At 45.4% G+C, this 72,089-nt stretch overlaps 1 protein-coding gene across 7 annotated transcripts; it reads right to left on the reverse strand.

The window, feature by feature from the left end:
• Window positions 1-37,143: 37,143 nt before the first annotated feature.
• On the reverse strand, window positions 37,144-52,693 carry PTHLH (parathyroid hormone like hormone). Of its 7 annotated transcripts, none has more exons than XM_082225015.1 (5): window positions 52,595-52,693; window positions 51,022-51,205; window positions 48,645-48,772; window positions 41,525-41,947; window positions 37,144-37,519 (listed from the first exon to the last, which is right to left on the reverse strand). In XM_082225015.1, the coding sequence occupies exons 3-5, from the start codon at window positions 48,743-48,745 to the stop codon at window positions 37,510-37,512; spliced, it is 534 nt and encodes a 177-aa protein (XP_082081141.1). In that variant the 5' UTR covers window positions 48,746-48,772; window positions 51,022-51,205; window positions 52,595-52,693; the 3' UTR covers window positions 37,144-37,509. The 7 variants fall into 7 exon arrangements, with proteins under 7 accessions (XP_082081141.1, XP_082081142.1, XP_082081144.1 ...); XM_082225016.1 differs by having other exon boundaries at window positions 52,586-52,676; XM_082225018.1 differs by lacking the exon at window positions 51,022-51,205.
• Window positions 52,694-72,089: the final 19,396 nt, after the last annotated feature.

Here is a 72,089-nt window from a genome sequence, read left to right on the forward strand (position 1 = left end):
ACTCGATGGCCCTTGTGGTCTCTTCCAACTCTATGATTCTATGATTCTATGAAAAATTGTATAAAAAGAGAATGATATAATTACTGGTAATTTATTATTAAACAAGGGGGCCACCAGGGGGCGCATTGGAAGATGGCCGACAATAACATCTCTCCGACCCCCATGAGGTAATTAAGAGGCTGATATGGGAATATGCAGCCTCCTTCCCCCCCCCCAGGGAATGGGGGGGGGACTGCCTTGCCAGCTGTGTCCATAATTCACCCCCGGATTCGAAAGAAGGGGGTGAGGACACTTGGCATGAAGCCCTTGGGTGAGGTCGGCTCTCCCTGACGCTGTCTCTAATCGCGCACTGGTTCGCATTAGCTCGAAATATATAATTGGAAATATATAATTGGAAAGAAGCTAATGCACATACATCAAGTGAAGATCGGGAGTAAAGACTGCTGATTAATGGGATCTCTGCGAGCGGAGCGACGGGCTGGACAAATAAATCAAGTGAAGAATCATCATTAAAAGACTGGTATGTTGAAGTGAAACGGAAAGGGGGGAGGGAAAAACTTTTCTTTTTTTGTCTTATGTGAGTACCAATAACCCTCCCCTCCAGAGAGAATAATCGTTGCAGGTTACTAATCACAAGCAGGAGTTAATAACTGTGTGGAAATGAATTATTGATCAAAGAGAGGACTGGTGGAAACATCGGGGAATGGAAAGAAAGTTTTATGACACAGTTATAAATGGAGTCTCGTTAAGACAGGCTTGCCCATAGGAGGACCAGGGGGAGGAGGACCAGGGTCATTGGAATGTGAATGTATGGTTATCGGAATGTGATCTTGACCTGGCAGGACCCCCTGAGATATAGATTGGCAAGCCTGTGGAAATCAACGGACAGACTGTGGGAATGTTCTTTATGGAGGTGTGGAAATGGCGTCTGTCCTTTATGTGATATGACTCTTGGAGAGTGCAAAACCCACACAGGATATGTTTGTTTTCAACCCGCTTGTGAAGATTATCAGAGATCACAAAGAAAGGAATATATGATAACAACAAGAAGATGAGGAAAATAACAAAAAGACTATCTGGACAGAACTGGATAGAACTGTTTAATTAAAGCAGCAGCAGCAAGAGTGAGGTTTGGATCCCTTTCGGAGCTTGAAGTATGGGTACCCCCCAACAAAATTTCTAAAATCTGGCTGTATAATTTGGAATTAATGTGATTTGGAATTAAGGTGATTTGATTGGCCTGTTAATAAAAATTATATTTTTTAAAAAAATATTATTAAACAAATGGACAAATTTAAGCGATAGGTTTCTATAGAACAAAATATGGAAAAGATGGGAAGTCTGACGCTTTGGAAAAAAAATCATTGTTAAAATGTTTGTTTTTTCTTTCCTTTTTTGTTCTCAAATGTATCAGTTCAATGAACTCAAGTTTATGTTGTACAGTTGTAAGTAAGTATAATAAAGCATAATGAAGGAGAGAGAGAGAGAGAGAGAGAGAGAGAGGTGGGTCAGTCCTCTCTCTCTCTCTCTCTCTCTCTCACACACACACACACACACATTATGAAAGATTACCAAAGTCTGCCCCTGCCCCTCTTCTTAGTAAAGCTACATAGTACCAGTGCTATTTTTCTAGAAAAAGAGGTGCCAGAGTTTACCCTGAACTTCTTCCTTCTTCTCTTAGAACCCACCGGAGGGGTGCCAGAGCTGAGCTCTGATGAGCTCCAGCTGAAAAAAAGCCCTGCATAGTACTCACCAAGTTATTTTGGCACCTGAAGCAGAAAATCCCACTGCCTGTCCTCTGTTAAGTCCAAAATCAGCTGCCACCTTGCTCTGACTTTTACTTAGCACTTTAAATATGCTTACTATGGACTTGTCCGCACTAAACATTTAAAGCAGTATTATACCACTTTAAACAGTCATGGCTTCCCCACCACCACCCTATAATTCTGGAGGTTCTAGTTTGTCAAGGGTGCTGAGAGCTATTTAAAAAGGTAAAGGGACCCCTGACCATTAGGTCCAGTCATGGCCGACTCTGGGGTTGCGGCGCTCCTCTCGCTTTACTGGCCGAGGGAGCCGGTGTACAGCCTCCGGGTCATGTGGCCAGCATGACTAAGCCGCTTCTGGTGAACCAGAGCAGCGCACGGAAACACTGTTTACCTTCCCGCCAGAGCGGTTCCTATTTATCTACTTGCACTTTGACATGCTTTCAAACTGCTAGGTTGGCAGGAGCAGGGACTAAGCAACGGGAGCTCACCCCGTCGCAGGGATTTGAACCGCCGACATTCTGATTGACAAGTCCTAGACTCTGTGGTTTAACCCACAGCGCCACCCGCGTTCCGCTGAGAGCTATTAGGAGACCCCTATTCCCCTCAGAGAGCTACGGTTCTCAGTTCCCCTGCCTGAGGGCCCCATTCCTACCACTCACCGCCTGGCCCATGGTGGGGCCTGACGGGCTTCATAAGGACAGTTGCTGCTGCTGCTGTTTCTGGCCAGGAGGACTCAGGCCAGGAGGACCTGACTAGTAGAAGAGTGACTAGTGGGGTGCCACAGGGTTCTGTCTTGGGCCCGGTCTTATTCAACATCTTTATCAACAACTTGGATGATGGACTCAAGGGCATCCTGATCAAATTTGCAGATGACACCAAACTGGGAGGGGTGGCTAACACCCCAGAGGACAGGATCACACTTCAAAACGACCTTGACAGATTAGAGAACTGGGCCAAAACAAACAAGATGAATTTTAACAGGGAGAAATGTAAAGTATTGCACTTGGGCAAAAAAAATGAGAGGCACAAATACAAGATGGGTGACACCTGGCTTGAGAGCAGTACATGTGAAAAGGATCTAGGAGTCTTGGTTGACCACAAACTTGACATGAGCCAACAGTGTGACGCGGCAGCTAAAAAAGCCAATGCAATTCTGGGCTGCATCAATAGGAGTATAGCATCTAGATCAAGGGAAGTAATAGTGCCACTGTATTCTGCTCTGGTCAGACCACACCTGGAGTACTGTGTCCAGTTCTGGGCACCACAATTCAAGAGGGACACTGACAAACTGGAACGTGTCCAGAGGAGGGCAACCAAAATGGTCAAAGGCCTGGAAACGATGCCTTATGAGGAACGGCTAAGGGAGCTGGGCATGTTTAGCCTGCAGAAGAGGAGGTTAAGGGGTGATATGATAGCCATGTTCAAATATATAAAAGGATGTCACATAGAGGAGGGAGAAAGGTTGTTTTCTGCTGCTCCAGAGAAGCGGACACGGAGCAATGGATCCAAACTACAAGAAAGAAGATTCCACCTAAACATTAGGAAGAACTTCCTGACAGTAAGAGCTGTTCGACAGTGGAATTTGCTGCCAAGGCGTGTGGTGGAGTCTCCTACTTTGGAGGTCTTTAAGCAGAGGCTTGACAACCATATGTCAGGAGTGCTCTGATGGTGTTTCCTGCTTGGCAGGGGGTTGGACTCGATGGCCCTTGTGGTCTCTTCCAACTCTATGATTCTATGATTCTATGATTCTATGACTCAGGGCGGTGCAGTGTTCTTTTAAAAATGTTTTAAAATGTTCTTTTTTCCCTTTTGAATTTTTTTTGTGGGGGGTGGGGTGGGGGGATGGATGTTTGGTTGGGTTCAGGAATTTGTTTGATTTTGATGTGTTTGTAATTTTTAAAGTTTTTTGTTTGTATTGTTTTATTGTGTTTTTTTAAGGTTTTATTTTGTTCTGAAGGGGAGGGGTCAGGGCTGCCGGGGAGTGGGTCCCAGTCAACAAAATGGCTGCGGCAGGTTACACAGGGGGGGATGCACTGGGACAACCAATCACGGGTAGGAGGAGGAGTTACACTAAGACCAGATCATGTCTTAGACGAGGTAGGTTTAGGTAGGTTTAGTCATTGTTTGAGACTACACTACTCCAGACCACACCTGGAGTACTGTGTCCAGTTCTGGGCACCACAATTCAAGAAGGACACTGACAAACTGGAACGTGTCCAGAGGAGGGCAACCAAAATGGTCAAAGGCCTGGAAACGATGCCTTATGAGGAACGGCTAAGGGAGCTGGGCATGTTTAGCCTGGAGAAGAGGAGGTTAAGGGGTGATATGATAGCCATGTTCAAATATATAAAAGGATGTCACATAGAGGAGGGAGAAAGGTTGTTTTCTGCTGCTCCGGAGAAGCAGACACGGAGCAATGGATCCAAACTACAAGAAAGAAGATTCCCCCTAAACATTAGGAAGAACTTCCTGACAGTAAGAGCTGTTTGACAGTGGAATTTGCTGCCAAGGAGTGTGGTGGAGTCTCCTACTTTGGAGGTCTTTAAGCAGAGGCTTGACAACCATATGTCAGGAGTGCTCTGATGGTGTTTCCTGCTTGGCAGGGGGTTGGACTCGATGGCCCTTGTGGTCTCTTCCAACTCTATGATTCTATGATTCTATGATTCTATGATTCTATGATTCTATGACTATCCCTGCCTCTGGGTCTGGTCCTGACCGGATGGATATCAGCAAGGGATACCCACATGACCTGAAGGTTCTGCTGTGCAATGCCAGGTCAATGATTCATAAGACCACTGCCATCCATGACTTGATCATGACTTGACTTGGCATGTGTGACAGAGACCTGGTTGGATGAAGCAGATGGGCCTGTCCTTGCCGCTGCTTGTCCACCAGGTTTCTCTTACGCACAGCAACCCAGGTCTTGTGGGCGGGGAGGGGGGGTTACAGTGATTTTTAGGAAGTCATTAGTTTGCACCAGGCGTCCTATTGGGAAGACCCAGTTCTCTGGAAGTTGGGCAATAGGGGCAGTACAGGATTCCTTTTGGTGTACCGACCTTCCAGCTGCACCAAGGATTCCCTGCCCGAGCTGCTTCAGGTCGTAGTGGATGTTCTCCTGGAGACACCCAGTTTGGTTGTGCTGGGGATTTTAACATCCATGCCGACACAACCTTACAAGGGGCTGCTCGGGACTTCGTGGAAACCATGGCCTCCATGGGGCTGTCCCTGAATAAGTCTGGCCCAACCCATAGCCATGGACATGCCTTGGTGTTCACCTCTATGGATGTTGGTGATCTGACATTAAGTAAAAGCGAAACGCAAGAAGTGCCATGGTCAGATCACTTCCTGGTGCAACTGGACTTCTCGGCAACCCTTCCCCTCTGCAGGGAGGTGGGACTGATTCTGATGGTCCGGGAGGTTTCCAAGATGGCGACGAAGGTAGTCACCAAGTAAGTTTGCTTACCCTTATCAAAGTTTTAAGAGGTTTTAAGTGGTTTTTATCTTCCCCTGTTTTTTATCCGAGAGTTTTAATGATCTGCTGGCTGTGCTGGCTTTTTATCCGAGAGTTTTAACGAACTGCTGCCCGTGCTGGCTATTTTTATTATTATCTCTTTTATTACTGCCACGGCTGTCGCCGCCTCCCTAATCTGGGAGAGATAAGTGGAAGGCAGTACTCTTGTGTGGAAGACTAAAGGATTTAAGGTGCTCCCCAGCACAGTGTCCACGACGGGTCCCCTGCAAAATTGATTTATGGGTCATGGAAAACGCCCAAGAGACTCGGACGAGGCGTTATCTTCTCCGAGGCCTAAGCAATCAAGGAAGGGTTTACTTAAAGGAGGGAGAGGCACCGACGAATGTACCTACTCAATAGTAACTCAAAATCGTTTCGAGCCCCTAATTGCCCTTGAAACAACATCAAAAGATGAGGCTCCTGAGACGCCACAAATTGGAAACGCTAATGGGGATACAAATGGGGAGGGTCCCTATCCGAAGGAGGTGTTGGTAGCCGATTCTGCGGACTGCTCAGGATGTGAGCAACTCCATCTAGTAATTAGAACTCTAAACTGTATATTTAAGAAAATTGACGGCCTATCCTCTCAGCTGCATAGCCTGCAGCAAAAACTGGATGACCAGTCGGTTCAGTCAGCCCAAGATGGGGCAGTAGATGTTCCATTGCGCCAGCAGAAAGCCCCTCCAAACACTGATCGTATGAAGAACTGCAAATACAATATCAACCCCTCACTGAATCGCCAATCCCTGATTCTACATCCAAGGAAGATTTCCCTAACCTTCCGGGAAAGGGACCCAAGTTGGGCAACGCTGCATGGGACTAAAGAGCACCTCAGATGGCTTCTAAAACTCAAGACATCACAAATAGATCTTTGTGCTGTGCTTCCCTTAATCCACCAGAACAGATACCAGAGAATAATGCTGGCTTTCCACTCTGCAAAAATCCCCTCTCTCATTATTCAGCAAAAATTGTTTTTGAATAGTCTTGGCATTTTTCCAACGAGAGTTTTCATGGACTCCATAATTAGACCCCTCCTATCGGAGGGATTAATCAAGGAGACGGTACAACCTTCCCATCCTGAACCACAAAAGAGGGCTGAGCTGTACACCTCATGTTTGGGCCAGTCCCATAGTACTCCCACTTCTTCAGCTAAACACTATGATTGTGCCAGTAACTCGTTGACACCCCAGGAGGAAAGAGAGCTTATTGCCTCCTTTGGAGAGTTACCAGCGCGGGAACAACAAGAAATTATAAATAGGCTGGACTCACTTAAACTTCAGCTCCTAAGTATCGCCTGCAATGGAGTTCCTAGGAAGAATACCCACTCTAACTTAGCGGTGCCATGCCCCATGGAGGTGGAAACAACAAGCCCCCAATATCCAGCATACAAGGTGCCATCGGCATTGGTTGGGAAGGTCTCACGGCGGGAGGCAGACTCTTCTCCTCCCCTTCACGCTGGTAACACATCCCTGCTTTTAATAGACTTAACTGTTCCCTCTGAGATTAACCGATCAAAGAATGAATCTCAGGATAACACTCCCTTGGACAAATCGTCGCCCCTGCATCCCTCCATGCCGGACTTGGAATCAACATACATCGAAGACCCTCCACGACCTGTGACGGTAGTGGCCACTCCAAGTCAGGCTTCTCCACCAAAAATCCAAAAATTACGTAAGGAAGACACTACAGTGTCGAGAGTCAATGCAGTGTGGACTGAAGACCCAGCAGGACATATAAATCAAATTATCACAAGTGTATCGGTTAGATCCCCAAAGAGGATAGCTCCAGCGGACTTGGCAGGAGCCTCCTCAGAGCCTAGTTGGGCTCGACAGCTAAAAACGCCAAATATTATCTCTACTCACCAGGATGCTAACTCTTTTCTGCCCCCCAAAAATTCTGGCCCTTGTGATTTGATCGTGCCACAACCAGATTGCACCAGAGCAAAAGACTTACCACAACCAGCGCGCACCAGAGCAAAAGACTCACCTCACCAGGACGTCAACATTCAGCAAAGGAAAATAACGGACTTCTTTAAGGGAACGTCCTTGCTGCATAAGAGCTCCCCACAAGAATTTAAATGACGGTTAGCCGGACAACCCAAAAAACCACCAATATCGATCCTCTGTTGGAACATAACTGGCTGGCGTAGGAAAAAATGTGACCCAGAATTCCAATCGTATATCAATTCGTTTCATATCATTCTATTGCAAGAAACTTGGGAGGAGGGTGAAATTGTTATAAATGGATTCGAACTTCTATCTCTTCCAGCTTGCCCCTCTCAGAAAGGAGGACGGCCGAAAGGTGGTCTAGTAATTGGTATCTCACTGAAGCTGCATTTTAAATTGTCATTAGTTTTGACTGCTCCCCCCTATGCTTTATCCGGGTTGATGTTGGGGGGGAAAGTATCACTGCTAATCTCCAATGTCTACCTCCCGCCAGGTGGTTCGTCCCTTGAACTGCATGATAGATGGGAGATATTAGAAGATCATTTAGTATCATGCCGAGTTAAACATTCCAATAGCCAATCCTTAATTGGGGGTGACTTTAACGCACGCATAGCAGCAAATTGGGCTGATCTAACTAAAGTTAATGGTGGTCAGCTCCATGCCTCGAAAATTATGATTTGATACATGCCTTGAGGAGAACCTCAAAAGATTCTAAAGTAAACGAGGCTGGAGTACTTCTTTACCAAATGGCTATTCGCTTAAACCTAGCACCCCTGAATGGTTGCTGCCCTCCCGATATACCGGGGGAGTACACTCACCTAGGCATAAAATCAAATAGTGTACTAGATTACCTTTTAGCCTCGAGTGATTTGATGCCGAAAGCTCTCTCTTTTAAGATTGACAATATTCAGCTCAGTGACCACCTCCCACTTGCTGCTACGTTTGACCTAGACTGGCACGGGGACGAGTACAGTCATCCAACTCAATTAGGCACTAACACAGAAAACCTGGCAGAGGGTATTAATACGACATTACGAGTGAAGGGTACAAAGTGGTCTGCAATGCAGGCTCAAAAATATTCTGAATTTTTTCAGCAGGAGATCATACAAACCTATTCAGCCCTTGACATAACCTCATATGAACACGACCAAACTATTAATTTATTTGCCAATCTGTTGAATGTCCTCACGTCATTCTTTACTGTCCCAACCCACCAGGCAAATCGGGCCCACTCCAAGACAGGTGCACTGTGGTTTAATCGTAATTGCAAACAAGCCAAACAACATATTTGTGCTATTTATAATGATTACAAATCCTCAGGGGCGACTATGCTCCCCATGGAGTACTATCAGGCAAAATCAGCTTACAAATATGTGCAAAAAAAGGCCAAACAGGAATGGCAACTGAACCGCTGGCATGCACTTATAGCTGCCTCAAATACCCGTAATTCCCGAATATTCTGGCTGTTGGTTAACAGAAAATCTCAAAGATACCCCCGAACAGTTATCCCTGCCCCAGTCTGGGAATCCTTTCTTAGGAACTATTTTGCATTACCAGACCTTAATATTAATACAATCGATGGATTCTATGAGCAGCTCACTCTTTGGCCACCCACTGACCCGGAAGAAATCCACGGTCTCATTTCTAAGCTCAAAGTTGGAAAAGCCCCCGGTCCTGACCTAGTCCCGGTGGAAGCTATAAAACTTCACGCAGACTGGTGGGCGAAAATCCTGGCCATTACTTTTGATGCCGTAAACAACAGTGGGAAGGTTCCAAGAATATGGAAGGATGCGATTATTATTCCAATTCATAAAAAGGGCTCGACAGATGATCCGGGAAATTACAGGAATATCAGCTTATTGTCAATAATTGGGAAAATATATGCACGGTTCTTGTTAACTAAGCTTACTAAGTGGGCCGAAGAGAACAACCTGATTGGGCCTGAACAGGCTGGTTTTAGATCGAATCAGTCAGCGGTCGATCATGTCTTAGTTTTATACCACCTTGCCCGGAAATATTCCGCCCCAAATAGAGGCCAACTTTGTGCGGCCTTTATTGATTTAAAGGCTGCTTTTGACAGCATCCCCAGAGGACTACTTTGGGGGAAATTAGCACGATGGGGAATAGACAAAAGACTTTTGTGGCTAATAACTAAACTGCATGACGGATCGGCCGCTAGGGTTAGAATCACTCCGGCAGGCGACCTCTCAAAGCCAGTAACCATCAATAGAGGTGTTCGTCAAGGATGTATCCTTGCTCCGACCCTTTTTAATCTATTTATAAGCGATATGAGGGCGCCTCTGATAGATTCTCAAGAGACGATCCACGCCCCCCGTCTTGCCCAATATCGTTGCCCCCTTCTACTCTACGCAGACGACGCACTGATCCTATCTTTTTCAAGAGTTGGCCTCAGGAGGGCCTTAAAAAAATTTGATGCTTACTGCAAATCAAATTTTCTTACAATTAATCACGCAAAGTCCAAAGTCCTAATTTTCACCAAGAGTCGAAAAACCTATAATTGGAGAATAGACGGGAAAGCCATAGACCAAGTTTTTAAATTTCAATACTTGGGTGTCCTCCTCCAACACAACATGGGCTGGAAGGTCCATCTTGCATATGTATTAAATAGAGCTAAAGCCCTTTCCTTTGCGCTACTGCGTTTTTTCTTTTCAGATGGGGCTTTCCATATTCCATCAGTGTTAAAAGTTTTCAAGGCAAAGGTGATTGCAACAATAGCATATGCAATCCCAATATGGGGGTCCTTTGTTAATCTAACCCAGTTGGAGGTAATCCAAAACCAACTGCTAAGAAGGTTGCTAAAACTACCCAGGTGTGTAGGCAATACAGCTATACGACTCGAACTAAATGTGACATCTCTAGAAACTACACTATGGAAATGCATCCTCTGTTACTGGTTGGCATTATGGCATAAACTCCCATATCTCCACCTGATACAGTGTCTCTGGAGAGATGACTTCCCTAGCCCTTGGGCAAAAATAATACATGGGAAACTTGTGTCCTTAGGACTATCTCCATCTGAACTATTAAAATTGGATTTAATTTCTGCCAAGAGAATTATAACTCACAGATTAGAGGAGATCGATTTACAATTTAATATTGCGACAGGTGGTGGCACCTGTTCGCCGATAAACCTTGGCTTAACACCACCAACGAAACTCCCAGCTTATTTAACTACCTTATCTGTGGTGATGCACAGGTATGCCCTTATAAAGGCTAGATTCAATGTTTTCCCATCAAATGTGTTGGGTAACAGACTCTCCAACGGACAGATCTCACTCCTCTGTGACTGTAAAAGTGGATCTATAGAATCGTTATACCATATAATCTTCTGTTGTCCATTACATTCGGCTCCACGGTCCAAGTTTCTGGCTCCATATTTATCAAGAATCGCTGACAGTCCTCAGGAAGCCCAAATAATATACTTATTAAACGACGAAGACTCAAGTAGATCCCTTGCAGTCGCTAGATACCTGATTAATGTCTTATTTCATAAGAGGAGAAATGGATCACTGTATGACTCTGACAGCTTAGCCAAACTTAAGAACCATCAATAAGTGCCAGAACTAAGACGCATATCCCCGAGGGATTTGAATTACGGTTGACACAGAGGGAGCTTATTGTATATAGTGTTTACTTAATTGAAGTGAAATTGGTTTTATATGGGTGTTTTAACTTGGAATTGTTTTAAATTGTTTGTTTATGGAAATCTTGATGTATTGTTTTAGATATGGGCCTATGGCCGTAACAAATCAAATCAAATCAAATCAAATCAAATCTGATGGTCCGCCCCCGCCACTTAATGGATCCAGATGGTTTCCAGAGAGTGGTAGGGGATGCTTTATCCCATGTTGATGGCCTTTCAGCTGATTCCCTAGTGGCCTGCTGGAATGTGGAGTTAACCAGGGCTATTGACTGTCTGGCTCCAAAGCGCCCTCTCCGATTGCATGGAGCCCAGACAGCCCCGTGGTTTTCCACGGATCTGAGGGCAATGAAACAATCGTTGAGACGGCTAGAGCGCCGGTGGTGGATAACTCATTCTGAATCTGACCGGACACAGGTTAGAGCTCAATGTCGAGCCTACCAAGTGGCGGTAGCGACAGCAAAGAAGACTTTCTTCACTGCCTCTGTTGAATCTGCAGAAAACAGCAGCAGGAGACTTTTTCAGGTGGTTTGCAATTTAGTGGAACCACCTGCTACATCAGGGCCCAGTACGGGCCACATGATCTCCTGAAATGATTTTGCAGATAACATAACTCAGATTCGGGAAGAGGTAGACTCCACTGTGGGAGCAGGGCTGGGGCAGGAGAGTGCTAAAGTCCTGTCTAGTCAAGTTGCGTGGGATCAGTTCCAATCTGTTACCCCCGAGGATGTGGACAGGCTGCTTGGATGAGTGAAACCAACCACCTTTCTCCTTGATCCTTGCCCATCCTGGCTTATAAAAGCTAGCTGGGAAGGGCTGGGCGATGGGATTCGCGGGGTGGTGAATGCTTCTCTTTGTGAGGGAGCCTTCCCACACCTGCTGAAAGAGGCGGTTATCAAACCACTTCTTTAAAAACCAGCTTTAGATGCTGCCAATATGGCTAACTATCGCCCAGTCTCAAATCTTCCATTCTTGGGCAAGGTGATTGAGCAAGTGGTTGCTGAACAACTCCAGGTACGCCTGGAAGAAGCAGACCATTTGGATCCCTTCCAGTCGGGATTCAGGCCTCATCATGGGACTGAATCTGCCTTGGTCACACAGGTCGATGATCTCCGGTGGGCTAGGGACAAAGGTGAGAGCACTTTCCTAGTTCTACTGGATCTCTCAGTGGCTTTTGACACCTTTGACCATAACATCCTTCTGGACAGTCTAGAGGGGCTGGGAGCTAGGGGCACTGTTATACAGTGGTTCCGCTCCTTCCTCCTGGGCCGTGTCCAGAAAGTGGTGGTGGGGGATGAGTGTTCAGACCCCTGGGCTCTCACTTGTGGGGTGACTCAGGGTTCTGTCCTCTCCCCCATGCTTTTCAACATCTACATGCAGCTGCTGGGAGAGATCATCAGGGGTTTGGGCTGGGTGTTCATCAGTATGCGGATGATACCCAGCTCTACCTCTCTTTCAAATTAGAATCAGTGAAGGCGGTGAAAGTCCTGTGTGAGTGTCTGGAAGCAGTTGGAGGATGGATGGCAGCTAACAGATTGAGGTTGAATCCTGACAAGACAGAAGTACTGTTTTGGGGGGACAGGAGACGGGCGGGTGTGGAAGACTCCTTGGTCCTGAATGGGGTAACTGTGCCCCTGAAGGACCAGGTGTGCAGCTTGGGAGGCATTCTGGACTTACAGCTGTCCATGGAGGCGCAGGTCAATTCTGTGTCCAGGGCAGCTGTTTATCAGCTCCATTTGGTACACAGGCTGAGACCCTACCTGCCCGCAGATTGTCTCACCAGAGTGGTGCATGCTCTAATTATCTCTCGCAATGCACTCTATGTGGGGCTACCTTTGAAGGTGACCCAGAAACTACAACTAATCCAGAATGCGGCAGCTAGACTGGTGACTGGGAGCGGCCGCCAAGACCATATAACACTGGTCTTGAAAGACGTACACTGGCTCCCAGTATGTTTCCGTGCACAATATTGGTGCTGACCTTTAAAGCCCTAAATAGCCTCGGTCCAGTATACCTAAAGGAGCATCTCCACCTCCATCGTTCTGCCCTGACACTGAGGTCCAGCGCTGAGGGCCTTCTGGCAGTTTCCTCGCTGCAAGAAGGCAAGTTACAGGGAACCAGGCAGAGGGTCTTCTCGGTAGTGGTACCCACCCTGTGGAACGCCCTCCCACCAGATGTCAAGGAGAAAAATAACTACCAAACTTTTAGAAGACATCTGAAGGCAGCTCTGTTTAGGGAAGCTTTTAATGTTTAATAGGTTATTGTATTTTAGTGTTTTGTTGGAAGCCGCCCAGAGTGGCTGGGGAAACCCAGCCAGATGGGCGGGGTATAAATATATTATTATTATTATTATTATTATTATTATTATTATTATTATTATTATTAACAATCAATGCCTCTTCCCAGGGAACTCTGGAAACCGTAGTTCTATGTGGGGCATGGGGGTCTCCTAACAAATCTCAGTACCCTTAACAAAACTACAGTTCCCAGGAGTTTTTGTGGGAAGCAGTGACCATAGCTGTCAACGTTTCCCCCTTTTTAAGGGAAATTCCCCTTATTCCGAATAGGATTCCTCGCAAGAAAAGGGAAAAGTTGACAGCTATGGCGGTGAGTCATTAAAGTGGTGCGTTACTGCCACAAATGCATAGTGCTGATGGGGCCCAGGTTACTTACTGTCTTTGCTGTCACTGCAGCCCCAGAAGGCAGGTCTCTTGTTATTTCTATGTTACAAAGAAAGGAACTGAGGTTGAGAGGTGTGACACTTGCCAAAAGTCAATGTTCATGGTGGAAAAGGAACTTGTACCCTGATCCATATTCAGTGCTCTGCATTGGCTCCCACAGAGGAGTAGAAGATGGCCAAATGCAAAGTCTAAGTTTGCATACAAAGTAGCTTCTTTCCCCCCGCCAAAAATGGCACACTTTCAGTTTTAGCAATCTCCCCACCACCACCTACATCAATAAGAGCCATAAATTTAAACAAAAAGCCCAGCAGAACGTTCTCACTCCCTCAAAGGTATGAAAGCCACTTCCGACCTCAGGCAGAGATGGTGTTGCAGGCTTCACGCCCCCAACACGCGCGGGGGCTGGCTTCCAGCCCCCACGAAATCAGGGGAATCGGCCGGCTCAGGGGGTGTGGCTTGCCTCATTTAAGGCAAGCACGGCCCCGGGATCTCCCTCTTCGGACCGCTCAGCTGCTAAGGTTTCCCGTCCGCCCGCCCTTTAAGGTTCCCCTCTTGACCTTGCTATGGACCTCGGTTGGTCGCCATTAAGAGGCTTTGGTTTTGGCAGTTAGGCATTGGTAGGGGTATTGTTATGTAGATCTGTTGGGGGGGGGAGTGCCATCACCTCCCTCAAATATTGAAGGGTAGTCCGGCAAAGGATTCCAGGGGGCGTGGCCTCTTCTGAAGCCTATGGAGACCAGGGCCTAAAGCACGCCCCCGAGCGGTGACCCCGGGGGAGTCCCTAGTTGATGTGCATCAGCAGGGCTCCCCCTGCTGGTGTTAACCCTTCCCGGTCTTCATGCAAACAGGCTGAAGCCAAATAGTTGGATAGGACCAATGCCTAAGCCAATACCATTCTTTACCTGTAACCAATAAAGTTGTGGCCAATTTTTGCCCATTAACCTAAATAATGGTGTCATGGTTTATTCCTACTGGTGGAAGGTGGGAACTTGCCACGCAAAGGAGTGTTGTATAACACAGAAGACAAGTGAAGGAGCTAAATGGCAGACCCAAGAGTGAAATTAGATACAGTGGTGCCTCGCAAGACGAAAAGAATTCGTTCCGCGAGTCTTTTCGTCTTGTGATGTTTTTCGTCTTGCGAAGCACGGTCCGTCGCAACTGCGCCTCTTCAAGCGGCTTTAAAAAAAAAGCGCAAGACGTTTTCGTCTTGTGAAGCAAGCCCATAGGGAAATTCGTCTAGCGAAGCAACGCAAAAACGGAAAACCCTTTCGTCTAGCGAGTTTTTCGTCTTGCGAGGCATTCGTCTTGCAGGGCACCACTGTACAGTGGTACCTCGGGTTACATACGCTTCAGGTTACATACGCTTCAGGTTACAGACTCCGCTAACCCAAAAATAGTGCTTCAGGTTAAGAACTTTGCTTCAGGATGAGAACAGAAATTGTGCTCCGGCGGCGCGGCGGCAGCGGAAGGACCCATTAGCTAAAGTGGTGCTTCAGGTTAAGAACAGTTTCAGGTTAAGTACAGACCTCTGGAACGAATTAAGTAATTAACCCGACGTACCACTGTATTATGTTATTCACATCTAGCCCTTGCTTGCTAATTCCCTCTTGCCCCAATAAGTAACCAGTGCAGAATGGGACTGTGTGAAAAGGAAGTTTTCTTTATCTTTGGATGGACACTTTTAGTATTTCTGTTCTTTTTTATTGTATTTCTTGTTTTATAATTATGTTTATATTTTTATTCTACCGTAAGTTGATTTAGGAAGCCTTTTGACTGTTGTGAAATGATACATAAATATTACAAACAAAACTAAAACTAAGCTTTGCCCAGCCTCAGGTTTGATCTAAACCAGAAAAGGGTACACCAGCTGTCTGTAATAAAACTAAAGTATAATCTTCTGGTGAAGGCAGATCTTGCTACAATAATACATGGGTTCATTACTTCCCTGCTGAAAAATGGTCCAAAACCTCTGTTGGCGCAAGAATTCAGCAGGTAGAATGCTGACAAGACCAAATTTTTTTATCTTCATGTTACATCTGAATTGTGTCAAGTTCATTGGCTCCCCAACTTGTTTCCAGATATATTTGAAAGCAGTGGCGTAGCGTGGGTTCTCAGCACCCGGGGCAAGGCAATTAATTTGCGCCCCCTAACCCGGGGCAAGGCAAGTAATTTGCGCCCCCTAACCCGTGGATTTTAGCACTCGAGTCTCTTCCGCGCCCCCCCAGATGTTGCGCCAGGTGCAGCAGGCCCCCCTGCATCCCCCACGCTACGCCACTGCTCCCACCACAAGTCTTCAGGACAGCCATCCGAAGGCTGGCGCAGGGAGAAGGTCTCTCCGCCCCACCGCCAGGCTTCGGAGGAGGTCCGAGGACAGTGGGGTTCCTGCTTCCTCGAGGAGGGCTGGCCAAACGCACCCCCCCAAATGTTGCACCCGGTGCGGCCGGCACCCCTGGCACCCCCCACGCTACGCCACTGTTTGAAAGTGCTAGCTTTGGCCTTTAAATATCTAAATGGTTTAGGACACAGATTGTGCTTTATTGATTATTGCTGTATTTTGACTATGTGCAGCTTCGGAACTTTGAAAATGCTGTGAAACTGTAAGGTATGAACAAAAAAAACTAAGCTACACTTAGAATCATAGAATCATAGAATCATAGAGTTGGAAGAGACCACAAGGGCCATCGAGTCCAACCCCCTGCCAAGCAGGAAACTTCCCAGCTCTATCTTGCAAAACAAATATAACAGACATAATTTAAACTAACCCTCTAATGTTCTCCGGCCTCCTCCAGAATTTCCCAAGATTTCATAGGAAAACAGGTGCACAGGGCTCATGTGACTTAGTTTGAGGAATTGAAATTTCCATGAGAAATTGAAAGTATCAAGAACAGAAAGTAGGAGAGAAAGGCTCAAGAAGTGAGTTGGAATAGTGGTGGTAAGAATGACCCATATTATATCATCTGACAAGTGACAAACAGTATGATTCTACTGTCCTGATGGTTTTCCACCACCAACGGGGAACAGAAAGATAGTTATTTTCACATACAGACCACAAAGCACTGATGCACAAAGGAACTTCCCATTTTAAAACTGCAAATATGCTAGTGCTAGTGAATGCTAGTGAATTTTCTTACAAATAATTAATTGTCATCATGACCTTATATATGTTACCATTTTATTTTTAAAAAGTTAATTCTTTTTAAGGTTTGAAAGGATCAATGACGGAAAAATAATAACCCTTTTTTGGTTTTCCAACCCTGCAGGCACGCCTATCATTATCACAAGAATTATTACTAAACAAAGCTGCATATTACATGCATAGTGTTATACACACTAAGAAATATCTCAATAAGATATCCACACCTATGTCATTAATGATATCAGCAATTTATTTCATTTAAATCTCAGGTTGTAGTTTTCAGAGCAACTCACAGTAGAACATTGAAAGACATTGTAGGACTGCAATCTGATGCACATTTCATTGGGAGGAGCAGCAACTATTAGTGAATTCAGTGGGGTTTATTTCCAAGTACCGTAAATCCACATAGTATGGATTTACTAATATATATGGAATCAATATATTAGTTTTATAGCAGTTTTACAGCCATGGCATTGTCTGAGCAATCCTAGTGATTGTAGTATGTTAAGATTGTATTTATTTTAGAAATTCCTAGTCTGTACTCTCCATTACAGAAGTACAGGTCTTTGGGGAAAGGAAACATTGAACCATGTGATCCTGTGTGCACATACCTGAGAGTAAGCCCCATTGACTATGATGGGGCTTACTTTAAACTGTACATATTTGCACCACACACTTTTATTTTTACTCAGGGCCGTAGCTAGGGGGTGGTGAGGAAGGCCACCGCCAGGGCGTAGGCGCAAAATTGGCTAAAAGAAGTCTATAAATAAGACTACCGATTATTGCCTCATAAGAAAAGGTTTTTAATAGAGGGTCTTTATATGATATGCGGCGGCCCTGTTTCCCCCTATTTTTTTCTGTGCCGCATTCCTTTTTCTTTAAATTTCACAAACTCCAAATACACACTATTTCACGTTGTGTACTTAGAATCACAACGTTTCAGCCAATCACAACACAACTTTCCAGGGGTCAGCCGAAGCCAAATTGAATGGGGTGTGTGTGTGTGTGTGTGTGGAGGAGAGGCAGAAAGAAGAGCTAATTTGTCCGTGGCTAGGGGGCGTAATCTGGACGGTTCTGCCAGTGGCGCAAGATCACCTAGCTAAGGCTCTGTTTGTGACTGCTATAAGGAGGGACTGGTACATGTGGACATTGGTGGCCTTTACATTAGATTAGACAGTAAATAAGCATTTGAGATTCTCTTGAATGAATCCTCTTTGAAATTCAGACTTTGATTGTAGCCTGGACCTGGACCGAACTCTTGATTTTGCATATCAGTACTTTTGATGTTCCACTGACGTCTGAGTGCCTGTGCAGTCCACTCTTTGCTCATATAGGCATGAACTGCATAGGTCTAACTTCAAACTTTTGTTTTTATTCTACTGTCACAGTGACCTCCAGTGGTTCACATTAATCATATCAGATATATCTATATGAATCTAATGGGCATGCTAATCAGATATTTTGATGATCAAAGTATCATCAGAGAATTGTGTACAATTTATATGAATAAACTCCAGCTGGCATTATAGGATATGAACACAGACAGACAATCAGTAAAACACCTTTCTGATGCTTTCAGATTGTGCATGTCTATACCAGGGCCATTTGAAGACTCTGTTCGTTGACTGAGCAATCCCCTATTTGTGCTGTTTATGGTGGAAAATATGCACACACATATGACAAATATGCCCAGCTGCTGTGTTTTCTCCATTATTTAACTTCAGCAAATGCACCTTCTCACGCAGTCAATAAAATAAGTAGGTTAAATGCTTTCATGACCATCGGAAAAAGCCCACTTAAGGGAAGAAATGAGATGTCAATCGGCGTCCCGCCTCCCTTTCCAAGGCTCAGCGCTGAACCCTTCCTAAGTGAATGTGCTGAGAAGGCAGGCATCTCTAAACTGGTGAAATAATTAACTGTGGTAATGAAACTTTTATTTGCAGCTATTAAGTGAATGAGTAAAACTGTTCTGAGAATTGCCAAAAGGTTCCCATAGAAAATATGTCCACTTGGCGCTGGGGAGGGCATGACTCTGGGGAGGGAATGGTTAATGAGTTATACAGAAGTTTGGGTGGGGGTAAGGAATTAACTTAATCTGTAGGGTGGCCCTGGTCTGTAAAACTGCAATGCCTCTTCCCCAGGAGGAGCCCTTAAGATGGCTGGGAGGGCAGGTCTCTTGCCTGCTTTCCATTTCAAGGCATGGCAGCGGGGGGGGGGGGCACTGCACTTGCGTCATACTTGGCAACAGACGCCCAGAAGTGGTGAGCCTGCTTGCCTGCCTTGGGGTAGATATTTTAAAACAGTTGAAAGAAAAAAGGATCTGCTCTGTGGGAAGCAGATTTGAGTATTACATTGAATATTATTTCTGCCTTTTTATATTTTGTTCTGCATAAACCCTGGCATTAGACTGTAGTTCACTAGCCTTGTGATGCATCTTGTTATATGGGATCATGGAAATTGCCATGGGTGAGATTTGCCAGGTAGACTTCCATGAGCAATGGCTAAGTGGATTAGGAGACGTGAAGAGGGGGAGCCTTTTATGGTTCATTTTCCCACCTATTGAGGGTGAACTAGTGGGCCTCAATTGCCTCTCTAGAGCAGGAGGGTTGATTTGAATGGCCTCTACCTGGAGTCTTTGGATCAAATAGGATTCCCCTCAGGCTCAGGGACTTTCCAGTTCATTTGGCAAGCTCAGCCAGACTGATTTTTGGAAAAGCAAAGTGTGGGGTAAGGAGCTATTCCCCACACTAGTATCCCAATCTGGATCAGGCTCCTACACCTGCAATCTTCAGCATTTCCATGCTGGGCAGGGAGAAAGAGAAATAACGTTTCTCATTCCCCCTTCTCTTTCTGTTAACTTATACTCCTAATCAAAAGCTGGTTTGGCAGGAACACCCAGAGTCCCCCGTGGCTACTCCAGGAATTTCCCAATGGATGGGCACTAGGTGAATATCACTATGCCAGGGGGTTGCGGAGCCCGACATGACGGGCCACAACCACCGCCCACCTCGGACTGGGTAAGTGGCCATTCTCTTTCCATTTATAATCCTAATGGGTTCCTTTGTTTGCAGCATGCTGAGATGGCTGTAGGGCTTCATGTGTCTGGAAGCAAATGGAGGCACCTAAAGTATCTGTGAGTGCCACTTGTGCTGGTGGTATCCTAGTATTGCTGGAAAGAACCATGTTAAGTGGCAGAGTGTTGGAGCTTGTATGGATGTGTTTTCACGTCCCCGCCTATCATTGCATATGAAAATAAAAAGCTCTGTAACTAAACAAAACACAAACACTCTTATCTTCTGATGCCAAACTTATAGGAATTGAGCATTAGAGGGAGGGACAAATTGCTAATTTGTTGGTAGATTTCAGTGATGTAAGTTGTGTTGCTTTGTAATAGGCAACCTGCTCTGTAAACTGTGTTATGAGTCAGTGTCTGTCTGTAATATAAATAGTACACAATGGCAATAGGGAGTTCCCACCAATGTTAGTCAAACTACTAGAGAGCAGCATAGCTCCTGTAAGGCCAGGCTTCCTCAACATCGACCCTCCAGATGTTTTGAGACTACAGTTCCCATCATTCCTGACCACTGGTCCTGCTAGCTAGGGATCATGGGAGTTGTAGGCCAAAAACATCTGGAGGGCCGAGGTTGAGGAAGCCTGTGTAAGACTGTGTAGGACACTGACAAACTGGAACGTGTGCAGAGGAGGGCAACCAAAATGGTCAAACGTGTCCAGAGGAGGGCAACCAAAATGGTCAAAGGCCTGGAAACGATGCCTTATGAGGAACGGCTAAGGGAGCTGGGCATGTTTAGCCTGGAGAAGAGGAGGTTAAGGGGTGATATGATAGCCATGTTCAAATATATAAAAGGATGTCACATAAAGGAGGGAGAAAGGCTGTTTTCTGCTGCTCCAGAGAAGCGGACACGGAGCAATGGATCCAAACTACAAGAAAGAAGATTCCCCCTAAACATTAGGAAGAACTTCCTGACAGTAAGAGCTGTTTGACAGTGGAATTTGCTGCCAAGGAGTGTGGTGGAGTCTCCTACTTTGGAGGTCTTTAAGCAGAGGCTTGACAACCATATGTCAGGAGTGCTCTGATGGTGTTTCCTGCTTGGCAGGGGGTTGGACTCGATGGCCCTTGTGGTCTCTTCCAACCAGTGGCGTAGCGTGGGTTGTCAGCACCCGGGGCAAGGCAAGTAATTTGTGCCCCCTAACCCGTGGATTTGCGCCCCCTAACCCGTGGATTTGCGCCCCCTAACCCTAACCCCCAAATGTTGCGCCCGGTGCGACCGCCCCCCCTGCACCCCCCACGCTATGCCACTGCTTCCAACTCTATGATTCTATGATTCTATGACTCTCACATACATTGCTTTACTCCTGAGGCTGCCTTTACCCTTCCTTTAGTAGCTGGATGGCCCAAACACTAAAAAGACTAGCATGGATTGAATTCATTTCCTCATCAACACAAATCACGAATTCATGCCTAGAAAGCTTGTTGGCTATGGCTGTGCCAAGAAAAATGGCAAACTGTAGCATAGCCCGGAATATCTGTGCAAGAACTTGGGATCCCACTTCCTGCAGGCTATTTCTCAGTTCCTGATTACAATTTCCCAAACACTCCTTAACCATTGTAACCCTTGCACAAAATTTGCTAATCTGGAATATCACAAGCTTTGCTGCTGGAACGGCTTAGGTTTTGTTGGAAATATGCTTAGGTGGCACCAGAGGGAAGGGTGTCAAGGGGACATACTCCAACACAAACAAGCAGCTTGCCACCCTCCCCTGCAAAGCTAGACCCCTGTGGCTGCTGGAAGGAAAGTCACGTTTCCACACATTTGCCCACTACTAAACCAGAAGTGCCCTTTGCCCCTTCTGTGTTCTACTCCTTTTTCTGCCCATTGGTCACTGGCAGTAAGAATCACTGCTGGGTCTGGCTTGCTTTTTGTGGACCACCTTATTTTTCTTCCTTTCTCCCTTGACGTGGTAGGGTGTTTGAAAAGCTTCTGAATTAAAGTAAAACGTTTGTGGATAAGATCAAACAAATCTGTATTTGTGCATGGGGAAGAGAGCTCATCCAAGATCTTAAAGGTTCTTGAAAGTCTCCACTCTTTCATTTTGTTTTCAGCATGGCCTCAGGGACCAGCTGGAAATGTGGAAGGCTTGGACCATAGAGTAAAAAACACTGACTTAGAAATACATTGGTCCTGTGAGACTCACAGTGCATCTTCCAAGGGCAGATGTTAATAAAATAGGCTGCTATACAAAAATTGATAGCAACTGGAGGGAGTTGTTGCCATAGGGTGTGCAGAGTGGATTTTGCAGTGTCGTCAACATGCATATGTTGGGTCTGCAATTTTTAATGCAAATAGCTACTGGCATTTCAAGCCCCATGGCCTCAAGGGGGACCTGCCTGTCAGAGGACAGGAATCCAAACTTTAAACCGGCCATTTATGGCAAAATGTTCCCAGTTATCTTGGGTGGGTATCTGTTGTTTTTGGAAGGGCAAGGCGTGGAGGACATTAGTATGTGAATATTTTCCACAGTAAGTTAGCTAACAATGACAGAGGAAAAGATTAGTTGAACTGTGAGAAAGAGGAGTCCAGGAAATAGATCAAAAGAGACTCTGAGGGGTGTCTGCAGTTTCCAGAGCATTGTGTGGGATGTTCTCTGCATAACTTCCACCAGAGTTTGTATCGAAATGCAGCCTTTTGTCTCAGTCACCTTTTCCAGGCTGACAGTGATGGAAAACCACCGCATTATAGCCTGCTGAATGTACAGCCTAGAGAGAAGGATGTAGAGGATTATTTGTGTAAAAAAACCCCACCGCTCCAATCTCCAAAACTTGGGATGCTCTCTTACTTTGCCAGCATGTGGTGTTGTTTTTGTAAATAGATACACTAGGCAGTGACCTTTTCTATTAATTTCTAAGCTACAGTCTAAGTTCTAACCAGAGCTACATTTATGTTATTTTGCTGCCTGAGAAAAGGATGAGATGGCAATGCCCAGAAGCTAGCCAGACTGTCTGGTGAAGTTTACTTCAACAATGCCAGTGGAATAGTGTTCTCCGCCACACCTGAGAGGAGCAGGTGAGTTCATAGGCAACATCACAGTCACTTCTCTGATTTCCTACAGAGGAAAATGGCTTCAGGGCTCAAAACGAATGGGGCAGCACTACTGTTCCATCCAACCCCCAGCACCGGCCAAGCCCTGTAGTGGGTAGGCATCTAAAACCAACAAATTGTGTATGCATCCACTGAAATGCCTAAACTTGTTTGCTTGCTTTGGCTAATTTCTAAGAAGGCCTTGAGCTCTAGCCATTGCAGCAGCCTGGCACCCTATAATGGGAATTAAATGACCTTGAGTGGCTGGTATGGAAAAGGCCTCTGAGAAGGTCTTTTGGGGGGCTGCTGTCCACCAGAATAAGCAATATTATTGTTATTTATTAATTTAAATAATAATTTAAATAAGCAATATTATTTATTAATTCATTTATACCCCATGTTTTTCCCTGACAGAGACTAAAGGTGACTTATAATGGTGACAGATAAAAATAAGAGCAGCTAAAAACATAAACAGTATGTGGACCGAGAACTCCCAGAAGTGCAAGCTGGATTTTGAAGGGGCAGAGGAACCAGAGACCAAATTGCAAACATGCACTGGATTATGGAGAAAGCTAGAGAGTTCCAGAAAAACATCTACTTCTGCTTCATTGACTATGCAAAAGCCTTTGACTGTGTCAACCACAGCAAACTATGGCAAGTTCTTAAAGAAATGGGAGTGCCTGATCACCTCATCTGTCTCCTGAGAAATCTCTATGTGGGACAAGACGCTACAGTTAGAACTGGATATGGAACAACTGATTGGTTCAAAATTGGGAAAGGAGTACGGCAAGGCTGTATGTTGTCTCCCTGATTATTTAACTTATATGCAGAATTCATCATGCGAAAGGCTGGGCTGGATGAATCCCTAGCCAGAATTAAGATTGCCGGAAAAAATATCAACAACCTCAGATAAGCAGATGACACAACCTTGATGGAAAAAAGTGAGGAGGAATTAAATAACCTTTTAATGAGGGTGAAAGAGGAGAGCGCAAAATATGGTCTGAAGCTCAACATCAAAAAAACGAAGATTATGGCCACTGGTCCCATCACCTCCTGGCAAATAGAAGGGGAAGAAATGGAGGCAGTGAGAGATTTTACTTTCTTGGGCTCCATGAACGCTGCAGATGGTGACAGCAGTCACGAAATTAAAAGATGCCTGCTCCTTGGGAGAAAGGCGATGGCAAACCTAGACAGCATCTTAAGAAGCAGAGACATCACCTTGCCAACAAAGGTCCGTATAGTTAAAGCTCTGGTTTTCCCAGTAGGGATGTATGGAAGTGAGAGTTGGACCATAAAGAAGGCTGGTCGCCGAAGAATGGATGCTTTTGAATTATGGTGCTGGAAGAGACTCTTGAGAGTCCCATGGACTGCAAGAAGATCAAACACATCCATTCTTAAGGAAATTAGCCCTGAGTGCTCACTGGAAGGAAAGATCGTGAAGCTGAGGCTCCAATACTTTGGCCACCTCATGAGAAGAGAAGACTCCCTGGAAAAGACCCTGATGTTGGGAAAGATTGAGGGCACAAGGAGAAGGGGACGACAGAGGATGAGATGGTTGGACAGTGTTCTTGAAGCTACAAACATGAATCTGACCAAACTGTGGGAGGCAGTGAAAGACAGAAGTGCCTGACATGCTCTGGTCCATGGGGTCATGAAGAGTCGGACACGACTAAATGACTAAACAACAATAACTAAAACATAAGGTGGAAAACACTAATTAAAAAAACAATTAAACACTGATGGAATTAAAACTCTCTCTTTTTTCTCTCTCTCTTTCCACAGACTAAAAAATCTATTAAAACCATACAAGTTTTTAAAATAAAAGCAGCATGGCTCCAGCCCTTTCATTAAAAGCAATCAGTTCCCAAAGGCCTTTTGGAACAAGAAAGTCTTCGCCTGTGGGTGGAAGGACAACAAGGAAGAAGCCAGTCTAGCTTCTCCAGGGAGGGAGTTCCAAAGTCTGGGAGCAGCCACCAAAAAGGTCCAGTCCTGGGCTAGGTGGCCCCAGTGATCCAGTCTGGTAAAAAGAAGTTATTTATGGATATAAATAACTAGTGAATGAATTCAAATGTCTTTTCCCTTGAAAGTAATTCATGGTCCCAGTGAGGCTCTTCAATCGTTGTTAGTACTGCCTGCTTGATTTCATGCACCCATGTTGCAAGGAAGTGCAGGACTGGCCAGCGTCAGAATGCCATGGCTTCATTAAAAATGGAATCCATTAATCCATATAAAAATTGTTCACTGGGTTGCCCTAGCCACTCTGAGTGGCTTCCTACATTTATAAAAACATAATGAAATATTAAACTTTAAAAGACTTCTCTAAAAAGGTCTGCCTTCAGTTGTCTTCTAAAGGTTGTGTAGTTACTTATCACCTTGAGTTGGGGGTTGCATAACTCTGTACCTTCCAGCACTTTCCCGAAAATAGAGACATCCTAAGGAAAAGCAGGACATTCCAGGATCAAATGAGAAACGAGGACGGCTTCTGTAAATCTAGGACTGTCCCTGGAAAATAGGGACACCTGGTGGTTCTGTGCCTGGGACTTCAAAAAACGGGAGTTGTTAATCACTCAACAGCCCCCCCCCATAGGATGGTGGGTGAATAACAAATGGTCAAGAGGTGTGATCTTTAGTGCTTTGCTTATTCTAGAACTTAGTCCTGAGACCTGGCAACCCATTCAAAGCAATCTTAGGATGGAGCTCTTCAATTGAGTTACGTGTCGGTCAGGAAGTATTTACTTGGCAGTGGCAAAGGTGCTTGATAATTACACTTAGAGCTTTTTTTCCAGGGGGAACTCACCAGAACTGAGTTCCAGCACCTCTCAGGTAGGTGCCATTGGCATTCTTAGAGAAAGGCTGAGTCTGTTTGGAAAGAAGGAGACCCTTTCTTTCTTTCTTTCTTTTAAAATGATATTTATTGAAAAAAGATTTTTTTAAAAAAATTACAAAGAAAAAAGACAAAAACAGAAAAAGAAAAAAGAAAACCATCATTTTCAAATTCTCCACTTTCATTACCTTCTTTCCATGACCTCCTCCTCCTCCCATCTCTTGTATCTTAATTAATAATTATCACAGTAAATCCTTTCCATAATTCATAATATTCTGTCATTACATTACCTTACTCTATTTTCATTTTATCTTATAAAAAACCTTAAAACTTAAGACTTAAATCTTATTTTTACCAACTTCTCATAACCATTACCTTTTTACCTAATTCTTTAAACATTTTTACAAGAGCCAAGTAATTTCATTTCAACATTTTTCCAACGTTCATCAATTTTATAAAACATTCCTAATGATAGAAAAAAGAAATAAAAACAATCCAATCTTCTTCCAGCGTCCCCTCCCCCCGGTCCCAGGATTGTCAGTCCTTTTTATCCCATTAGTCTGGCACATTAACCTGGTGATCTTATATCCGAGGCCTTCAAATCTCTTCCATGTCCCTTCCGCAGCTCTTCATATTTTCCTTTCACTCGTGGGAACTCCAGCTTGGTAGTGTTTTTGACCCTTTCAACAAATCAGCCCCTTTCCCATAGTCCAGACTAGACTCCATGTGGTATTTTTTCAAATTCCCTCCAAAATTGGAAGCCCCAACAACTCCAAACCTCTGACGGCCCATTGCCAGACTCGGAAAGTCCAAACATCCCTGCATAGGGGGGTCAGTCCAACCCCCCATTTCCAAATCAATCCAAACTTTGTCTTTCCAAATCTGGTTTTTTCCAAGTTCATTTGTCAAATCCAAAGGCTCATTTTCCTGCTGGGCCAAAAGTCCCTCCATCTCTGGCGCCCAAGATTCTGCAACATCCTCTTCTCTCATCTGCTCTGTCAGGACACACTCCTGTTTAAGTTCCTGGGTGGGCTCCATATAGTTTCCCACTACCTGTTCAAATGTTCTGGCTGCATTAGTCATCAAATCCATCTTCTGACTTAACTGATCCAATAGGGCATTTATTTTACAGAAAGCACCCAACAGTGCTTCTGGAAACATTGTCCTGCAAGGTCACAAGTCCTTTCCCACGGTTGTAATCTGTGGCAGCTGCAAGCTCCCTAGAACTTGTTACAGTTTCACAGTCCCCCTCTAGAGGGAAAACTTCTGGTTGTTCTTTCTTTTAAGGACAATAGCAACACAGTTTCTTTTTAGATATTTTGTTAATATTTGTTCCTTTAAAATGCGAATGGAAACAGTGGAATCACAATGTTACTCTTCTTTTAACTATCTGTCAAAAACATTTGTCTCTGGTCAATGAGCTTCAAAACGTCAATTCTGACACCCCGCTCCAGGGTCAGGACGGTGGAAAGTTACTTTACTTTAAACTCACTTCTGCAGGTTTAAACAGTCCAAAAAAGATCCCCCTTCTTCTCCTGCTACCGAAGGGGGGTTCAACGATTTTAAATGGTGAAAACCGATCCTTTAAAAGTGATTTTCTAAGCTCTAGTGTACGTTATCTTTGCTTTCTTCTGACTACAAGGAAACGGAAGGCTGACTTCCTGTTTAGACCTTCCCGTTTCAGTACCAAATTAAGGTGAATTTTTAAGTCCAATTCCTTTCTAATCGCCAGTTCTTATTTGAAGTCCAATTGTTCAATGTTTAAGTACTCACGGGTGATTATTTTAGATGCCAAATTGTGCCAGGAAAAAGGCAGCGCTCTCCGGCAACGGCTATGCAGCTTCGCTCCACGGAAAAAGCAGTTGACTCACAGCACCGCGCCACTTCCCCCTCTTCACTTCGGAGCCCGTTAGTGGGTTCCTTTGCTGGTTGGGGGGGCGCTAAGGGTGCCCGCCGAGTCCCACGGTCACAGGCTTCATCTGCCTGTGATTTCTAAAAGGGTCCCCGCTTCGCCGCAGCGGAAAGGACCCATTTCACGCGGAGCTGGTCCCTCCGGTTCAGAGGGAGTCCGCCATTGCCGATGGCGCCACCCCAGAAGAGAAAGGAGACCCTTTCTTGGCCAGTGAGTCCCAAGCTTTGGCCAAATGAATACAAATTTTGGAGGGAGGCTTGCCACATGATTAGACCCAGGACACATGGGCTTTATCAAACAATGCTAAATTTCAGAAAATGCTATCATCAGCATCACCACCATCATTATTATTAATTGAATCTATATACTGTCCTATACTTGGAGGTCTCAGGGCAGTTCACATAAAAGATCACAGTATATGAAAAATAGACTTGTATAGTATATATAAAAAGTATATGAAGAATAAAAGCAATAACCCAATAATACCCCCCCCAAAAAAGAGCCACATTTTAAAAGGGTATGAGATGTTGATCAGGTCAACCAAAGGCCTGGTTAAAAAGGAACGTTTTTGCTACCTAAAGGTGCCAGGCGAACTTCCCTAAGGAGAGCTTTCCACAGACAGGGAGCCACTGCAGAGAAGGCCCTGTTCTCGTGTTACCACCCTCTGGACCCCTCAAGGAGAGGGCGCACAAAGGAGGGCCTCTGAAGATGATCTCAGGGTCCAGGTAGGTTCATATGGAAAGAGGCAGTCCTTGAAGTATTGCAGTCCTGAGCCTTTATAGGCCCTGAGGCTTTATAGGTCAAAACCCAAATTTTGAATTGGGCCTGGAAACTACTTAGTAGCCAGAAAACTACAGTGGTACCTCGGGTTAAGTACTTAATTCGTTCCGGAGGTCCGTACTTAACCTGAAACTGTTCTTAACCTGAAGCACCACTTTAGCTAATGGGGCCTCCTGCTGTTGCCACACCGCCAGAGCACGATTTCTGTTCTCATCCTGAAGCAAAGTTCTTAACCTGAAGCACTATTTCAGAGTTAGCAGAGTCTGTAACCTGAAGCATATGTAAGCTGAAGCATATGTAACCTGAGGTACCACTGTAATTGGTTCAAGATCTGTGGTGCCTTGTAGATATTCTTATGAAGCCAGCCTGGTTGTTTGCTACAAATCTAACCCAAAGAGGATGGTTTGCCAGAGAGAAGGGCTGCTTTCAAGACAATTTTTGATAAGAAGCCCATTGACTAGGCAATCTGTACAAAGGAAGATTATCATGGATCAGGATGATCAAAGTAGATTTTCCCCACATCCAGGCTTGACCTTGGGTATACAAAAACCAAAGCAGGCACAGCAAATGGGACAATAGTCATAACACAGAACCACAACAGTGAATCATCACACAACTTGTCTGCTTTGTATGAAGGAATGGCCAGGTGGGGAAAAGAATTGAAGGGTTGGACAGCAAGAAAGTTGAGCTTTGCTTTGGGTACCTCCCCTTTGGGATGTTCAAGTGATGATAGTTCAGAGTAGAGCCTTCTCTACTATCAAGTGAGGCTTAGCAGGCTGGTGTCTTTGAGTGCATTGGTGTCAAGATGAAGCAGTTCTGTTCAAACAAATTTTCACTTTCTGATCTTGAAACTTCAAGGTTTTAGCTGCTATTGTTGGGTTGCTTTGTAGGTTAATTGGTTTTATGATTGTCATATTGTGATGGATGTGCAATGCCTTGTTTATGACAGAAAGGTTGCAGCATACAAAACTTAGAATTAGGCAAGTCTATATTAAAGATTGTAAAATGTCCCCAGTTTTATTAGGACACCTTCTGTACTCTGCTTTCTTAGAGGTGGTCCATATTTTTCTCTATTAAAGTTTACATTTGAGCCACTCAGGCATGGCACGGCAGTGCAGGAAGATTGCTCTGCTTGAGCCAGTGTAGCATGCTGTAGTATAAACAAGCCTACAGTATTCTGAGATACTGTTCCAGCACCTTTCACCAGTGTTATGTTTTATGTTTGAATAACAAGATATTTTAAACCTTCAAATACCATAACTACAGTATTCCTACTGCTTGCTGGTTTGCAGCAGCACAGCCAAGCTCCCCCTCCCTTTGTGGTTGGCTAAGAGATCAAGAGCATGAACTGAGACTGCCATACATAGTTGCTATGCTTGAAGGCCTTTACAGTCGCTAGATAACACAGTTGTGTTACGGTGTTAAGAAGGGAAATGGTGCTTTTTTCTGAAATGTCAGTAAAGCACCAGTTAATAGAGGTATTTGTCCCTTAATGACTGTAATTGAACATGAAACCAACTTATACATCCATCTAAGAGACATCAAGTACCGTATTTTTCGCTCTATAACACGTACCTGACCATAACACGCACGTAGTTTTTAGAGAAGGAAAATCTGTAGGCATGCCACTCGTAGGCATTCCCTCCATAACACGCACAGACATTTCCCCTTACTTTCTAGGAGGAAAAAAGTGAGTGTTATGGTGCAAAAAATACGGTAATCTGATGGAAACAGGAGTATGGATTGGGCTGGGCAGACTTCAGGTTTATGGGATCTGGGTTGTTATTTTTTTTTTTAGAATACAATGGCACACTAGCCAAGTACAGGTGAAAAACAGTGGCTCTGGAGGTGGACCTCTGCACCCTCTGAGCTGGGGTAACCTGCATATACCAAGTGCATACCTACACATGAGTTACTACAGATCAAGTGTTTTTAACACAAAACTCTAAAATTGGCCACCAGATGACCACAGAGCTTGGGTGACCAATTAAGGCTGTGATCCTGTAAATTATGTTGAAAACAATGGGACTTACTTCTGAATAGTCATGTACAAGATTGCACTGTAATTATCTTGTTTTAAAGGTAAGGAATAGTGAAGCCTTCCCAGATATTTAAAAAGTAAATAAATTTACTTACTATTGTTCAATTACTGGGTGTCAGAACCCCTTACAGATCTATTGCAAATCAACCAGAGATTCCAATTTCAATAGATTCCAATTTCCTTTCTACCCAGTCCTGATATAGATGACAGCGGGGAGGTCTTTGGTTCTAGTTGTATGAGGTGGCCTCAGGCAGGCAAGCCACTTTGTGTTAGCGTCAGTCCTTCATATGCAATCCTGTTGTAAAGAAGCACTTTGAACACTGTAAAGCAGCCATATGAATGCTAAGTATCATTATTGTTCAGACAGCCACATGCAGGGGGAGAGGAGCAAAGAAATGGTTAGGTTGCACTTGAGATGAAAAACTGAATGTGGAGGGGTTAAAAATGGCTCAAGGCAACCTCATGGGGAAGGAGGACCCACAGAACCACCATGTAGGATATGGAGAATTGTGTAAGAAGGCAGGGTAAGGGTTAGATGGTGCAAGAAACAGAGTGGGAGAGAAAACAGTTTACCACAGAACTGGAAGATCAAGTGCAGAGGTGAAGCTCCTAGCATATATAAAGGTGCAGTAAAACATTAAACCTTAACAAGCTTCCCTATATGGGGCTGCCAACGGTAGCCAGACAGATACTTCCGGGAATCTCTGAAACAGGGCAAGACCCCATTGTCTGTTCCCAACAGGTGGCAATCAGGTCTAATTTGCACAAATAACAGCTGAGATGGTGAATCTTGAACCAACTGCAGGCTTACATAATTGCTCCCCCACTAACCAAAATATTCTCTCCACATGCCAAACAAGATGTTGGGGAGAAGAGTGCTAGCCTACTGGTTTTTGATGTGTTGTGTTGTTTTGTTTTTTTTTTTTTAAAAAAATATTTAGAAGGTTAATGCCCTCCATTTCTCAAAGCCGCTGAAAATAAATTATGTAAATCATGAAGAAAATTCTCCATGTCATAAAGTTGAAACCTCTGTCCCAAGGATAGGGAACCTGTGATCTTCCATATGCTGTTGGACCCCAGCTCCCTTCAACTCCAGCTAGTGATGCCAGTGGTCCAGGATGATGGGAGTTGTAGTCTGGAGGGCCACCCTTCCTGTACCGTGTCTTCTCTTTTGTTTTCTTCTAAACAACAAGAGAAGCCTCTGACTGCTCTAGCCTTTACTCATAAGAAGATGATCCAACCTCTTGCACTTTTCTGTCATTTCTCCATCAGCCAGATCTGCACATAGATTTTCAGGAATGGCGGCCGCCATAGTTCTATAATAGTGTCAGACTTGCTGTTTTCTTTTCAGTCAGTGTCTGAAACTGAAATTGCCTTTTGCTTTACATTAAGGTTGCCTGGCCCTGACTGCTGCAGCTTCTACATGCTCTTGAAGCTGGCTCTGAAGTGAAATAACTCAGGAAGTTGATTTCCTGTGGGTGACTTGTTAACAAAGGGACATTGCAGAACTGAATTGAAGACTCTGATCAAAGTGGCTGTGTCACCTTCCTGGATGTTCGCTTTCCTGAAGTCCATTGAGGTCAACCATAACTGATCATTTTAAAAGGGGAATCATAGCTTTATTTAAATTTCAAAACTCACTACTGGTGCCAAAATAGGTGGAGCTTTTCTTGCCATTTATGCTGTTTCAAGGCCATTAGCAATCCATTCTGACCACGATCCTTCTGCACATAAAACATTAATCCTTCCATAAATGACTGTCCTCATTTCACTTTAGTGCTGAATTTCTGCACACTTCTTAATCCTTTCCTGCAGCACAGACTATCAAAGCATCCAGGGAGTTCTTGAGCGCTCTTCAGATCTGCCCTTCTGCAAGATTTCTGTAGCTCTGTGAACAGATGGTGGGTGTGAATGGGAATAAGTTTCACTGAAAAGCAATGTTTGAAGTAAACTTGGACACCGATGAGTATGCTCAGTGGGTTTTCAATAATTTAATCTTGTTCAGCCATTGTTTTTTTAAGGCAACACCCATCATATTTAAACATCTGCCACTTTCCTTTTGTCTGAAAAGAAAAACTCAATTCTAAGTGAAAGGAAATGTTTGAAGCTTCCCAAATCTCTCAAGTGACTCAAGTATCCTGTTTGGACAGTGATCAAACCTAATGAATTAAAAGTCCAAAAATATGAGCAAAATGGACCATGTAGACAGAAGTGGAGCATTGGTCTAACTTTGACCTTAACATTTGACCCTGTGATAATACAGCAGGAGCTCACATGGCTCTCTATCTACATGCAAGCAATTCCCTTCTAAGAATTCCTTAGGGACATTGTTATGAACTATTTGAAGTCTATTCAGAGCCATTACATCAGTGTGCTGTGAGAGAGTGGCTAGTCTACCACAGAAAACCAGTCTATAAATTTAATGAAAAGCCTCCGGTGTGGGCCTCAAGAGAAACTGCCCACTGCATCACTCCACAACTCTCTGCTCTGGCCTCCTTCCCACTCAGCCTCATTGGAGAGGATTACTCCTAATGCAGATTTACCACCCCTTAGAGGAGGTGGCCCTTTTTCATGTTTCTTCGAACTAGCTTCCTTCCAACCAGGAGGGATGCCCAGATCAGTGACTTGTGCCCAAACACAGCAAGAGAAAAATGTGTTCACCCCTAGGAAAAAAGCAAGCCTTTCCTGTCACAGGTTTGGAAACAGTACATTACATCATGATTTGTCAAATTATGTTAATGAAGAATTCTGCCATTCTCCTGTGGCCTGTGACTTTCCATCATCTCACAGGGGATGTTCAGAGGACCAATGGGACTTTGACCAAGAGGCCCCAGATTAAATTGTGGTCCATCTCCTTTAGTATTTTGAATACTTCAGTTGCATCTCTTGGTATAAAATATTAAATTGTCATTTATTTCCAGGGAAGCTTCTTAGGGTCATTTCAACAAGACAATACCTTTATTAGGACCAGTCAAAAGGTCACAAAATAGTGAGCAAACATTTTAATTTGCAGCACTTTTCATCAGGTTGAGGAGTGGGAGAGAAAATGTTGACTTGATATTGTCTTAAAGTGGATTATAAATGAAGCATGCAGACTTAATTGGTTTACGCTGTACAGTGGTACCTCAGGTTAAGTACTTAATTCGTTCTGGAGGTCCGTACTTAACCTGAAACTGTTCTTAACCTGAAGCACCACTTTAGCTAATGGGGCCTCCTGCTGCTGCTGCACCGCCAGAGCACAATTTCTGTTCTCATCCTGAAGCAAAGTTCTCAACCTGAAGCACTATTGCTGGGTTAGCTGAGTCTGTAACCTGAAGCATATGTAACCTGAGGTACCACTGTACTAGGTGTTGTTCAGATGTCAGGTTGACAAAGAAGGAAAGAATTCTTTTTTAAAAAAAATAAAATTCAGCAGTTGCTAAGTGAAGCATACAGGATCCTTGTGTATTAGAGAACAGAAGAGAAAAAAGAAGAAGTTAATGTCGTTTGCATGGAGACTTGACTCAGACCAGGGTTAGTGCTGGGCAAGCATCACCTTATACCATTTTTCTTTTAAAACCATCCTCCTTATCTGATCAACCACTGACCCAAAAGGCTTCAAGGTGGAACTTGCCCTTTTTGTCCTCTACTGCCATTTTGAGGAAAATATTTCGTCTGGAGGTGTGGTTTGTATTAGAAGGAAATTTCTCATGGGTGCAAATGGTGGGACTTCCTCCCAAGGCCTCAAACTCAATCCACAACATCTCTGGAGAGCAACTTCCAGCCTGTGCAGACCATGCGGAGCTCAATGACAATGTGCTCCATGACAAATTGTTGATTTGCTAAACCTTTTCTAGCCTTTCTTCAAAGGAAGCTTGGGCTAGGCTTTGCTGGAAATCTGCCATCTATCAGATGAAGACTTGGTTAACTTGATTAAAAGGCCAAAGGAAAATCCGCCTTAATCTGTACTTTAATGCTTGTTAAGGTGCATCCAAGTAATAAGCATTGCAAGCAAAAGAATTTCTGTAGGAATCTTTCAGGGCATGTGGCTGCCTCCCTCTATTTACTTTGGGGTTGCAAGTTTACAGCATGGAGTTCCTAGTCATGGGGAGGGAGGCAGTGGTGCAGACTATTGCCCCGCTACAGCAAATATTGTAGATCTGGCACTGTGGCTGTAGGGTTGGGTTTTTTATTTTGTTTTTTGTAACCTTGGTTTATTTAAAATTATATCAGGTATTAAACAGCATTGTAGGCACCCCATAGTAAAACTGCCAGTGGGCCAAAAAGCATTGTCAATGTAGCAAAGTGGCCTCGATAGACACTGGAGCAAGGTCACAGGCCTCTGCTCCATTCTTGGTAAAAAGTCATCCATCAGGGCAACCAAGGCAGATTTGGTCCCATAGCCAACCCTTAGCACAGATTAGAATGGGTCTAGATAATCCGTACAATCCAAGAACACCCCAACCCTCACTACTTTCCCCAATAATTTGTGAATCCTGGTTAGTCCAAATCAACAGGGACGGCTTCTTTAGGAGCAGCCCCACCACTGCCACTTCCAAGGCATCAGGGACCACCCTCGCTCTCACACCTTGAAGCATTCTCCATGTCCTGGTCCCAACCAGGCTCCCTCTGCAATAATTCTGTAATGCATGAACTGAAAGTGATGCTACAATATGTGACAATCCATGGCATCAGGAATGCAGCAACTGTGGAGTCAAGAATGAACAATTTTGTCCTCTAAATATGTAGCTAGTTGATTACCTTGGGCCCCTCCCCCCCTTTGACCTCCCTGAAGGATCCCATGCTGGAAATGGCATGGAGGGGGAGCAACCTCAGGCAGCCTAAGATTCAAATAAGCACACAGAGAGGCAGCACTAGTCCTAAAGTGTTTCTTTAAAAACACATTTCTAATATAATGGGAATACATGTGTGTACTATATGTGTATATACAAAACAAGTGTGCATATGTGTGATAAGAATTGTGGGAATATTACCATGTTGTGCCAAATGAAAAGGATCCATCTATACAGCTTTATTGTTGACTTTTAATGACTTTTGGCTGGTGACTATGCTAAGCTGGGACGCGGGTGGCGCTGTGGGTAAAAGCCTCAGCGCCTAGGGCTTGCCGATCGAAAGGTCGGCGGTTCGAATCCCCGCGGCGGGGTGCGCTCCCGCTGCTCGGTCCCAGCGCCTGCCAACCTAGCAGTTCGAAAGCACCCCCGGGTGCAAGTAGATAAATAGGTACCGATTTATAGCGGGAAGGTAAACGGCGTTCCGTGTACTGCGCTGGCTCGCCAGATGCAGCTTTGTCACGCTGGCCACGTGACCCGGAAGTGTCTCCGGACAGCGCTGGCCCCCGGCCTCTTGAGTGAGATGGGCGCACAAACCCCGGAGTCTGTCAAGACTGGCCCGTTCGGGCAGGGGTACCTTTACCTTTATGCTAAGCTAATGGAATTTGCAGCTGATGCCTACATGCGTCCACTGGTGCATATGGCAGCAGCAAAATCCACTTGGCAGTTTCTACTTGGGCAGTAAGCTGTGCAGCTGGCTGGCAAGAAGCCGTCTAGTGTATATCTGATCTGCAAGGCTAGGTCGCTGGTTTGGAGGAACTGATGCTATCTGAAAGACTAGCACGTTTATCAGGGTGTCTGTTAGCTCCCCTGCTGCCCTAAACTAGTCTAAGACTGTTATCTAATGCATGTGTACTTCTGATTAGGCTTCATTGAAATCAGTGGAATTTGCTTCTTGGGAAATACAGATAGGATTGAGCGCATGTCAAGACACTTGAAATATGAGCTGTCAGCTTGTTTCTCAATGATTATTTACCCACAGTAGGCAACAAAGACTGTATCCACCAGTCTTCAAGGCCTAATCATTTATCTTAGAACTAGGAGACATTGCTGAGTGTGAATCCAAAGTGGGCTTGGAATTGCTGGTCTACCCAAAGTCAAGCCACTGTGTTGGATATTTCACACATTCGCCATGCATTCAGCCACTCCTATGTCCTAAGACAAGGAGGCATCAGAATCAGCATACCAGATATTGGGGAAGACCAAACTGTACCTCCAATAAACTCTGTAGGGAAGGAAGAATCTATTGAGTATTTTAGTATATTCCTGTGTAATAGAAGTAGCAGCATTTGGAAATAAACTTGGAATGAGGTGGGAAATTCTAATGGGAGATTTATGAAAACTCAGACTTCAGATGCTCCAAGGCAGCAATGGATTCCTGGCTTGCATTAAGCCCCTTTCGTCTCATCTGCATTTTTCTGCCAGGTTTTTGTTGCTGGATGAATGCTGAGGAGCTACAACTTCCTCCCCACCCTCCAACCTGACCTCCGTCTGTCTCCATCCCTTGTGCTCTGCCTTGGGAAACTCTGGACTAACACTTTTGGAGATCAATTTGTGTTTCCATGTGAGCCCTGTAAGACTGAAGCACATCCCCCTGTGCAGAATCCTTTTCCACAAGTATTACACACCAGTTCAGCTTCTCCACTGCCTTAATGCCAGATACTGGAGCACAATACATCGTTAGTGATTTCTAACTAAAAACTAATATGAAAATGGAAGCAAAACCAATATAAACATATTAGGTTTGAAGACTATTTTCAGATGCCGCAAAGGGGGAAATGATTGTTCCTTGTCCTTGAGATCTTAAGAGGACACACTTTTTCCTCTGAGTCATGATATGATTTTAACTACATTATATTTTATTGGCCTTTTTTAAAAAAATAATTGTAAAAATACCGCCTTTTATACATGCATGGAAGATTTGTTTGTTTTTTAAACAACTGTACTTGGGCAACTCATTAAAACCAATAAAAAAGGAACCATTTATTTATGTCGTATCAACAAAAGACATAATGTATATCTAAAGTGCATTATGTTACAAAAAATATAGAAAGTCAGCAGCACCAAGATAAACGTTCATGGAAATAAATACATCATTCAACAAAATAAATTATGGTAAATGGACAACAAGAATTGTCTTTGCACAAAAAGAATCTCCCAATATTCACAATGTTCAAATGTGCAGTTTTGGAGAGCATCTGTGGCCAACGTTTTATTCTGATACATTTACAATATTTACAGATAATAAATACTTCTAACACTTTCCATATGTTGACTATTACAGAATACTGCAGTGTGTTTTCCAAAAATCTCAGCTGACGATGTCAACGCCTCCTGCAAAGAAAGAGAAGAGAAATGGGGGGAATTAATATTTTCCCATACAAAATAATTGGACACAACATTTATAGTCTCACAACAGGGTGTGCCTGTTGGAAGAGATGATGAACAACTCTGGATTTTTTGTTATTCAGTCTCTACTGTGCATGGTTTTCAGTACTATGAAACTAGCAATGTGAAGTATTAGAGATCAATTCCAAGTAGCTGATCCTTTGCAGCTGGGTCTCTCCTGAGACCCCCTCCCTCAATGCACAGTCATTAGCAATGCATCACATTTTAATCACAATTTAATATAGTGCTACTAAAACAAATCTAAAACTCGGTATTGTGAAAAACCCGCCTTCCAAATCCTGGCTAGGCAGCCAAGTCCCAGTCAGGCCTCTTGAGCTTTGCTTCCCATGTTGGAGCCTACATATGGCATCCTGTCCAAGATCTCTTCCATCTTTGTTACTTATTTTACATTTCCTGCTGAGGGAGGCCATTGGGCAAAGATGTATTCTGCCCAGACCTGTAATTCTCCAATCTGCCTTTGACTCTTTCGTGAGATATATTTCAGAAAAGTCTGTTCCCATTTCTGCTGTCTTCTTTAGCTGTCTTCCCAAGGTGAGTGACTGGCTTACAACTTGAAAAATGGGGAGAGGACCGGGAGAAAGAACCAAAACAGCCAAATGAAGGAATAGGGGTGGGTTATAAGTGACCATTTATCAAAGATGAGCAAACAACCTTTAGGCAAAGCTGCGGTGGCCTGGTTTTCTGTGTCATCCTGCCAAGCTGGAGGATTTTAACACATCAGCCCTTAAGCAGCTTTCTTTATTCACCTAAGATCCTGACATAAGACACGCAAATCCATGGAAGTGATAAGCAGATTTCAAGTTATCAGATGCAAGCTTTCATTCTTTTTGGAGAATGAAGAGAATTTCAGCTTGGAGCGCCATGACCTGTTGCATTAGACTCTTAAGTGCACCTCTTAAGACCTTTTGCCTTTCTTCAGAGTGTATAAATAACAATCATGTCCAGGTTTGGGGTTTTTTACTACCTTGATCAAATTAAACAACCACTTTGAATGCTGGCTGCACTATATTAAGACAAGTTCACACCTTGATTTCGCTTATACTGTGTATGAGGAAAATAATTGAAAGCATTTTAAAATCTGCAATTTGAGAGGGAAAGCAGAGTTGTATCATGAAAAGATAACTGAAGTCACTTTTCCTGGAAATGTTCTACCAGTCTTTAAGGTTGATTGTCGCTTGGTTAACATTGTGGGAACACGCATTTTTTGCCACCTTATTAGCACTGCATCAGGTAAAGCTGTTTTGGAAGCACAGAAGCTGAAAATCTACATTCTATTTGGCAGAGAAGGGATTTTGCTCTTGTGCTTTTCCTTTTCTAAAAGATATATTTTAAATATCTCAAGTGTTCAAAGTCCTTACAGGCCCTATAATACTCATAAACTATTATATTGAAAACAAAAATGTTTTGAGACAAGCCCCAATCTAGAAACGCTTTGAGCATTTTGGGTATGTTTTGGATGCAGCAATGTTGGTTCAAACGTTGCAAAATATTTATAACACAATGGATTACATCCAACGTTGCATGAGTGGACTGAATGTGATAGAACCTCCCCTTCTTCTTCATCCCTCGCATCCTCCCCTGAAAGGTAGTCCAAAGGAGTTGCAGGGGAGAGGAGAAGAAGAAGGGGAAGTCACATTGCACCAATGGAAGGCTGTTTTACCACTGAAACAGGCAGACAGTTTTTCTTTTGGGGAAAAATGTGATGCCAGTACTCATAGTGGTTGAAGTTCGGTAGGTGCTAGGACAAAATGGTTACCATGGGCAGCAAAAAAAAAAAAAAAAAAGACTGCCACAAAAAAAGACACGCACAAATGTGGATAGAAATGCAAGTCCTAAGAATAAACTTAGAAAATCTCTGGGAATGGGTTATTGTGAATAGTAAGTCATCTACATGAAGATTAGGCCAATTTTGACATGTGGATGACCATGAGTTATATTTGAGTCCTGCAGTTCAAATAATACAAAAGTGACACCTTGTGTATCTGTAGGTGTTGCCCACACAGGAACCCAAATATTACCGTATTTTTTGCTCTATAAGGCTCACTTTTTCCCTCCTAAAAAGTAAGGGGAAATGTGTGTGTGTCTTATGAAGCGAATGCAGGCTGCGCAGCTATCCCAGAAGCCAGAACAGCAAGAGGGATTGCTGCTTTCACTGCGCAGCAATCCCTCTTGCTGTTCTGGCTTCTGAGATTCAGAATATTTTTTTTCTTGTTTTCCTCCTCCAAAAACTAGATGCATCTTGTGGTCTGGTGCCTCCTCTGTTTATTACGTTTCCACATATTTACAGGAGACTAGTAATGCTTGTGTCAGGAGTATATAAATAGTGGTTAAATTTGCCTGTTGCTGCAAACTGAGTGTCTAATATTACAAATAAGTCAATAGTCTATATACTTAGCACTCCATGACTCCATGCTCTTTGTTTTGAGACCCTTGGAAGAAAGGTAGGTTACAAATGTAAGAAAATAAGATTCAATCCTAAGAAGCACACCTGTTAGAGAGCAAATCCTGTTGAACTCTTTTGAATTTCACAGTAAGCATGTTTAGAATTTCCATATTGCAATGTTTAATCCTGAAATCTTTGGGTGAAATAAAAATCACTATATTTTCTTTGAGTTAAAGGGGAGTGAAAGAATGAGAGCTTTCACAATTCTTTCAGAAAATGATGATATGGAATCTGTGCAAAGTTGCAGTTCTTAAACTTACTCTTTTTAAAGAAGCTTGTCATACATGAGAGAAACATGTTTCTCTACCCCCGGGGCAATGCTCCACATTTTTCAGCAGCAGTGTAATTGTTTGACAAGCTGGCAGCAAAATTGGAACTGAACTAACAAGTCCTAATGGCAGGGAAAATATTATGGCAGAAAGGCTGGCTGGTGTTAGCAGATATTACTAAGAGAAACTTTCCATGTTCTCCCCTAAGTATACAAACAGTGAGGTTTCTTCTTTTTTAAAAAATGGTGTAAATTGTTAAAGACAAGGTGGGGGGACATAGCTTAATTTTTATATCTGTGAAAGCTATAAGGTAGACTATCATCTCATAATCCTAAAATTTGAAACGCCTCTCATTATAGAAAAACCGTGTTGCATTTTTAAAATGTGCAGAAGTTGTAAAGGGCTTGATTTTCCCTAGGACGAATACAAATCTCTCTGAAATTAATTTGCCCGCCTCCAAGGACTAGTAAATATAGTTCCGTAGTTACTAATTCCTTAAAGAGGGATCTAAGAGCTTGGAGTTTTGTCCAGGTAACTTTGCTACTGAAGAACTGACTCAAAGGCAAACACTGTTTTGCTGCCCCTCTCCCTGCAGTGGTACCTCAGGTTACATACGCTTCAGGTTACAGACTCCGCTAACCCAGAAGTAGTACCTCGGGTTAAGAACTTTGCTTCAGGATGAGAACAGAAATTGTGCAGCTGTGGTGCGGCGGCAGCAGGAGGCCCCATTGGCTAAAGTGGTGCTTCAGGTTAAGAACAGTTTCAGGTTAAGAACGGACCTCCAGAACGAATTAAGTATGTAACCAGAGGTATGACTGTATCTCCAAAAGGAAGACATTTATCTTGGTAGCTTAAAGCAAACAAATTACCTTAAAGAAGTGGGGAGCTACTGCTCTTATAGAAGAGGAAGTAGCTTAATAATTTTCACCCTCTAAGTGATGTAGAAAAAATGGGGATTAGAGACAGTTATACTATGAGGCAAGGTATAACTGCTGGAAACAGCACATTTTCAACATCATTTATTTCTCCTTCAATCCAAGAACCAGACTCCCTTGCACATCTCCAGTTTGCATCAATGGAGTTGAATAGGAGAACTTTGCAACGCATTCTGCCCATGTTGATTACCATTTAAGTTTTCCACTTTAGGCATCCTATTGTCTTGGGTAGACCCTGGACATTTAAATTCTTACCTTCTGCATTAAGGCTGAAGAGCATTACCTTGTATTGATATGTGTAGTTCCAAAGATGTCCAAGAGGGGGATCTGTGTCATTCCACTTCCAGACCCTCTTTTGCTGAGCCAGGCTGAACGAATCCTCCTTTTTTTCTTCTCTTGCTCTTTACGTTTCCCAGGCTTTCCTTTCTTTTTCTTTCCTGGAGCCTTAAGAGGTTGCTCTTTGTACGTCTGGGCTTTGTTGGTCTCTTGAGTCAGGCACTTGCCTTCATCTTCACTGCCAAACCGGACAGCATAATTCTTTGCGATGGTGGCAGGTTTAGGGTTTGGTGATACCTCTGACATAGCCCGGATCTCGGCTGTGTTAACCCCTTCAATTAAATTTTGCAGGAAGTTTCGTCTTCGAATATCTTGCAAAGACTTTCCTTTATCGTGCAACAGCTGGTATTCTGATACTGTCCTTTTGCTGCTTGAAAAAAAGCAAATCCACACTTCAATAAAAAAAAATGTTGCTAATCAGTTCAGCCAAATCTATTCCTTTCTGGGTACAGTGAAACCTTCCACCTCTAAAGCATTTCCTTGGATATGAGCTACTTTTGGTTCACTTTTCCTTACAGAAATAGAAGATCTAAAATTGAAATAATTTGCAAATTATCTTACACTCGACCTATTGAGCACTCTTAGCTATCAAAGACAACCACATAAAGTTGCAAAAGACATGCGCATAATGTATTGTAGGGGAATAAAAATTCAGCTTATGCATTCTTTGACTTAATACAGGCAAATATTTCCAAACAGATTACCCCCAAAGCAGTCTTATGTCAGGGTGTCTTCTGACATAAACTTTATGATATGGACCAGTGGAAAATGTCTCCTTCCTGCACCACTCTAGTAGCATGAGAAGTCTGAGATCATGTGGGGGCGGCAAGATTTAGCATGACTCATTTCCATGCCAGCATTATTATAATTTTCAGGAAGAACAATGCTGGGATGTTGTGAAGCTCTGTCGTGGCCTTTTCCCAAGTGACCTCATCCTTCTGATGTCACCAGAGTAGCCCAGGGAAGAGACACATTGCAGCAGCAACTCCACTGCTATAATATCAAAATGGGTCCTTAGAAATGCAAATTCTTATGCAAATGCATCATGCATGGATTTCTGAGATAGGAACTTCCTTTAGTTTAAAAGAAATTAATGTTCTACACCTTTTATGAATAGATTAATTATAGGGCCTTGCCTTAGACGCTGACATATTTGTTCTCTCAGTCGAGACGCTTTGTTGACTTGTGGTGTGCAAGCCCCTTCCCTGTCTAAAGTATGGGGATGTTTTTGTACATAGATTGAACAAGTACTTGGTGAAGAACTGTGCCACCAGAACATGATGCAAAGGAGACCATGTGCTGAGGATGTATCAACCTGTTTTTATGATTTTCAATTACTGGAACAGGATGACCAACTTATATGTTCTCTGGGGCATTCTACTCTTCAGGTGGTAGTCTGTGACTCAGAAGTGTATGCTGCCAAATGAATCAACCTCATCATTGGTCAGGGCACCCAGCTATAGACAGAGCATTCTGTGAAAATCTGGAGGCAGTTGCCACAGGGGTTAGCTCTTTCTTTCCACTTAAAAAATGCCTTTTTATTTTCCTTTGAAGTTAAGCCATTGGCAAACCACTTACCATCTCTTGATTATAATCTAGTAGCACTACTAGGGACTGAATAAAACAACTTTGGATGATGAGTGATTTGAAGGGAATATTTGGTCTGCTGTTCATCAGGTGGCCATCTCTCATGAAGAATACAGTTTCTTGGCATACATGCTCCAAGCTAGCCTAGATGTCAGGAGATTTACTCAATGCCTCAGTCTTATATTCTCTATTAACTACTTTTCCTCAGCAGCACCATCCTGTTAGGCACTCTTAATTTGTTTCTATGTACATAATACTTTCCTAAACTACTGTTTTATACAACAAAAGCAGTCTATATCACATTTTCTCAGCTTCCTCTCAGCTACTTAAGCAATGGTTTAACCAGGCATTTTGCAAGAGTGCAGACTGGAATAACAAGGGAGTTAAGAAAATGTGGTCCACAGAAACCATATTGTGATCCAACAAGTGATCTAAGCGTTGCCTGGGAAGTAATTAACTATGGGAAAATGTGTGTTTCTGCTTCAGGGTAAGGTGGATGCATTGTGAACTGCACAGGGGGGAAAGGGAAGTGGGATTGTAGATCCCAAAGGTGCCACAAGTAGCTGTCCTTCCAGTCTGCTAGTAGTGGAATGCTCTGAGGCATTCACATGGTTATTGCACAAACATATTATATCATATTATAAATGAGGGGACTCCTATTAGTCAAGTCAATGGATGTCACTACTCTGTTTCTTAATGAGGTAGGCATGTTGATGTATTTTATCGAGAAACATGGCAGCAATGAGAACCATATATCAACTTACTGCCTGATGCATTGATCTCCATAGAGACTACAGTGGTACCTCGGGTCAAGAACTTAATTTGTTCTGGAGGTCTGTTCTTAACCTGAAACACCACTTTAGCTAATGGGGCCTCCTGCTGCCGCTGCACCGCTGCTGCATGATTTCTGTTCTCATCCTGAAGCAAAGTTCTTAACCCGAGGTAATATTTCTGGGTTAGTGGAGTCTGTAACCTGAAGGGTATGTAACCTGAAGTGTATGTAACCCGAGGTACCACTGTATTTTGAATGTAGAGACCGGCATTTCTCTGTGTAACATGCAGAGGTCAAGAGGTCTTAAATACCAACATGAAATGTTATTACCACCCCATTGCCACTTGCATTGATGTTCATTTATTCATTTCTCAAAACTTGATTCCTCAGCACTTGATGACTTGCATGTGTGGAGTAACTTCATTTAAAAGAGTTGTGTCAAGGTTTATAACACGGTCTTGCCTGTGGTATTTGCTCTGGCCTGATCTTTAGAGTGGTTGTAGCCTTAGTGGCTAAGAGGCTGAGCTCCAAACTAGGAAGTCCCTGGCAGCAACAGAGCTAGATGAGACTCTCAGTGGAAAAACAGTGTCTTCAGTGGCAATCAGACTTGACTTTGTACAGTATGTGCTCATTGCCAAGTGCTTGGGGATCCCATTGATATAGTCAGTTTTAGCATTTTAATGAAAGTTATGTGTACTAATTGACACCTTGTTGATGTTACCAAAGTGTAACACCTCTCACACTAACTAAAATGGTTTATACAGGCCTGATAAAACTCTATGTGATTCCAGCTCATAAACTGCAATAGCTTGGTATCTGAAGAAGTGTGCATGCACACGAAAGCTCATACCAAGAACTAACTTAGTTGGTCTTTAAGGTGCTACTGGAAGGAATTTTTTTATTTTGACTATGGCAGACCAACACGGCTACCTATCTGTAACTGCAATAGCTTAGTTATAGTGTAGAAGTCCCTTCACTTAAAGGTCACTTCAAACGCTGCAAGCTACTAACATTAGAAGCACACTCATGAACCTAAAAACAAACAAAACATGTAGATTCACAGGAAGGCAAAAGGATTGAAGAGAAGGCATGTACCTCAAGCAGTATGATACACTGCACTAAAACATGTACCCTTAAAATTGCAGTGTTAAAGGGACCTATGAAGGCCCAGTTAGTTCTTAGCTACTATTTTTATCATATTTGCCAGTCTGTCCAAAGCGACATATCTTGCAGTCCTTTCAGAATTTCTCAGGATGCTTCTCCCTTCTTAACAATCCAAACAATTAGGTACTTTATTAAAAATTTAGAAGCCAAAAGTCTGGCTGACCCGTCCAAATAAATGTGAAGAATTCACCTTGCCCCACCTTGGTCTCTCCAACTCTCATCTCTCCACCCCCACCCCTTCTCCTCTAATTTACCGGTAGTTAAATGATGTATGTGAGAGATGCATGCATGCACCCCCCCCCCGTTAAAGTAAAATAATAATAATAATAATAATAATAATAATAATAATAATAATGCACAGCTTGCCTCTGTGCATTTATATTAGATTGACATTCATGTGCATTCACATAGTTCATGGACCCAGTTAATTGTTTTAAAATAACCATTCAGTGTGTTGAACCAATGTGTAGGCCGCTACTGTAAATGCTTCTGAGGAATACAGTGGTACCTCTGGATGTGAACAGGATCCGTGTCAGGGCCCTGTTCGCATCCTGAAGCGAACGCAACCCGCGTCTGCACGTGTCGCATTTTGCCACTTCCGTGCATGTGTGTGACATCATTTTGAGTGTCTGTGCATGCGTGAGCGGCGAAACCCAGAAGTAACGCGCTCCGTTACTTCCGAGTCGCTGCAGAGCGCAACCCGAAAATGCTTAACCTGAATCATATTCATCCCGAGGTATGACTGTAGTAATCTGTGACCAAAAAGGGGAAGTGGTGGGGAGAAAGGTCATCCCACACTCTTTAAAAAGCGCACCCCAATACAGCAGGAACCAGAACATCTTGGGAAGGCCCTAGTACATGATGTCATTTAAATATAAATATAAATATAAATATAAATATAAATAATAGAACCATAACACAGGCTATAAGAAATGTAATTATTTCTCCCATTCCCTGTAACTGTATGGACTGGGAAAAGATTCAACTATTAAACTTTTCATGTGTGCCTAATCACTGGGGTGGATTACTTGTTGAATTCCTAAAAACAGAAAGATTGAAGATTTCGAAATTATTAGGATAACCCACTAGAGATCCCTTCCAGCCTGCAAGCCATGTTAAATGAAAGAATTCTGACCCCAAACCAGATGCAGTTAATGCAATGCTAACATGTGGTAAGCAATTTTGAGAGAAGAGTTGAGAGCTTATGGTTTCTCGCTGCCCAGAAGTACCCACACAAATTACTGTATACATTGTATGCCGCATTCACAGAGCTATCATTCAATCTCATGTACACAGTACTGACTGCTATGAATTCAGCATCATAAACACACTGGCTGCGTTAAACTACTAATCCCCAAAGGAAAAATGGTTAACCAGTCATCATTAGAAAAGTGTCCACTCCTGATGTCTTGATCACCATAACTTCAAACAGTCGTCCTGGCCCAATTTCTCTTTCACTGCCTCCAAAAAGCTCGCTTCTCGTAACTGCAGTTTGCCTTCTCGTCCTGGAGTCTTTAGGAAAATACATGCCAAGAAACTTTCTATCACTAGAATGTTTACTGATCTGTAAGGTACTTTGTGGGTTTGGTGGCATTCTCATGTTTACAGACTCCTGTGAAGCCCCTCTTCCACAATTTACTCTTTCATTCCACAGTTGGAGGTTGGCTTGGAGTTAGCACTATAGGACAGGCAGAGGCTACGGTCTTTGGGACCAAATCTGTTTTGGGCAGCTTGCTGCGTTCAGTATATAGCCTACCAAACTAAGTTACCAATCAACTCAAAACAGCTGTTCTTTGTAATATGGCAGGCTGTTGTTGTTTGTGGGCTTTGTTCAGGAATATCGCTTCACACACAGTGACTCAGTCTGGGTTAGCACCAAGGGGTGTGTGACTGCGAATTTTGCCTTGGTAACATCTAGTGGAGAGGGAATAATCAGAGATTTGTGGTGGGGAGCATTGCCTCAGAAGAAAGGGACCCCTGATTAATAGAAAGATATATAGGACTGGTTCCAAGGGAAAGGCTCAACACAAATCCAAACATGGATTTTCTTATTAGCTGCGGTGAGAAACATGGGGTGGCGTTCAACTTAGTTTTACTCATAGCAGATCAACTGAAATTCATGAACATGTCAAAGTTAGGTCCATTAATTTTAATATGCCCAATCTGAGTAAAACCTAGCTGAATACCACACAGCATTTCCAAATAAAAGACGTAACTAGTGTTAACAAGGGGAAGAGAATGTCCTTTAGCTTTATCTTCAGGACAGTGTTCTCTACCCACATTGCTCAAGGAGGTTTAAAGATTGCATTTTGGGACAAAGTTCATGCATGCATTTTCCAACCAAATTTGAATGGATTTATTATTAGTAATCCCAACAATCAATGTACTTCATCAGGCAAGTCCCTTAAACACATAAATGCCACCTCCAGAAACATCAATCACTAATATAAAAATAGAGCCTAAAAACAGAAATAAAAGCAGTAAAACAGCGAAAAGCTAATAAGCAGCACTGTTACTTCTAAGTTTATGGAATATATGGTTTCCTAAAATTGTTGGTTTATACTTGGCTTCAGAACTTATTGGACACTCCCCTTCTGAATAATTAAACCAGCATAAAGAGATTTCAGGATCTGGATCTTAAGTAACTAGAAATCTATTGATCATTAGTTCGTAACCACAGTGCGGGATTAATGACATGGGTGGTTTCTCTGTTTTGTTTACATATGCAGGCATATGATTCATATTAATAGACATGGGGGCAGTGGGGGAGCATACATGTTTTGGGTTCTTTCCCAGATTCTCTTATCTCAAAACTCTCACTAAATCAGATATTTAACTCTGGACCAGAAAGTTAATGTTAACTGTCACGGTACCAAGGTGGGCGAAGGCAATGTCTGTGATATAAGTGCCATGTATATTCTCCCACGGTGTAGCTGGGATCTAGGCCAACATGCCTATAGCCCCATTTTCCACATCTGAAGTCTGTAGTGTGTCTGCTATTGTAGCATTCCTGTAATATGAATACTGTCTGTGTGTATATTTGTAATTGTACACAAGTGAGGCTCTGCTCCCCACCCACCCTGTGTCCTTTAAGGACAGCAATTGTTCCTCTTATGCATTGCCAAGAATCACTGAGTGAGATTCTCCCCGACCCCATCACTGTTCTCAACTCTTCCAAATATTATGCTGTCCCCAAACAGTCTTCATAATCACACTTTGAAAAATATCTTCCTATGCATATTAGAGAACCAGCATCACTTTTAAAAAAACTGGAAGCAGTGAAAGAGATAGTTCCTTATCTGTTATTTTTCTAAAATTAAACTTGTCCTTATTGCTATTATTCTTTAAAGGTTGAATAAAATCTGTATCCCTGACCAATGACTTCATAAGCAGCTGGTTTAAGACGTTTCAGGCACTTTCCCCTGTGAAAAGCTGAAATGCCACTGTTAGAAAGAGGAGATCAGAGCTGTTGCTGTATCAAAATTCCCTCCCCAACCACTCCAATTGTAATGATAGAGGAGAGGAAGATCAAACTGGAACTTACAGTCTGCGGCTATTCCCTTCCAGCGATCTCTCAGAGGAGGGGACACAGTAACTCAGCAGAAAAACCAGGAAACTCCACTGGTGAAAGAGCCGGGGGAACATCGTCGCTTTGCTGTGAGTCTTTGGAACCTGCCAAGGAAGACACGGTAAGTTTTTGCTCCTAAGCGCGTGGGTGCGTGAGACGCGCTTTGAAGCGGAGACGGAGGTCCCACGCGTGGATTCCCCACTTCGTCCCTACCCCACCCCACCCCCGCCACACACACACAAAATCCAGAGCAATCTTCTGAGCTGAAAGCAAGCCGAGTGCCGGGGGGGGGGGGCAACAGAACCAAGGATTCTGTGTCCCAGGACAGCCCTGAACTGGGCAGGGGACGCGTCCTTCAAGAACTGCAGCCGCTTTCCTTTCCTCTCCGAGAGAGAAAGCCACGCATCCTCCGTCGGCAAAGTACCTAGAAATCGAGGTTCAGGTCAGGAGCTTCCGGCAAGTTGTCTTCTCTGCTTACAGTACTTGCTAACATCCACCCGCACACTGAGTCCTGGTGCGCGCACACCCGCCGAGCGCGGCGAAAGGGAGGAAGGAGGGAGGCAGCGGGGAGAGGAGCAGCCGCCTCTGGGAAACCTGCTGGAGGAGGAGGAGGAGGAGGAGGAGGAGGAGGCATTTTGCAAAGAGATGGCGCCCGAGGAACAGGGGCCGAGACCCCAGCGCCCGCCCGCCAGCAAGACCCTCTGGCTCCCGGAGCTGGTGGGGTGAGGGACACGGCGCCACTTCTCTTCGAAGGCAGCAGAATGGAGCGCGCCTTTCCGTGTCGCGAGGAGCAGATCGCATTTCAAAGCAACCTCCCCGCAAGCAGAAAGCCCACCAGGGTCCCTGAGGAGGCGCTCCATTTCTACGCGCGGCGAGGGTTCTCTACTTGCGCGGGGAACATTTCGGGCGAGCCAGAGCGAGGCCGGTCCTTCTGTCCTCCGAGCTCTCCCGCCTCAGTCCGCCGCAGGTGTCGAAGCGGCTTCCGCAGCCCCCCTGGCCGCTGGGGTCGGGGCGAGGAGGGGAGGCCGAGGGGCCCTTCCTCCTCCCCGCCTCCCCGAGGCCCAACTCCGACGGGGCGACCTGGCGCCGAGGGCGCTCCGGCCCGGGCGGGGACTCCTCCGCCAGAGGCGCCGCCAAGCTCCGCGTCGTTTCCCCCGCGGGAGGCGAAGCGCCTTCGCGCGGGAGAAAGGGCTCGCGCTCGCCCGAGTCCCCAAGAACGCCCGGCGGCGCGGACCAAGGCGCGGCCGAGAGAGGAGCCGGGCCCGGCCCTCGTGGCTCGGCGGAGCTGCTGGAGATGCGAGGCTGCGGGTCGCGGGTTCCGATCAGGCGAAGGCCAGGGACCCCCCCCCCCCCGCCGCGGGAAGGCTGGGGACTGTGCGGCCCCGGAGCGGGCGAGCCCGGCTGACGAGAGGCTTTCGAGAGAGCGGGCCAGGCGCCTGGGGGGGCGAAGCCCCAAAGGGCATTTCTCCACCTCCCCCCGAAAGAAGGGCTGAGTGAAGTTGCTCCTCGGGAGCAAGGCCCCGGCGGATCCTGCCCGCCCGGCCTGGAAGCGCCCAACCCGGCGGCCTTGGGCAGAGCCGGGCGGAACTGGTCCGCCTTGGTTCCTGGGATGCGCCCCAGGCGCCCTGGCGAGCAAGGGGAGCGGGCCTGCCAGGCAGCAAATCCCGATGTGCGGCCAGTCTTTCAGGGCCGACCTTCCCTGCTGCCCTTTTGGCCGAAATGTCTTGGGCCGGCCTCCCCTGCCCCATTGGAATGAATGGGAGTCACGCCATTTAGTTCAATGGAACTTAGAAGAATGGACCCGCCTTCTGCTTATGGGGAAGTTTAATGGACGCATTTTCCCAGCAGGAGTCTTCATCCCCACCATCTAACACACACCCCATCCTGGGAACTTCTGTCCCGACAGCTCAGTCAGTAGATCTTGAGGGTCTTGGGTTCGAGCCCCACACTGGGCCAAAGATTCCCTTCCAAATCTTACCATTCTATGATTCTAGGCCTACATCACAAGCCTGCCTCCAGTGTAACAATGAGATATTTGAAATACACCAAATTCCCCCAACTAGAGATCTCAAATCAGGTGAAGCCCAGGATTTGTTTGGGATTTTGAGAGAGGCGGCAGGGCTACCCTGCTCCAAACTGCCTCTTGCTCAGCCAATTCAAACAGAGGCAAATGCACAAATTAACCGGTCCTCGGATTTCTTTTCTCTGCATTGCCCAGGAAATGCTGCTCTCTGAAAACCACCAGAGATCTTCTGTGGGGCTGCCGACCCATTCATTACAGACTTAGGAAAAACAAACAGTTGGTGTAAAAAGACTTGGAAAACTGAAGTTCCCCCAGAATTCATTACTTCACCTTTTCCTTGAGCGCTTCTCCTCTTCGCCTTCTCAGAGATCAGCCTGGCCAAGACAAAGTTGGTTTTCTCAGCGGTCGCTTCCAGAATTTATTTTGTCTCTCTCCCCTCCTTTCCACCCTAGAAAGCAAGCCAGTCACAGGAGAGGGAATCGCTCTCTCCCCTTCCAGCTCGAGTAATCCAAACCTAGGAGTTTTTATTTTGCATGGGAGAAATGAACAGAATGCAAATAAAATTAAAATAAGATAATAGGAGCAGGTGCTTCCTTTTCTCTGACTCTTTGTGTCACTGGAGGAACAGAGAGGGATTCGCCTTATATATAGCTATACGGAAACGGGGTGGGGATGGGAGAACCCCTTTTTTCTTTCTGCCCTCGAGGGAGCATGTGATGCGAATGGGCCTGGGCATGACGCGGCCCCGGGAGGGCTGGCTGGACGGGGCCCCATCTGGTTGGACGGCGACCGCCCCATCGCGCCCTCCAGCAAATGGAGGGGAGAGGGAGTTCCTGCTCGCCTCCTCTCGTCGCCATTGGCCCGCGGGACACCTCCACACGCATGCCGGAGCCGTGAGGCATCCCAGTCCGGGCTCCTTCCCGCACCGTCACCTTCCTGCCATTGCATCCCTCTGGAATTCCTGCCGCCCCGCTGGCTCCTTTCCCTTCCATCACAGCTGTTTCCAAAATGCCCTGGAGGAGCGGGGCTGAGCTGAGGCGGTTGCTGCCCCGCTGCCCCGGCTTTGGGCCCCTGCTGCCGGCGTCTCTTCCGCAAGAAGGGGTTGCTGGAGAGAAATGCTCCTCTGCCTGCCGCGCCAGGAGGCCAGACCTTCAGAAGGCGCTTCTTATCTGATCGCACTCCTGCGCTTTTAAACCCTTCGCTTCCAAACGCCTTGTTTGTGCGTTTTGAGAGCCGACCTCACGCCTTGGGCTGATGAATGTGAGAAATGAGCCCTGGAGCTTTTTTCCCTGGGGTAAGACGGTTATATACGCGTAGGGAGTGGGTGAAGAATGGTGGCGGAGGCGCGCGTGTCTGCAGACCTCCTAGCTAGGAAACGCGCCTGGGGGATTTCGAGGAGCCCCCAGCCCAGCGCTTCTGTGGTCTGACTCCGGGGGCGCGCGGGGGCTCCCTTAATACCCGCGGGCTGGAAGAGCTCCTACTTTGGTTTGCCCCAGCAAAGTCTGACAAAGGATTCAAAGTGCACCCGCTTCCCCCCTCAGGGTGTTTTTTGTTTCTCTGTTCCTGCTCCCCAGCCTCGCCCTCGTAGGCATACGCATCAGCGCTCCTGTCCTCTTCTTCCTCCTTCAGATGGACATTTGACTTCCGGAATAGCCAAGCGGCTCTTCTTCCTGATCCTCTACGTGCTTACTCAGGATATGAAGTCTCAGTGGAACTTCTACTGCCAAATGAATGGGCTGGGAGCTGTGGCCTTTACAGCTCTATGAGGGTTCTCCAGAACGGTGTCTTTCTGGACTTTGAACCCAGGCCAGTGACTTCCATAGCACTATTCAACAGGCAAAGTGTCTTACAAATTTCCTGTACAATTCTGCCCCACCCCCACTGTGTAACTCACCTCACCCACCCATTGTCAAATCTCTTGATGATCCATCCAGCCTGCTAGGAAGTGGATTCTCCCCCGTAGGTGTCCTGTCTGATCAGCCTCTGGTTTCCTGTGTTCCTGTAATCAGGAGCAGTGCAGCTCCCTCTTTTTCTCCCTGCCCAGACACTTCCTGATACTACTAAACTATGAACTGGATAGCTTCACTTGATGCAGCTTCTTCCGCTTATGAATTGTTGCAGCAGTTTTCATGTAACATACTTTTTTGGCTGGATGCCTGTAAGAATTTAGGTTAAAACACACAAAGAGAGTGAAGTGTGTTGTGCCAAACCTGCTGCCTGGTTCTAAGAATCTAAGTCTCTCTGTGTGTCTAATAGTAGATTGACTTTCCATGTTGAGGAGGGCAAGGATTCAGTTATTTAATTCATAAAGCCTGTTCCTTCTATATATAGCTCCATGGTGAATGCTGCTGGCATTTGCTTCGGGTGTGTAGACTGTGGAGTGTGGCAAAACTCCAGAGGGATAAAACACAGAATCGGGTTGTGACTCCAAGGCACTTGATGCTTTGGACTGGCTGGTTCAATCCAGTGAGCTGTCCATGGTGGTTGCAGCCCAGGAAGTTTCTCTCCTGGTCATAGCAAGTGGCAACCCCCTTCCTTCCTTCCTTCCTTCCTTCCTTCCTTCCTTCCTTCCTTCCTGATATCTTTTCTGATGGTACAATGATAAAGCTGTTTATACACAAAAGCCTCTTGGGGCTAGGGGTGTAGACATTTGTTCCACAGATCCCCTGCACCCCCAAGGCACTTTGGTATCCTCAGTTATATACAGTGGTACCTTGGTTTACAACCATAATCTGTTCCGGAGGTCCGTTTGTAAACCAAAACAGGTTGTAACCCAAGGCGTGCTTTCTCCAATGGGGCCTCCCCCCAAAATTTGTTCGTAATCCAAAAAAAGTTTGCAAACCGGGACACGCACTTCCGGGTTTGATGTGTTTGTAATCCAAAATGTATGCAAACCAAGGTACCACTGTATCTGGAGCAACCTATTTGGGAGAATGGATGCAAAGCCTACAGCATTATATTATCTTTTTTTAGATCATGTGGGAACCATGGCTGGGAGATCTAGATGGCTCTGAGATCCTATGATGAAAAGCAAATAGATAGATGATAGATTATAGATGATAGGTAGTTAGATATATAGTTGATAGATATAGATAGATGATGATAGATAGCTAGATAGCTAGATAGATAGATAGATAGATAGATGATTGATAGATAGATAGATAGATATAGATAGATTGATGGATATAGATAGATAGATGATAGATATAGATAGATGATAGAGAGATAGGTAGATGATAGATAGATAGATGATAGATAGATAGATGATAGATAGATAGATAGATAGATATAGATAGATAGATATAGATAGATATAGGTAAAGGTAAAGGTAAAGGTAAAGGTACCCCTGCCCAAACGGGCCAGTCTTGACAGACTCTGGGGTTTGTGCGCCCATCTCACTCAAGAGGCCGGGGGCCAGCGCTGTCCGGAGACACTTCCGGGTCACGTGGCCAGCGTGACAACGCTGCTCTGGCGAGCCAGAGCCGCACACGGAACGCCGTTTACCTTCCCGCTGGTAAGCGGTACCTATTTATCTACTTGCCCCCGGGGGTGCTTTCGAACTGCTAGGTTGGCAGGCGCTGGGACCGAGCAGCGGGAGCGCACCCCGCCGCGGGGATTCGAACCGCCGACCTTTCGATTGGCAAGCCCTAGGCGCTGAGGCTTTAGCCCACAGCGCCACCCGCGTCCCTCCGATAGATATAGACAGACCAGCAAAATTTGTAAGGCCACAGATCACCCCCGCTTTTAAATACCAGGGTATGCTCCTGATCAGCAGGTGATCTGCTTTGTCTAATACTTCCCATTATAGCCACCCACTTGACTTGTATTCATCCAGCTTTGCCACTATTGGTCAGTCTGGTCTCTAGTTGTAGTCCATGGCGGAATTTTATATGCAGGAATCAGAATTTCTTTGTCCAGTCACTTGAAAACTGCATAATGCCCAGAGGAGCCTAATCCAACTAAGTCTGCAACTTCTTCCTACATGCTATCTGTGACCAATACACACCAATGAACAAGCCAGCTTCAACCCTGCTCCACTTTGCTTAATATCTAGCCTGATTAAGAGTTCTGGAGAACTCAAAAGCTTGCTCACTATTTTGTGACATTTTGGTTAGTCCTAATAAAGGTTTCTCACATTGCTGCCCAGGTTTGTAGAAGCACAGATTTAAAATCAGAGTGTCCCTAATCCAGATTCACTAAAAGCACAAATACCTTCCTTTTGTTGTTGTCACCTCACCTCCAGCAGAAAGGAACACACTTGCAACTGGCTTGCATAAGATTCTGATTAACTGGGTGGGAAGTGAAGTGGCTTGCGCTTTGACATTCCAGTGTTCGGAAAAAGCCAACAGGAGCAAGAGGAACCTCTGAAATACCTTGGGACTCTGTCATCTAGGTCAGGTTTGGACAAGTACAGATTTAGTATCAGAGTGTCCATAATCCAGATTAGCTAAAACCATATATATTGCTGTAAATTGTATGTGGCAATTTTTAAAAATCCTGCGTATACATCTTGTTCTCACATCTAAATACTGAACATTTATTGGGTTCAGATTAAATAAAATGTGTGTTGTGGCTCACAATTGCTTCTCTGGAAAAGAGAAATCTGTTCAGCTGATTCATTCCCCATCCCAGTGGCTAGCAGTTTGAACAGGTAAATTGGCAGACTATGAAGGTGGGCATTTTGTCAAGCCTAACATTTTAATATAAATTTTCTGCTTTTTTGCATTACCCCAATAACCAATAAAATGATTTGGAAAGGAAAAGATTTAGTAGAGCACATAAATGAATGTCGTCAATACCTAGAATGGGCATTGCCATTCAAGTACTGTGTGTGCACTGTGTCATGTGATCAATTATGTGGGGCAGGACTTACCTCCCCCCCCCCCACATTTTATTCAGGTTGGCACCCCTGGTAGTGATATAATGAGTACTTTCCATTCATAACATCAGGTTTGTCTTTGGCTCAAATATTTGTTAGTCTTCAGTTTTTGATGTATTAATTCCTTGTTATGTAGAAAAGTCTGAACATTGTAATTTTATTTTATATAGTAGATATAGTTTAATATGCAATAAATGTATTGTCAGATGGGTCAATTTGGTTAAATTGTATAATCATCTTTTGTACTAAGGGAACCAATTTCCAGATTTGTAAGTTTTTGTTCGTTTCTTTTGTTGCTGTGTTTGTATTGTGTATGCTAGTTCTAAGGAGCCATGACCCTCTTAGTTAGTAGCTCAGTCTTCTCATTCAGGAATTGTATGAGAAAAATAGATCAACTTTTTGACTCAGTCTGGAGAATCTGAGGAGTGAAGGATTTCCCACTGCAAATTTAGACTCATAGAATCACAGAATTGTAGAGTTGGAAGGGGCCCGGTGGGTTATCTAGTCCAACCCCTTGCAATGCAGGAATCTCAATGAGATCATCCATGACCATCCAACCTATGTTAAAAAACCTCCAACTGTCAGACAGTTCTTATCGTCGGAAAGTTCTTCCTGATCTTTAGTCAGAATCTCCTTTCTTCTAACCTGAATCCAGAGCAGGAGGAAACAAGCTTCTTCTATCTTCCTTGTGACAGCCCTTTAAATATTTGAAGATGGCTATCATACCTCCTCTTCAGTCTCCTCTTATCCCAGCTAAACATACCCAACTTCCTCAACCGTTCTTCATGAGGCTTGGTTTCCAGACCCTTTTATCATCTTAGTCACTCTCCTCTGCACATGTTCCATCTTGTCAATAGTTGCCATATGAAGCCTATACCAGGTAACTCAATAAGAGTCTTTCCTGCATGTTTTCTTTGCAGGTGTATTCTGCAATGTGTCCCTGAGGGCACATCGAGACTGTCACTAATTTCAGACAGGATTCAGTCACATACTGGCAAATTCAGACATGAGCTCTCTCTTTTTCCTTCCTACACCTCCTCCTTCCCCTGCCCCTGCCTTTAAAACCTTGGGAAAGAGCCAGTGAAAACAGTGTGATGATAGACTAGTGCAAATTTGGTATAGGGAGAAAGTTACAAAGTTAAGCAATAATTGATGAAGTGTGTTTCAGTAAAATGCTCTATGTAAAAACCTATGCATCCTTTAGATGCAACCTGAACTGTAGATCAGTGTGTTCTGGAACACACAACATTTACCAAGTTAACTGATGGGCTCTGCTTCAGAAATACTGAATGTTGGCTCCTTTTTTCTCCTTTCGCCTTCCATTTTCTCTCATTCAGCTTTGCTGTTTTTACTTTCTGTCTTTCAATATCTTCTCAATATTTTATTTGTTGACGTAATATTGTGGATTATAATAGTAATCACTGTTACCTAAGGTCTGATCTGACCTTTCTTGTAAACTGTGTAAATGTTGTTTGGATGTCTGTTTCTGCTTCAATAAAATAATCTCCAGATCTTGGAAACCCGAAAGGAGCTTTGAACTAAATCCTAAGAGGGGAGGCAGACAATATTACAGCAGATAAGGGAATACCTGGTACTGGGAATAATAGCTCCCTTGATACACAGGAAACAGGAGTGGTTGTGCTACTGAAACCTGTGGAATGGCAGGAAATGTCATGGACTGGCTGGATGCCAGCTGGATGAGTGTGGGAAGCACCAGATGGGGAACACTCAATATTATTTATTTCCTTCCTTCCTTCCTTCCTTCCTTCCTTCCTTCCTTCTCTCCCACCTATCAGGCTGGGTTTCCCCAGCCACTCTGGGCGGCTCCCAACAGATTAAGAACAGAATAAAACATCAAACATTAAAAACTTGCCCCGCCAGAAGGCCCTCGGCGCTGGACCTCAGTGTCTGGGTTGAACGATGGGGGTGGAGGCGCTCCCTTGGGTATACTGGGTTAAGGCCGTTTAGGGCTTTATAGGTCAGCACCAACACTTTGAATTGAAATTTTATTTAGTGCCAGTAACTGTTTTTTGCGGATGTGGGTGGCGCTGTGGGTTAAACCACAGAGCCTAGGACTTGCCGATCAGAAGGTTGGCGGTTTGAATCCCTGCAACGGGGTGAGCTCCCGTTGCTCGGTCCCTGCTCCTGCCCACTTAGCAGTTCAAAAGTACGTCAAAGTGCAAGTAGATAAATAGGTACTGCTCCGGCGGGAAGGTAAATGGCATTTCCGTGCACTGCTCTGGTTCGCCAGAAGCGGCGTAGTCATGCTGTCCACATGACTCGGAAGCTGTATGCCGGCTCCCTCGGCCAGTAAAGCGAGATGAGCGCCGCAACCTCAGAGTCGGCCATGACTGGACCTAATGGTCAGGGGTCCCTTTACCTTTACCTTTACCTTTAACTGGTTTTTGTAGTGCCATTCAATAGTACAAGGTGCCATTTACCAGAGACTGACGTACTGAAATATATTATCATATAATGATAATATATTTAATGTTAATGACTTCCTTTTTATATGTATGCATATAGTTTTGTTTACCAAGGAGTGTTTTAGTCACCAAAAGTTTTAGAGTTATTAGAAGCACAAGTTAGCCTATTATTGAATTTACTTGTATCAAACCTTAACATGCCAATTGTATTTTTTGACTTGTCCTATAACATGTACATGTTCTAATGGAAGAATAAAATATGATTTAATACTGAGTTTCCTCATACCAAACCTTAACATGACAATTACTGGTGCCATCACCTTATTATTTTCAATGCATTAAAATGAATATTCTCCTATTTTAAACAAAAATTCTCATTAATCGAGACTATTCTCCAAAAGATTATTCTTGAGAATTTAACATCACTAGTCCCACCTCCCTGAAGAGGGGAAGGGTCGAGGAGAAGTCCAGTTGCACCAGGAAGTGATCTGACCATGGCACTTCTTTTGTTTCACTTTTACTTAGTGTCAGATCACCCACATCCATAGAGGTGAACACCAGGTCTAAGGCATGTCCGCGGCTATGATTTGGGCCAAACTTATTCAGGAACAGCCCCATGGAGGCCATGGTTTCCACGAAGTCCCGAGCGGCCCCTTGTAAGGTCGTGTCGGCATGGATGTTAAAATCCCCTAGGACAACCAAACTAGGTGTCTCCAGGAGAACATCCGCCACGACCTGAAGCAGCTCGGGCAGGGAATCCTTGGTGCAGCGGGAAGGTCAGTACACCAAAAGGAATCCTGTACTGCCCCTATTGCCCAACTTCCAGAGAACTGGGTCTTCCCAATAGGACGCCTGGTGCAAGCTAATGACTTCCTAAAAGTCTCTGCAACCCCCCCTCACCACCCATATGACCTGGGTTGTTGTGTGTAAGAGAACCCTGGTGGACAAGCAGTGGCAAGAATAGGCCCATCTGCTTCATCCAACCAAGTCTCTGTTACACATGCCAGGTCAAGTCATGGATGACAGCGGTCTTGTGAATCATTGACCTGGCATTGCACAGCAGCACCTTCAGGTCATGTGGCTCTCCCTTGTTGATTCCAGTATCCTTCCAGTCAAGACCAGACCCGGAGGCAGGGATAGTTCTCAAACAACGACTAAGCCTGCTTCCTCGGTAATGACATGGTCTGCTCTTAGCGTAACTCCTCCTCCTACATGTGATCACTGAGACTGGGTGTCCCAGTGCATTCCCCCCTGTGGAACTTGTCCCAGTCATTCTGTTGGCTGGGGCCCACTCCCAGGCAACCCTAGAATCATAGAATCATAGAGTTGGAAGAGACCACAAGGGCCATCGAGTCCAACCCCCTTCCAAGCAGGAAACCCTAACCCTCTTTCCTTAAGAACTATACAAACTATTCAAAACTATACCAACTATGCCAAAAAATAAAAATAGAAACTAATAATAATAAAAACAATTTACAACTATACTAAAATTAAACCAATACCCAACCCAACACCCATCCCACCCCCCAACAGAGAAATAAAAAGCACAAAAAATCCACCATTTAAAATACCACATAAAATATAATTTAAAAACAATTAAAAAGAGGAGCCTTCTCCGCCTTCTCCGCCGGGTAGCAGCTGCAGTCCTTGTGAAGCCTGTCAGGCTCCGCCCCAAGCCAGGTGGAGAGAGGCAGGGCAGAGCCCCCAGCAGGCAGTCCTCAAGGGAAGAAGGCCCAGAGCCAGGGAATTCGTGGTGGGACCATGTTGAGTGACCAGAGGGAGAAGAAGAGGCTGGAGAGGAGGGGGCCCAAGATGTGGTGATGAGGCAGGTTGATGAAGAATCTAGGGCATCTCCTCACCCCTTCTCACCCACCCCACCCCCTGGTCTCCTAGAACACACAGAGAAATGAAAAGAGCAAAGACTGGTTGTCTAGACTGCTTGGGGGAAATCCTGCAGAAGATGGGACTTTGGCAGCTGTGGGAAGCCAGGGACCTTCAGTCCTTGAAACTACCTCATGTGGCAAGACCTCCTGGGAAGACTTGCTCGGATTACTAGACCTGCACTGCTTTGGTTGCTTTGAATAAGGAGTTAACGTCACTGACACGTTGTTTTATTTGCTGACATATTTGTTTGACTCCTGCTCCTGACAGGAAACAAGCAGAAAACCCAAGAGGAGGCGTGTAGTGGTGATAGGGGATTCCCTACTGAGGGGAACAGAAGCAGTGATCTGTGGGCCTGACAAGATGTCTCGGGAAGTGTGCTGTCTCCCCGGGGCTAAGATCCAAGATGTAACTGAACGACTGCAAGGAATCATAAAACCCACTGACAAATACCCCTTCCTCTTGGTTCATGTGGGAACCAATGACACTGCAAGCAATAGCCTCCAGAAGATCAAAAGAGACTACGAGGCTCTCGGCAGGAAATTGAAGCAACTAAATGCACAAATTGTCATCTCATCTGTCCTCCCAGTTGAACGACGTGGCCCAGGGAGAGAGGGGAAAATAGTGGAAGTGAACAGCTGGCTTCGCAAATGGTGTAAACAGGAACGGTTTGGATTCTTAGATCACGGACTGCAGTTTCTTGAAGATGGACTTCTGGCAAGTGATGGGCTGCACCTCACAACGGTTGGGAGAAATGTTTTTGCCAAAAATCTCAGAAACCTCATCAGGAGGGCTTTAAACTGACTAATGTGGGGGAGGGAGACAGTGCTCCTGAAGGTAGGAGTCTATCAATTAATGAAGATGATCATCCAAATGTCATAGACCAAATGGAGCAAACAGCACACAGACCTAGTGGTGGGAGGAAAAAAACCTTAAATAGGAGACACGGGGGAATGATTAATGGACTTCAATGTCTGTACACTAATGCGCAAAGCATGGGAAATAAACAAGATGAGCTTGAGCTCTTGGTACAGCAAACTAAATATGACATAATAGGCATCACTGAAACCTGGTGGGATAAGTCCCACGATTGGAATGTAATAATGGGGGGATACAATCTATTTCAGAGAAACAGACCAGACAAGAAAGGAGGAGGAGTGGCGTTATATGTCAGGGATGTGTATACCTGTGAAGAGATCCAAGATTTAGATCCTCAAAGCCAAAGTGAGAGCATTTGGGTCAAAATTAAGGGAGAGAAGAATAACAGAGACCTCATTGTGGGAGTTTACTATAGATCCCCAAGCCAAACGGAGGACATAGATGATGCCTTCCTGGAACAGATGGCCAAGCATGCAAAAGGAAGGGACATAGTAGTAATGGGGGACTTCAATTACCTGGATATTTGTTGGACGTCAAACTCAGCCAAGAGCATAAGGTCAAACAGATTCCTCACTGGCCTTGCAGACAACTTCATTGTCCAGAAAGTGGGAGAAGCAACAAGAAGAACAGCCATTTTAGATCTGGTCCTAACCAATGTTGATGACCTGGTTAGTGGGGTAGAAGTGGAAGGATCATTAGGCGCGAGTGATCATGCTCTTCTGAAGTTTACTATACAGCGGAAAGGAGCAGCCAAGCATACTAGGACTCAATTTCTTGACTTTAAGAAAGCCGACTTCATAAAACTTAGGGAAGTGCTGGGTGAGATCCCATGGACAACAATACTAAAAGGAAAGGGAGTTCATGATGGCTGGGAGTTTGTTAAGAGGGAGATACTAAAAGCACAACGTCAGGCAATACCAATGAGACGGAAACATGGAAGGTGCCTAAAGAAGCCAGGGTGGCTATCTAAAGAACTTTTAACTGAATTAAGATTAAAAAAGGATGTGTACAAAAAATGGAAAAGGGGGGAAACCACCAAAGAGGAATTCAAACAAATAGCCAGCACGTGTAGACACAAAGTCAGAAAAGCTAAAGCACAGAATGAACTCAGGCTTGCTAGAGAGGTTAAAAGCAACAAAAAAGGCTTTTATGGGTATGTTCGTAGCAAAAGGAAGAACAAAGAAACAATGGGGTCACTCAGAGGAGAAGATGGTGAAATGCAAACAGGGGACACAGATAGGGCTGAACTACTCAATGCCTTCTTTGCCTCAGTCTTCTCCGATAAAGAAAACAATGCCCGACCTGAAGAATTTGGAGCAAATGATTCAGCAAAGGAAACACAGCCCAGAATAACTAAGGAGATAGTACAAGAATATTTGGCTAGTTTAGATGTATTCAAGTCTCCAGGGCCAGATGAACTGCATCCAAGAGTATTAAAAGAACTGGCAGATGTGATCTCAGAACCACTGGCAGTCATCTTTGAGAATTCCTGGAGAACAGGCGAAGTCCCGGCAGACTGGAGGAGGGCAAATGTTGTCCCTATTTTCAAAAAGGGGAAAAGAGAGGACCCAAATAATTACCGCCCAGTCAGTCTGACATCAATAGCAGGGAAGATTCTGGAGCAGATCATTAAGCAAACAGTCTGTGAGCACCTAGAAAGGAATGCTGTGATCACCAATAGTCAGCATGGATTTCTGAAAAATAAGTCATGTCAGACTAACCTGATCTCGTTTTTTGACAGAATTACAAGCCTGGTAGATGAAGGGAACGCAGTGGATGTAGCCTACCTTGATTTCAGCAAGGCATTTGACAAGGTGCCCCATGATATTCTTGTAAAGAAGCTGGTAAAATGCGGTCTTGACTATGCTACCACTCAGTGGATTTGTAACTGGCTGACTGACCGAACCCAAAGGGTGCTCATCAATGGTTCCTCTTCATCCTGGAGAAGAGTGACTAGTGGGGTGCCACAGGGTTCTGTCTTGGGCCCGGTGTTATTCAACATCTTTATCAATGACTTGGATGATGGACTCAAGGGCAGATGACACCAAACTGGGAGGGGTGGCTAACACCCCAGAGGACAGGATCACACTTCAAAACGACCTTGACAGATTAGAGAACTGGGCAAAAATAAACAAGATGAATTTTAACAGGGAGAAATGTAAAGTATTGCACTTGGGCAAAAAAAATGAGAGGCACATATACAAGATGGGTGACACCTGGCTTGAGAGCAGTACATGTGAAAAGGATCTAGGAGTCTTGGTTGACCACAAACTTGACATGAGCCAACAGTGTGACGCAGCAGCTAAAAAAGCCAATGCAATTCTGGGCTGCATCAATAGGAGTATAGCATCTAGATCAAGGGAAGTAATAGTGCCACGGTATTCTGCTCTGGTCAGACCTCACCTGGAGTACTGTGTCCAGTTCTGGGCACCACAATTCAAGAAAGACACTGACAAACTGGAACGTGTCCAGAGGAGGGCAACCAAAATGGTCAAAGGCCTGGAAACGATGCCTTATGAGGAACGGCTAAGGGAGCTGGGCATGTTTAGCCTGGAGAAGAGGAGGTTAAGGGGTGATATGATAGCCATGTTCAAATATATAAAAGGATGTCACATAGAGGAGGGAGAAAGGTTGTTTTCTGCTGCTCCGGAGAAGCGGACACGGAGCAATGGATCCAAACTACAAGAAAGAAGATTCCACCTAAACATTAGGAAGAACTTCCTGACAGTAAGAGCTGTTCGACAGTGGAATTTGCTGCCAAGGAGTGTGGTGGAGTCTCCTACTTTGGAGGTCTTTAAGCAGAGGCTTGACAACCATATGCCAGGAGTGCTCTGATGGTGTTTCCTGCTTGGCAGGGGGTTGGACTCGATGGCCCTTGTGGTCTCTTCCAACTCTATGATTCTATGATTCTATGATTCTATTCTATGAGAAGGAAGCAGCTGGAGGGAATGTCTCATGGTTCCAGTGCTCTCTGTACTAATGCACAAAGTATGAGAGCAAGACAAATTTGAGCTCTTAATACAGGATGGCAAATATGACCTAATAGACATTACTGAAACTTGGTGGGATGAGACTCATGACTGGAATGTAGAATTTGAGAGGTATAATCTGTTGCTGCTGCCGCTTTGCCGATGAGTCTTGGGGAGGACCGCTCCCCCTGGAAGCCCATTTTCCACATTGGGCCTGGGGGCGAGCCCCATACTCCACCACAGCATATAAGGCTCCAAGGGAGCCCGGGACATTGCTGCTGCCGCTCTGCCTATGAGTCTTGGGGAGGACCGTTCCCCCTTGAAGCCCATTCTCCACCTTGGGCCTGGGGACAGGCCCCATACTCACCTCCGCAGCCTATGGGGCTCCAGGGAGGCCTCGGGTGTGTGGCGTGGGGTGGGTGTTTAGTTGGTTGTGGGAATTTGTTTAATTTAATTATGTTGTGTTTGTAACTTTCTGTTTTTTGTTTTTATAGTTTTATTGTTCTGTTAGTTTGTTTTTTTGTATAGGTTTTAATTTGATTTTAAGGGGAGGGGTCAGGGCTGCCTGGGAGTGGGTCCCAGCAAACAAAATGGCTGGGGCAGGTTCCACGGGGGTGGGGTGCACTGGGACAACCGATCTCAGTAATCATGGGTGGGAGGAGGAGTTACGCTAAGACCAGACCATGTCATTACCAAGGAAGCAGGCTTAGTCTGAGGACTATCCCTGCCTCCAGGTCTGGTCCTGACCGGACGGATACTGGAATCAGCAATGGATACCCACACGACCTGAAGGTGCTGCTGTGCAATGCCAGGTCAATGATTCATAAGACCACTGCCATCCATGACTTGATCGTGGATGGAGGATTTGACCTGGCATGTGTAACAGAGACTTGGCTGGATGAAGCAGATGGGCCTGTCCTTGCCGCTGCTTGTCCACCAGGTTTCTCTTACGCACAGCAACCCAGGCATTGGGGGGGGGGGGTGCAGTGATTTTTAGGAAGTCATTAGTTTGTACCAGGCGTCCTATTGAAAAGACCCAGGTCTCTAAGTGCATGTTCTGGACGTTGGGCAATAGGGGCAGTACAGGATTCCTTTTGGTGTACCGACCTCCCCGCTGCACCAAGGATTCCCTGCCCGAACTGCTTCAGGTCATGGCGGATGTTCTCCTGGAGACACCCAGTTTGGTTGTCCTAGGGGATTTTAACATCCATGCCGACACGACCTTACAAGGGGCCGCTCGGGACTTCGTGGAAACCATGGCCTCCATGGGGCTGTCCCTGAATAAATCTGGCCCAACCCATAGCCGCGGGCATGCCTTAGACCTGGTGTTCACCTCTATGGATGTTGGTGATCTAACATTAAGTAAAAGTGAAACAAAAGAAGTGCCATGGTCAGATCACTTCCTGGTGCAACTGGACTTCTCCATGACCCTTCCCCTCTGCAGGGAGGTGGGACCGATTCGGATGGTCCGCCCCCGCCACTTAATGGTTCCAAATGGTTTCCAGAGAGTGGTAGGGGATGCTTTATCCCATGTTGATGGCTTTTCAGCTGATTCCCTGGTGGCCCGCTGGAATGTGGAGTTAACCAGGGCTATTGACTGTTTGGCTCCGAAGCGCCCTCTCCGATTTCATGGAGCCTGGACAGCCCCGTGGTTTTCCACGGATCTGAGGGCAATGAAACAATCGTTGAGACGGCTAGAGCGCCGGTGGCGGATGACCCATTCTGAAGCTGACCGGACACGGGTTGGAGCTCAATGTCGAGCCTACCAAGTGGCGATAGCGATGGCGAAGAAGACTTTCTTCACTGCCACTATTGCATCTGTGAAAAACGGCAGCAGGAGACTCTTTCAGGTGGTTCACAATTTAGCGGAACCACCTGCTCCATCAGGGCCAAGTACGGGCCACATGATCTCCTGCAATGACTTTGCAAAGTTTTTTGCAGATAAAGTCGCTCAGTTTCGAGAAGAGGTAGACTCCACCGTGGGAGCAGGGCCGGGGCGGGAGAGTGCTAGAGTCCTGTCTAGTCAAGTTGCGTGGGATCAGTTCCAATCTGTTACCCCCGAGGATGTGGACAGGCTGCTTAGATGAGTGAAACCAACCACTTGTCTCCTTGATCCTTGCCTATCCTGGCTCATAAAAGCTAGCCAGGAAGGACTGGGAAATGGGCTTCGTGGGGTGGTGAATGCTTCCCTCCATGAGGGAGCCTTCCCAGACCCGCTGAAAGAGGCCGTTATTAAACCGCTTCTTAAAAAACCATCTTTAGATGCAGCCATGATGGCCAACTATCGCCCAATCTCAAATCTTCCATTCTTGGGCAAGGTGATTGAGCGAGTGGTTGCTGAACAACTCCAGGTACGCCTGGAAGAAGCGGACCATTTGGATCCCTTCCAGTCAGGATTCAGGCCTCATCTTGGGACTGAAACTGCCTTGGTCGCACTGGTTGATGATCTCCAGCAGGCTAGGGACAAAGGTGAGGGCTGTTTCCTAATTCTGCTGGAACTCTAAGCGGCGTTTGATATCATCGACCATAACATCCTTCTGGACCGTCTTGAGGGGCTGGGAGCTAGGGGCACTGTCATACAGTGGTTCCGCTCCTTCCTCCCGGGCCGGGTTCAGAAAGTGGTGGTGGGGGATGAGTGTTCAGACCCCTGGGCTCTCACTTGTGGGGTGCCTCAGGGTTCTGTCCTCTCCCCCATGCTTTTCCACATCTACATGAAGCCGCTGGGAGAGATCATCAGGAGGTTTGGGCTGGGTGTTCATCAGTATGCGGATGATACCCAGCTCTACCTCTCTTTCAAATCAGAACCAGTGAAGGCAGTGAAGGTCCTTTGTGAGTGTCTGGAGGCAGTTGGAGGATGGATGGCGGCTAACAAATTGAGGTTGAATCCTGACAAGACAGAAGTACTGTTTTTGGGGTACTGCAGGCATTTAGGTGTGGAGGATTCCCTTGTCCTGAATGGGGTAACTGTGCCCCTGAAGGACCAGGTGCGCAGCCTGGGAATCATTTTGGACTCCCAGCTGTCCATGGAGGAACAGGTCAAATCTGTGTCCAGGGCAGCTGTTTACCAGCTCCATCTGTACAGTGCCACTGTATTCTGCTCTGGTCAGATCTCACCTGGAGTACTGTGTCCAGTTCTGGGCACCACAGTTCAAGAAGGACACTGACAAACTGGAACGTTTCCAGAGGAGGGCAACCAAAATGGTCAAAGGCCTGGAAACGATGCCTTATGAGGAACGGCTAAGGGAGCTGGGCATGTTTAGCCTGGAGAAGAGGAGGTTAAGGGGTGATATGATAGCCATGTTCAAATATATAAAAGGATGTCACATAGAGGAGGAAGAAAGGTTGTTTTCTGCTGCTCCAGAGAAGCGGACACGGAGCAATGGATTCAAACTACAAGAAAGAAGATTCCACCTAAACATTAGGAAGAACTTCCTGACAGTAAGAGCTGTTCGACAGTGGAATTTGCTGCCAAGGAGTGTGGTGGAGTCTCCTACTTTGGAGGTCTTTAAGCAGAGGCTTGACAACCATATGCCAGGAGTGCTCTGATGGTGTTTCCTGCTTATCAGGATGTCATCCAAGAAACAGACGCACGTCTTGTAGAGGAGCCCCGCCAGCACGTGATGCATGAAAGCTTGAAAACAGTGAGAGCCATTTTGCAATCCAAAAGGCATAACCCTGTATTCGTAGGTGCCCAGGGGCGTGAACATGGCTGTCTTCCACTCATCACCCTCCCGCATGCGAATGAGGTTGTACGCCCCACGCAGGTCCAACTTGGTGAACACGCGGCCCTTGCGTACCGTCGCGAGGAGGTCGCCGATCCTGGGCATGGGGAAGTCCGATGGCTTGGTCACACTGTTCAAGATCCGGTAGTCCACTACAAGTCTTTTTGGGGGCGTGTCCTTCTTCTTAACAAAGAATACAGGACTGCCTCCCACCGCCTTGGACTCCCGGATGAAGCCGCGCTCCAAATTATGATCTATGAACTCCTTGAGTTCCTGTAGTTCGTCCTCAGACATGGAATACAGCTTCCCTTTGGGCAGCGCCGCCCCTGGCAGTAGGTCAATATTGCAGTCATATGATCTGTGGGGGGGTAGCTTATCCGCTTCCTTCTCGCAGAAGACCTCCAAAAATCCCGCGTATTTGTGGGGGATTGCTTGCAGCGTCCCCAGCTGCAGCTGCGCTTCCTCCTCCTCTCCCTCCTGCCGGGGCAGGATGCAGTGTTCAGCACAGTATGAGGAGCCAAAGACTAGCTGCCACTGGTACCAAGCCAACGTCGGACTGTGTCTGTCCAGCCAACTCATGCCCAAGACAATAGGCGTGTCCGACAGTCTGGTGACATTAAAACTGATGATTTCCCTGTGATTTCCAAGTCGCATCACCATTGGTGGCGTTTGCTTCACCACCTGCCCCCCTAGCAGCTCCCTGCCATCCACCGTGATGACCTGCAGGGGCAGCGTGGCAGGCAGCAGCTGTATAGCGTGTTTATCGACAAAGTCCTGCCCTATAAAGTCCGCATTGCTTCCTGAGTCAATGGTGATTGGCACGTCCATGGTGAGTCCATTGGGTAGCTGGAGCGATGCGGTGAGCCTCACCACTGGTTTGGGTGGGAGGGGGTCTGTGGGCTGCAAAATCTCTGGGGACTGCTTCACTGACACGTCTGGCTGGGCCCCAGTGCCTCTCTCTCCAGCCAGACTCCGTCGTTTCCCTGCTGTGGTTCCCCTTGCTGAGTTGCTGCAGTTACCATTGCTGAGGCTGCAGTGTGCTTGTGGAGCCTCTGGGGACACTCTTTCGCCAGGCGCTGCGGATTTTCGCAGATGTAACACTTCCTGTTCCCTCTAGGAGGCTTCGCCTTGACTGCTCCCGGTGCTGTGGCTCTGGTTGCTGACTGAGCCCTGGCACCGCCAACCTCCATCGGTTCCGCTCCCCCTCCTGGCGGAGGCGTGGATTGCGCACGCGCAGCTTCCCTGGGAACGAAGGAGAACCCTCTCGCTGGTTCGCGCCCTCCACGTCCTTCGTCCCTGCTCCATGGACGTTCCTCCAGCCGCACTCCCACCACCAGCGCCCTCTGAACGACCTCCTGCGTGGTCCGGGGTCTCTCCCCCCTTGCAATTTCGTCTTTAACCGCACTGTTCAAGCCTTCCCAAAATAGATCTCTGACTGGAGCTGAATCTCTGTCCCATTCCAAGGCGCTGACTAATGCAAAAAAGCGGGCATGGTACTGTCTTACGCTGGCCCTCCCTTGCTTCAGCCCATGCACCTCCCTTCGTGCAAGATCCACGTCTATGCTAGATAAAAAGCAGCCATCCATCGCTTTAATAAAGGCATTCGCGGTTTGGAGCGCTGGATCCTTATCCCTCCACAAATTGCGCAGCCATGCTTTAGCATCTCCATGCAAATGGGACATGATAAATCCCACCTTCTCTTGCTCATCTCTAAAGTCTTTGTCCAGCAGTTGCAGTGCACACTGTACATCTGCTCTAAAGTAGGGGTACATTTGTAAATTCCCATCGAAGTGAGAGACTAGACCGCCTGTTCTTCTTCCCAATCCAATCCCCTCCCGTTTGGGTGTCAGTTGCCCTTGCTTCGTAAGCACTTCCAACCTGACCTGGAGACGGCAGCTGCGTCCTCCTCTCTCTTCCTGGATGCAAGTATTTCGGCATTCAGACGTGTCACTGCTTCTCTGAGTTCTCCTATTTGCTGTTCGGCCGTCATATTGTCTGCCGTTCGTGAGCTGAGTCGCAGGCACCCTCCTTCTCCTCTGTCAGCGAGGCTGTAGATGCCCACAACGTGAGACGGAGCTTACTGTCAGAGCTGCTTCTAGATCCTAGCTCACAGAGGATCACGCTAGCCAGCAATCACTTTGTAAAAGTCTTTATTGAGTTACAGTTTCCATTCTCAAGCTGCTGCGTGCAACTCTACGTCTTATGGGTTAGACCGGCGAAGCTCCGTCTGAGTCTCCGCCCTCTGTGCACCAGCTTACTAACCTAGCCTTACTCCACCTTTTCCGCCTGACCGTTCTTTTCTGGGTCCCTCTGCCCCCCGGGGTCTCTTCCTTCCGGGATTCTTCTGACGCTGACCCCCCGGACCCTCCTGTCTCCTTGCGCCGGGCTTTAGGACCTGGCTCCCTTTCCGGGCTGCTTACTGCGCCACCTTCCTGTGCATTTGAACTTGGCGCGCGCGCCCAACCTTCCACTTTCCGCCTGACCGTTTCTTCGCTCCCCGATGGAGGTGTGGCCACTCCTGACTCGTGCCCTCCCTCCTGTTGTGAGCTGCCAGCGCTTGATACCTGGCGCCCTTCCTCTCCCCTGCTCTCTGTTGGTGATGCTGGTCCCGATTTCCAACTGCTCCCCTCTGAGTCCTTTCTTCCTGGGGTGTCCCCCTAGGCTCCCCCCTTGCCCTGGCCACTGGTGCTCCTTTCTGTGAATCTTCTGATTCACTGGAAAGACTCGGAGATCTCGGGTCGTCGTCATCACTCATCTTTTCTTCTGCCTCCTCCCCCTCGCTCTCTGTTTCCTCCCTTGCCCTTGCCTCTGCTCCTGAACCCCTGACAGGTGTCATCTGCAAATTTGATCAGGATGCCCTTGAGTCCATCATCCAAGTCGTTGATAAAGATGTTGAATAAGACCGGGCCCAAGACAGAACCCTGTGGCACCCCACTAGTCACTCTTCTCCAGGATGAAAAGGAACCATTGATGAGCACCCTTTGGGTTCGGTCAGTCAGCCAGTTAGAAATCCACTGAGTGGTAGCATAGTCAAGACCACATTTTACCAGCTTCTTTACAAGAATATCATGGGGCACCTTGTCAAATGCCTTGCTGAAATCAAGGTAGGCTACATCCACTGCGTTCCCTTCATCTACCAGGCTTGTAATTCTGTCAAAAAACGAGATCAGGTTAGTCTGACATGACTTATTTTTCAGAAATCCATGCTGACTATTGGCGATCACAGCATTCCTTTCTAGGTGCTCACAGACTGTTTGCTTAATGATCTGCTCCAGAATCTTCTCTGGTATTGATGTCAGACTGACTGGGCGGTAATTATTTGGGTCCTCTTTTTTCCCCTTTTTGAAAATAGGGACAACATTTGCCCTCCTCCAGTCTGCCGGGACTTCGCCTGTTCTCCAGGAATTCTCAAAGATGACTGCCAGTGGTTCTGAGATCACATCTGCCAGTTCTTTTAATACTCTTGGATGCAGTTCATCTGGCCCTGGAGACTTGAATACATCTAAACTAGCCAAGTATTCTTGTACTATCTCCTTAGTTATTCTGGGTTGTGTTTCCTTTGCTGAATCATTTGCTCCAAATTCTTCAGGTCGGGCATTGTTTTCTTTATCGGAGAAGACTGAGGCAAAGAAGGCATTGAGGAGTTCAGCCCTTTCTGTGTCCCCTGTTTGCATTTCACCATCTTCTCCTCTGAGTGACCCCACGGTTTCTTTGTTCTTCCTTTTGCTACGAACATACCCATAAAAGCCTTTTTTGTTGCTTTTAACCTCTCTAGCAAGCCTGAGTTCATTCTGTGCTTTAGCTTTTCTGACTTTGTGTCTACACGTGCTGGCTATTTGTTTGAATTCCTCTTTGGTGGTTTCCCCCCTTTTCCATTTTTTGTACACATCCTTTTTAAATCTTAACTCAGTTAAAAGTTCTTTAGATAGCCACCCTGGCTTCTTTAGGCACCTTCCATGTTTCCGTCTCATTGGTATTGCCTGACGTTGTGCTTTTACTATCTCCCTCTTAACAAACTCCTAGCCCTCATGAACTCCCTTTCCTTTTAGTATTACTGTCCATGGGATCTCACCCAGCACATATAAGGTCTCTTGGGAGCTGGATGAAAGAATAAACTCAGACATGAATTATTCACTTTATGTAGCTTCCGTGGAAGGGTACCCACCCCCCAACCCACAAGCTGAAAAATAATTGATTGTAAGTACCAGTGAGGCAGCATAAAAATATGTGTGTGTGTGTGTTTGAGATCTAGTTCTATTAACAGCTCTGGAGAAAAGTGACTCATGCTTACCTTCTACATTAATTTTGGTGTTACATGAAATATGAATTGAGAAGTTGAGGGTTGGCTCACCTTGTTGTTGTTTAGTTATTTAGTCGTGTCCGACTCTTCGTGACTCCATGGACCAGAGCATGCCAGGCACTCCTGTCTTCCACTGCCTCCCGCAGTTTAGTCAAACTCATGTTTGTAGCTTCAAGAACACTGTCCCACCATCTCGTCCTGTCGTCCCCTTCTCCTTGTGCCCTCCATCTTTCCCAACATCAGGCTCTTTTCCAGGGAGTCTTCTCTTCTCATGAGGTGGCCAAAGTATTGGAGTCTCAGCTTCATGATCTGTCTTTTCAGTGAGCACTTAGGGCTGATTTC

The sequence above is a fragment of the Podarcis vaucheri genome (genome assembly GCF_965113315.1).
Source record: "Podarcis vaucheri genome assembly, chromosome: 5".
In the NCBI taxonomy this organism is placed as follows: domain Eukaryota; kingdom Metazoa; phylum Chordata; class Lepidosauria; order Squamata; family Lacertidae; genus Podarcis; species Podarcis vaucheri.

Coding starts and splice junctions, on each gene's coding strand:
- PTHLH (XM_082225018.1), bottom strand. CDS start 48,745: ATGTTCCCCCGGCTCTTTCACCAGTGGAGTTTCCTGGTTTTTCTGCTG. Junction 41,948..48,644: donor GAAGGGAATAGCCGCAGACT/GTAAGTTCCAGT, acceptor CTTTTTTTCAAG/CAGCAAAAGGACAGTATCAG.